This window comes from Argentina silus (assembly GCF_951799395.1).
Source record: "Argentina silus genome assembly, chromosome: 16".
Classification (NCBI taxonomy): Eukaryota; Metazoa; Chordata; class Actinopteri; order Argentiniformes; family Argentinidae; genus Argentina; species Argentina silus.
The window spans coordinates 8,721,181-8,793,054 of NC_139670.1; the positions used below are offsets into that span (position 1 = coordinate 8,721,181).

General features: G+C 43.2%; 7 protein-coding genes across 8 annotated transcripts in view; 4 read left to right on the forward strand and 3 right to left on the reverse strand.

The window, feature by feature from the left end:
• Positions 1–3,821: 3,821 nt before the first annotated feature.
• On the forward strand, positions 3,822–5,606 carry LOC310817199 (bone morphogenetic protein 2; the record flags this gene model as incomplete). The annotated part of the gene is made up of 6 exons (XM_083687637.1): positions 3,822–3,859; positions 4,012–4,259; positions 4,417–4,556; positions 4,651–4,767; positions 4,878–5,073; positions 5,197–5,606. 6 exons carry the CDS (start codon positions 3,822–3,824, stop codon positions 5,604–5,606), a joined length of 1,149 nt encoding a protein of 382 aa, XP_083543763.1.
• Positions 5,607–6,297: 691 nt separating this feature from the next.
• On the reverse strand, positions 6,298–9,904 carry LOC310817200 (uncharacterized protein; the record flags this gene model as incomplete). Its single annotated transcript, XM_083687638.1, has 1 exon — positions 6,298–9,904. The coding sequence occupies one exon, from the start codon at positions 9,902–9,904 to the stop codon at positions 7,019–7,021; it is 2,886 nt and encodes a 961-aa protein (XP_083543764.1). The 3' UTR covers positions 6,298–7,018.
• Positions 9,905–10,239: 335 nt separating this feature from the next.
• LOC310817201 (uncharacterized protein) lies at positions 10,240–13,426 on the reverse strand (the record flags this gene model as incomplete). Its single annotated transcript, XM_083687639.1, has 2 exons — positions 11,325–13,426; positions 10,240–10,276 (listed from the first exon to the last, which is right to left on the reverse strand). The coding sequence occupies exons 1-2, from the start codon at positions 13,385–13,387 to the stop codon at positions 10,240–10,242; spliced, it is 2,100 nt and encodes a 699-aa protein (XP_083543765.1). The 5' UTR covers positions 13,388–13,426.
• Positions 13,427–24,312: 10,886 nt separating this feature from the next.
• vstm4b (V-set and transmembrane domain containing 4b) lies at positions 24,313–32,040 on the forward strand. The gene is made up of 8 exons (XM_083687211.1): positions 24,313–24,425; positions 25,477–25,875; positions 28,726–28,779; positions 29,047–29,154; positions 29,376–29,409; positions 29,532–29,653; positions 30,318–30,382; positions 30,622–32,040. Exons 1-8 carry the CDS (start codon positions 24,374–24,376, stop codon positions 30,745–30,747), a joined length of 960 nt encoding a protein of 319 aa, XP_083543337.1. The 5' UTR covers positions 24,313–24,373; the 3' UTR covers positions 30,748–32,040.
• Positions 32,041–36,883: 4,843 nt separating this feature from the next.
• lrrc18b (leucine rich repeat containing 18b) lies at positions 36,884–37,878 on the forward strand (the record flags this gene model as incomplete). Its single annotated transcript, XM_083688267.1, has 1 exon — positions 36,884–37,878. The coding sequence occupies one exon, from the start codon at positions 36,884–36,886 to the stop codon at positions 37,649–37,651; it is 768 nt and encodes a 255-aa protein (XP_083544393.1). The 3' UTR covers positions 37,652–37,878.
• Positions 37,879–41,393: 3,515 nt separating this feature from the next.
• On the forward strand, positions 41,394–59,986 carry arhgap22b (Rho GTPase activating protein 22b; the record flags this gene model as incomplete). The annotated part of the gene is made up of 10 exons (XM_083688062.1): positions 41,394–41,436; positions 45,732–45,931; positions 47,474–47,561; positions 54,365–54,493; positions 56,478–56,685; positions 57,279–57,411; positions 57,813–57,886; positions 57,998–58,119; positions 58,457–59,387; positions 59,764–59,986. 10 exons carry the CDS (start codon positions 41,394–41,396, stop codon positions 59,984–59,986), a joined length of 2,151 nt encoding a protein of 716 aa, XP_083544188.1.
• A 1,398-nt stretch (positions 59,987–61,384) lies between these two features.
• Positions 61,385–71,874, reverse strand: part of mapk8b (mitogen-activated protein kinase 8b) — a 14,834-nt gene continuing 4,344 nt past the window's right edge. Inside the window, exons 4-12 of one of the 2 annotated variants that reach the window (XM_083687975.1) lie at positions 71,605–71,663; positions 70,938–71,076; positions 70,404–70,569; positions 68,463–68,534; positions 67,775–67,957; positions 66,580–66,704; positions 65,719–65,782; positions 64,991–65,068; positions 61,385–64,604 (exon numbers count right to left, since the gene is read on the reverse strand). In XM_083687975.1, the coding sequence (XP_083544101.1) occupies positions 64,453–64,604; positions 64,991–65,068; positions 65,719–65,782; positions 66,580–66,704; positions 67,775–67,957; positions 68,463–68,534; positions 70,404–70,569; positions 70,938–71,076; positions 71,605–71,663 (1,038 nt within the window). In that variant the 3' untranslated portion in view covers positions 61,385–64,452. Of the gene's footprint in view, positions 64,610–64,990; positions 65,069–65,718; positions 65,783–66,579; positions 66,705–67,774; positions 67,958–68,462; positions 68,535–70,403; positions 70,570–70,937; positions 71,077–71,604; positions 71,664–71,874 lie in introns of both variants that reach the window. The other variant, XM_083687976.1, reaches the window with a different exon arrangement.

The following is a 71,874-nucleotide window of genomic DNA, read 5'->3' on the forward strand; positions in this document are numbered from 1 at the left end:
ACAACAGATGAGCTGTCAAACGAGAGGAGATGGAGGGAACAAGGAGGTGGAGACTGAGACAGAAGGAACAGAAGACAGACGGACACACAATTTTCGCTGTCCTGCCAGCACACATTCTGTCCACTTAAAGACGAGCGAAGGTAGGAAAGGGTTAACAAGGCTGTAGGAGTCACAGGCCCCTTCTGTAATGGAGATATACTCTAGGTGCACACTGTCTCAGCCCATCATTCCACAGACAGTCTCCCCTCTTTTTCCCTTCCCAGGCTGTTTAGAGGTAATAAATACACCTAATCTCTATCTAATAAAAGTGTCCCAGCCTGGTTCGCAGTCTTAAATATAGCCGTATTAGGTGGCAAGGCTGATCCCCACTGTCCCATAGTCAGTCTACTGCTAAAAGAGGGGAGAGGGAAGAGGGATGGAGAGGGAGAGGAGGTGGAGGGAGGGAGAGGGAGATGGAGGGAGGGAGGGGGGGGGACAAAGAGGAAAGAAGGGAGGGAGAAGGAGATGAAGGGAGGAAGAGGGAGAAGGAGGGAGGGAGAGGGAGATGGAGGGAGGGAGAGGGAGATAGAGGGAGATGGAGGGAGGGAGGGGGGGGACAAAGAGGAAAGAAGGGAGGGAGAAGGAGATGAAGGGAGGAAGAGGGAGAAGGAGGGAGGGAGAGGGAGATGGAGGGAGGGAGAGGGAGATAGAGGGAGATGGAGGGGGGAGACAAAGAGGGAAGAAGGGAGAGAGAGGGAGGGAGAAGGAGATGACTGGAGGAAGAGGGAGAGGGAGGGAGGGAGGGATGGAGAGGGAGATGGAGGGAGGGAGAGGGAGATGGAGGGAGGGAGAGGGAGGTGGAGAGAGGGAGAGGGAGAGGGAGAGGAGAGGGAAAGGGAGCGGGAGAGAGAGATGGAGCCAGGGAGAGGGAGAGGAGAGCAGCTCTGTCTGTCTCAGTAGCAGCCCTAGGAAAAAATGACAACCCTTCTCTACTTCTGTCTGCTATTTGAAACTTGCGTTCCTGCACAGCTTTTCCCCCACATATTCAATATAATTAAGATTAATGGGACATGAGAAAAATAGAAGTTGACTGGATCCAATGTCTAATCACATCGGCGCTAGGCTACACTAAGAGAGATATTATGCTGCTCCCACAATGGGAGTTCAGGAGCGTTGGCTACCGCCAGAAGGCCATACAGTACAGCACTCCTACTACTGTTGTTTAGATATTTGGGGTTTCTTAGAGGCACCTCAAGCAGCCTATCAGCTTACCATAACAATCCTATTCTGTCTCTTTATCTTTGTTTGGTTGGAGGTGGGGGGGCAAGTTGTCGGCTGGCTGCAGTGCTTTAATCCCAGATTGTACTGACAGCAGATGATCACTGGAAATGGAGATCAGTTGTCATTTGTTTTGAGGAGTTGTTTACCTGCCTTTCAACCAATAGGCCCATCTTGTCTTTCTCAATCTTCAAAAGATACAGCTGATTAGATGAGAGGCATTCAGGTAATCCTGATGACACCTTTGAAGTGATGTCACAGTCAAAACTAGTGTGAGGAAACACATTTCAATCAATCCCAAGGGGATATATATTGTACAACACTTTATAAGTTGTACAATATATTATTCTAAGGAATAACTTAATTACACAAAGCACTGCAGCCTGTAATGTAAGCACAGCACCTTCTGTTGACTACTGGTCTTCTCTCTTCACTTTAACCCCTGCACACATACACACACACACACACACACACACACACACACACACACACACACACACACACACACACACACACACACACACACACACACACACACACACACACACACACACACACACACACACACACACACACACACACACACACACACACACACACCCCTGCCCTGGACCCACTCTCAGGTCACAATGCAATCACTCCGAAAACACAGAACACCATGCCTCACCTAATAGTACCTCTGTGGTGTGTTTCCACTTTACAAACGGTTGTGTTTTCTCCTCACATAAATAATAGAGGAGAAACATCAGTGCTCACTGCTGGTCAAATGTCTTCCATGTGTTTTTGGTTGGCCTACTGAAGTGTTTAACCAAGCAGGAGGTCATTAAGGCATACTATTTTCAGATGCGGCACCCTGCCCAAGGGTTTTTGGTTAGGCCATCTATCATTAGAGTTCAAAATGCCTAACTGAAGTAATGAAGAAACTATATAAAAATATGTTTGATATTATCATTTTCAAAAGTGTTCAGAAAATAATTCATGAAATACATGAATTGCTATTTTTCAGCAAGAATTGTTGCTCAATCCTTGGTCAACTGCGCTATCTGCTGGCCACAAGCGCTTATTGCATTCAAGCCGCTAAACACCATGGCCCAGATAAGGTTATACTGTACTGTAGCAATGCAAATTAAACTTGCTATCTAGCGCCATGCATCAAAATCATTCGTAAACCACCATAAGACATCATACTAGAACAACTCGGTTTGCATGTATATCAATCCACTGACAGTTTAATCGAATAATAGATCCACAAGCAGCCGAATCCTAAATAGTCATTAGATTTTAGACATACACGTTTTACGGCAACATATTTAATTGCCAACATGGTCTCATTATCTCACCTCAACATTTTACCTTTGGGTGACTTTCATATGGAAATGTTCCAAATAAGTAGCTTGCCCATGCTTCTCTCCAAGTCTACACTATCGTTAATCAGCACATGTTCAATCTAAACATTTGAGCTGATCCCACACACTCAGTTTAAAGAGGAGGTTTCCCTGTGCCCTGGTCCGTAAGCACACGCGGGTTCCCCTGTCTGCCCAACGGCCTGAATTCACCATAAACTCGCTGATAACGTCCCCTGCTGTTCAAACATGTTTGTTCATTGTGTGGGTTGGTGTCAAATGGGCCTATGCTCTTCAGCAGTAGCTTATAGTGGCCCTATATTACCTAAAATATGCCCATAGATATATTGTATGTTGGGAAAATGCACACAGTGAAATGTGGGACTCTTTAAATGAATAGCTTAAATGCAATCAGTGATTTTCTCAATCTCTGTAAAGTTGTGATAATAGGCCTAATAAGACAGTCTGCCCATTGATAGCCAGCTGTGGGCGAACGTGACAATGCAGTGAGTATAATTGCCTCTAAATGAGGGGATCATCGTTGTGTACCTTTAGAGATTCATATGATTAAACACATTAGAAGTGAAAGCCCCATTGATCAGTGGAAATATCTTAGAAATGTTGATCCCTTTTGTTAGCCTGATTGGAGATAATCCGCCATGTATTTAACAGACGAATAAACAGATCATCGGCTTAGGTGTCACATACATTCATTCTGCCGTTAATTTTCTGAGTCATTCTACAAACAACGCGCAAGAGGGGAGGCCCGGCGGTGTCATGACCACCGATAGACATCGTTATGTGGTCAACAACAAGTAAACCTCCGTTTTCATTTGCGTCATGGGGTGCGTATTCGTTTGCTTTCGTATCTGTGTGGACCAACTGACTGCATACTGATAACGGACAACAGGCGGTAGAATCCCGCGAGGACAAACTCGGCTAAACATTTGTCTTCCAGTTCATAATGTGTAGACGTCATCAGTCTATTTGTTTGTAACACTTTTCCTCTGTGCGTCAAAACTATTGGGTCAAAACCAAAAGTCATTTCTGTGTTCTGACAACACGAGACTGGTTCGGACGAGTAGGCCAAATGACCCGCTTGTTTAAAGGGTCAGAGTGCAAGTATAGGTCAAATCGGATGCGCTTTTTGTCTCTGTCGTTTAGATTGCTATAATATTTAAATCAGGCATAAATGTATTTATATAGAGCTTCAATGGTCCAATGGTTCACGACCAATCACCAGTCACCCTGTTGTTAGCGTAAGACGGACCCATCCCCATCAAAGGCGGTGATAGCCTTATCATTGACTTCTCAACAGTTGAGCCCGGTAGGCTATCGCTAGTATGATATTACAGGGTCTACGAGTCTGGCTCGTTCTCGCAATACAGCTAAGATGCGTGTCTCTGTTCAGAGTCTCGTATGATGGTGTTGTTTCCAAAGAGGCTTACGAGAAAGACTCGCGTTCTGTTGGAACAAAGAGGATTACAAAGCTAGATGAAGTCGCCTACCTCAAGGATTTACCACAGAGTTCTTCAGCGCCTCATAAAAAAGCACCACAGTTCATGCTGGACCTGTTCAACGCAATGGCTGACTCCAATGGGATACCCAAGAACCCGGAGATCCAGGAGGGCAATGTGGTGCGGAGCTTCGAAGACAAAGGTGCGTTACTAAATTCCAAGCGCGCATTTACGCATGGATAATGTTGTGCCAATGCACGTTTGAAAGTATGCATCTTCAGCAATAGGTCTACCTTGTATGATCATAATTTGACAAATATGCAATATTTGTTTTCTTTCTTCCTAATTTGTCTACGCAGGCCATGCCGATGGGAAGTTTCATTTCTTTAACTTGACCTCATTTGGCAGAGACGAGAGGATGATCAAAGCTGAATTTCGCATGTTCAGGCAAAAACAAAAGATTTTCTTGGGGAAATTATATGGACCCCATTTCTACAAAGTAAGTTGTGTAAAACAGATTTCTGCAAGTACTGAATCAATGTATTTAATCTCATATTATGTTATACTGTGCCTAACGCGCCTTTTACGCACAGGTCGATTTATACGAAGTGTTGGATAGCAGAGTGAAACCATGGAGGGGAAACCTGATCACTTCCAGATTGTTACCGCTATACACTCAAGGATGGGAAATCTTCAACGTCACACAAATAGTAAGCACATTTCCCATTCTTTCATCTTTCATCATATCGCCGTGACACTGCCGAAATTATGTTTTAATGAAATAGTAGCTCGTGATTAAACAATTTTGTGTGAATGACAGGTGTCCAAGTGGATCCGTAACGGCGAGGAGAATAACGGTATTCTGGTCGTGACCACTCTGCCATCGGGGAACTGGCTCGAGTCCGAGCTGTTAGCTTCAGGAGGACGCGGAGAGCCATCTGAGGAGAATGCTTACTTGGTGATATTCTCCGATGACGGGAGAGGAGGATCGGCAACCAATCGATCCCTTTCACAAGGTAGTTATTTTCTTATTCAAAGAGCATAAAGTCTGCACTTGTAACTGCGGTGAACTATAACATACAATACAGTAGAGTACAGTACTATATAATGTAATCTCTTCTCATTTATGTATATTGTAGGACATGCCAACCATGCCACAGCTTCTGCACCTGGTGATACCCGGAATAGGAGGAGGCGCGCAGCCCCACGTTCCCCTCACATGCTGCGCCCATTGTCCTGCCAGAGGGTCCCTCTCTTTGTGGACTTCGAGGAGATAGGCTGGGGCGGGTGGATCATATCCCCACGGGGCTACAACGCTTACCACTGCAAGGGCTTCTGTCCGTTCCCGCTTGGAGAGTCTCTCCGCGCCACGAATCATGCCACTGTGCAGTCCATCATGCATGCGCTTAAGCTCGCCAAGGACGTGGACACCCCGTGCTGCGTGCCTGACAATCTCCAATCTATCAGCCTCCTGTATTTCGACGACGAGGAAAACGTGGTTTTAAAACAGTACGACGATATGGTGGCGGTCAGCTGCGGCTGTCGTTGACTGGATGACCACTGCTCTCCGTGAACATTTTAGTATTTTTTTAGTCAAATGTATCCCGATGTGACGGGTCACCGGATTCATTTCCAGTAACATGTATAAATGGATATCGCACTATTTTGAGAAATAATAAAGTAAATTGTTGCAATTGAAATATTGATTCTGGTAACGGTTTATATAGGCTACTGTAATTCCAAAACCTGTAAAATGGGGATGCTACGTGGCGCTGACCATGGTGCTGAAATGACGCGCCTGGGTGGTGTAATTACTTGGTCTAAAGGAAAACACTTATCCGAATGAATAAAGACTGAATAAACTAGTAAGTGGATAATCCGGACTTTAATTTTGACTTTTTCATCAACATGTTTAGTAGTGTTGTTGTTATTCAGTTAAGAATTACACAATCATACAATAAAGTACCTTGCATTTTTTCCATTGGACTTTTTTTCTGTCCATACGATTGCCATCACTCCAATCGTGAACAGTGACCAAGGGTTCAACATGTACACAAGATGGTGCTACAGTGCTGTGCTACTACACAATGCGTTGTTGTCTATGGTTGATCTCTATGGCTAATTTGATGGGGAAAATCACTCAAGACTGACACGCATAACTATTATAATGATGATAGTAATAACATAGAATTACAGTAGTTATCTTAATCATAAATTGTTTTTTATTGGAATGGTTTACAGACAAAATACAGCCCTGCTTTATCTAGTCATTCAATGCAAAATGCAACCAATTTGCAAAACATAGTCAAAATATACTGCATGTTATAAAACATATGAATTATTGCCACTTGCATCAATGCCAAATCAAGCGATGATATAAGTATATATCAAACAAAATATGTGACTTGCAATATTCAGTTGCATGACATTTTACTTTTTTGCATGCAATACAGTATTAGAGTGGATATAATTCAACAGATGTGGCATTAAATGCAATACTTAGTGAACAAAAAATATCTCAGATTCTGTTTTAAACGTTATCATTTTTGACTTGTTGTGATTCTTATGAGGACAAACTGCTTTGTGAAAAACAACTCTAAAAAGCAAAACTTTTTATACATCACCAACATATTACAATACCTGAAAAATTGTGGAAACTGAAATACCACTTCAATTAAATATATTAAACTCCTTCCAAGATTTACAACAAAACTGCCTTTGTGTACATGTAAAATACATATGTACATGGAATCTCCATGTCATTTTTGTCTCTGTTTTTAAATGTCACCAAAAACCTTTCACAAACCACACATCATTATCATACAAAATCCCTGAAGCCAGATTATCTCAATTGCCATTTACCCTTGAATGCTATCTCTTATCCATGAATTCACATTATCCATTTCAACTCTGCTCAACTTCAACTTTTCTTTTGTCCCACTACAAAGTTGTCAATACCGATCAGCTCACACAGTCCAGTTCCTCACTTCCTAAGAACTCCCCTAACATGTGGTCTTGTGAGCCATAAACAGGCTCTAAATATGGATGTCTCTCCTTGTTGTGTTTCTGCCTCGACCTCTCCAGCCTTTGTTCAAAGTCCTCCTGGTCCAGGTAGGACACCTGGCCAGTGGATTTCTGAGTTGGCAAAGAGGAGACGGGCACTGGCACAAAGCCGTGGTACAGTACCAGCGACTTGGGTGCATTCAGCATCTCCATGGTAGATGCCTGAGGCACAGCACTCTCTTGTGGCTGTACTGGCAACTGAACATAATTTCCAGTCTCAGGATCAAAGAAAGTTTTTGTCTTGATCTGGACAGGCATGTCGACCACAAAGTACTGCCCCGAGTCTGGGTCTTGCAAGAGCTTCCGTTGGGTCATTGGAAAAGATTGTGTAACAATGCTTGGGGCAGTGGAGGCATAAGCATGCTCATAACTAGACTGGCGAGAGAGCTGTCCTGTGTAACTGGATTGGCGAGACACGTTGGGCCGATGGGAGGGCAAGTCTACAACATCACTGCCGTATGAGTCAATGCTGTGTCTCCTACGCTCAGGTTTGTCTCTGGTGGGTTTCTCTCTGGTCCTGCCCCTCTGCTGTAGTTCATCAATGATGGATTGCTCAATATGCTGATTTCTGTCTCTGACTGAATTCTCACTGCCACATATTCTGCGCTCCGTTCTATCATTAATGTATCGGTCATTGCTCTGAGCTCTAAGGGGTTGTTTACCAGTGGTGGATCTCTCACTGTTACGACCCCTTTGCTCAGGTACATCAGGGATGTGTCTGTCATTGCTAGGGAATATATGCTCCGGCTTCTCGCAACTGTGTGTGCCACTACTACGGCCCTGGTGCTCTGAAGAACCGTTGTTGTGTTTTTCACCACTACGACTGCTGTGTTCTGACGAGCCATGGCTGTTTCGACCACTGCTACGACCACTGTTGTCTGTTCTGTCACGGCTGTGCTTCTCGCTGCTATGGTTACTCTGCTCTGATCTCTCACGGTGACGTTTCTCACTACTGCCATGTTTCTCACTACTAGAACTGCTACTTTTATGCTCTGATGTATCGCTCCTCTGTTTGTCACGTTTGCTACTACTGCGACTCTTGTGAACAGGCTTATTTTTGGACTCCTCCTTTTGGATCCTCCTGGTGGTCAACTTCATGGCACGGAGGAGGGCCTTCTCAGACTTGGGTGCGACCACGGGTGGTCTGCCTAGGCCTTGGCTGTCATTTCCACTGCAGACAGACCCAGACCTCTCGCTGGTCACTTTGGAGCCCCCGTTGTCCTCTGTAGCTGCATTGCTAGATAAGATGTCATCAGCCAAGCTATCCACCCCCTCTGACGATGGACTCACCCCCGAATGTCTATCATCTTCCTCTGGAACTGTGAGAAAAGACCCATATTGGGCTTTCCGGCCATTTTCGCTGGCTAGTCTTGGCGGAGACAGTGGCGAATGCGGAAAATTGAGTGGCGCTGTCTCTTTAGGGTTGAAGTGTTTGTCTGTTTCTGTGCTCTCTTTTGGGTGATAAAGCTCCTCCTCGCCCCTCTCAGAACCACTCAAGCTCCCCCTGGGTGACCAGAGTTGGACGGTATCCTGGTTTGTCTTGTGTAAGACTGGTCTAATGGTCTTGGTAATGGGGGGGGAGGTGAATGTGTTGTCCTTCACTTTGAATAAAGCAGGTTTCCCCATAGTTGGTGAAAAGGCATTGGACTGTGATGTTGGTGTTTGAGTGTTTGCTTTGTCAGCCGAGCTGTGGACCCATGCTCCTTTCTCCGTCTCTCTCTCTCTCAGTTTATAGTCCTTGTGTGATTTTCCTCCATCTCTTCTTGGAGAAACAACTGGCCTGACTTCAACTTCAACTTCAGGTTCACTTTCATGATCACTTACAGAATAATACTCAACCTCCGTCCTTTCCAAATCCTCTCTCACATGCTCTGACACAGTATTTGCTTGTTCATCAACCTCCTCTATTTCTGCAATCAAATTCTCCAAAGACTGATAGACATTTGAGTCAGATTCAATGTTTCTTTGTGATGCACTCTCAACAGAGAAATAGGATGACTTTGAGGACATACTATTCTGATCTGGTTGGCTTGGATTTGTACCATTACCATGCAATAGTAATGGAGAAGCTAATGTTTCTCTGTGAATATCTTGGACAGATTCTTCAACATTTACAATATCCTCACTAATTCTATTTGTTTTGTCAGGATTTTCAATTGCTTGATTCTTTACCACACTCTCTGTTGTTTCATCCTCATAAGTGACCCTTTCTTGATTTGAAAGTTCCAAACTATTTGAACGTTCTGATTTGTGTTCCCACGATTCAGGATTTTTGTTTTCAGCCATGGGCTCCCTCTTGGGAAGTGCATTTGTTGGCTTTTCATTTAATAGAACTTCCATTTCATTCACCTTCTCTACACTCTTTTCCGCAGGTGAACATTTTGAATGCTTGGAACGTTCCGTGGCGACGTCTGTTTCAAATGCACTTATTCTGGCATCAGTTTTTGCCTTCGGAAGACCAGGTGCCTGCCGCTTGACAGATTTAATCTTATTTTGGGTAACATCTGTCACTTTTGCTGTTACAGCCTCAGGGTCTTTGTCATACTTTTCTTTTAGTCCTGAAACTTTGCCTCTCATCTGTCCTTTCTCCTTCACAACATGTGGCTCCAAACTGTCATTTTGTTCATCCTTAATAGAACTGTCTTCCTCAACTTCATCCTTAATAGAACTGTCCCCATTTTTCATGTCTTCCTCAACTTCATCCTTAATAGAACTGTCTTCCTCAACTTCATCCTTAGGTGCACATTCTATCTCCCTCTCAACACTCCCTTCTTTTTTAGTCATCCCTTTCTTGCTTCTAGGTGGTACTTCAGGTGGAACAGAGGCTACCTCTGGTCTTCTCTCCTTCTTGACTGGCTGATCATTTGAATTGATCTTATTTTCCCTTGTTTCAACTAATGTGTGTCGTTCACCATCTGTAGAGCTGACATTTCCTTCCCTCTCCTCGCTGGTTTTGATCTGGTCTTTTTCTCTTTCTTTATTTTCGTCACTGTAAACATTATTGAGGAGTTTCTCTTGCTCCTCTCTGAGTTTCTCCTTGTCTGTGTATTTACTGTGTCTTGTTGCAATCCTGTTCAGTTCAGCATGGACTCTGTCCAAATCAGGAGCACTGACTCTAGCTACTGACTTGTGAGTTTCACCATGTTTTGTCTCGTTCTGTGAGAGAATGTGTTTCATCTGGTTATGATCCCTCAGATCTCCTAACCACTCCCTCACCTCCTTCTCTCTCTGTGCAGACACCCCGTTGTTCAGTTTCTCCTCTGCGGCTTTTTCTGAATCCTGTCTCGCTTGTTTACGTTCCTGTACTCTAATAGCATAACTGTCATCAAGAGGGCTCTCCTCGGGCACTGTGTTTCTGTCATCTTTATTCTTAGACGCTTTACTTTTAAGTCTGTCCGCTCTGTCAGATATGATCTCTTCCAATGCCACCTTAGCCTTGTCATAATTATTATTTATCAATGATTTGTTTACAACAACATTGCTGTCTATCTTGGAAAATACATTTTCTTTAGTCTTCTCCTCCTCTCTTTTAGCAGTTGTGTTGCTTCTCATGGAAAGCATTCCCCTTTTGATGTTTCTAAGTTCCCTGGAAATTAAATCATTTTTCGCCTTGGCTTCCTCATCTATATTACTACCAGCTGGTTTGTGCTTCACATGATCACCCAATCTAGCTCGCTCAAGGTCTTTTAATGCATGCAAGTCACTTACTATTTGTTCACTATCTTTCATATCTTTCATAGAGACTGTCCTCTCTGAATATTGTGCTTCTTTAACCACATCAGTGTTAACCTCTCTATCCACTTCATCATCTTCCTCATCCTCCTCTCCCTCATCATCATCCACCACTGTATATCTTTGACTTTTGATATAGTTGTTTTGTCTTGCTGAAAAAACATGTTTAAATCTGCCTTTCTTTTTAACAGGCTCTTTCTCTTTGATTTCCGATACATCTCCATTAGTGAATTTGTCCTCAATTTGATATTGTTCAAGTGCTGCCTGTGACTCCTGTTTAGCATTGTTCCTCCTTGGCACTGAAGGGAAATGATGTCTATGTTCTGGCATAATTGCATCTTTCACTGGAGGTGCCTCTGTTCTAACATTACTGGTTCTATTCACAGTTAATGCCTCTAATGTCTCTGGTCTGCTGGGAGATAGTACTTTCTTTTGTCCTGTCATGAGTGCATCCCTATTTGCTCTGATTAACTCTATTGCATTCATAGCCTGTTCAACCACGTCTCTCTCCTTTAACTCCATTTTGTCTTTTAATGGTCTTTTAATTGTGTCTGTTGTAGTTGAAGAGAGAAGTTTGTTTCTCGTATTTAACGCATCCCTATTAGTTCTGATCACTTCTCTTGTTGCTAAAGCTTGTTCACGGACATCTTTCTCCTTTAATGCCACAATTTCTTTTACTGGTCTTTTGGTGTCGACTATTATATTTGCAGAAAGTCCTTTGGTTTCTGATATATTGGGAGAAAGTCCTTTGGTTTCTGATATATTGGGAGACAGTCCTTTATATTGTGTGGTAGGACTGTCTTTATTGACGACAGACAAAGTATCCTTGTTCAGTGGTGCTGGGAGGTATTTCATCTCAGGCTCTGATGAACTAGCTTTCTTGTATAAGTTCAAAGATGGATAGCTTTGTTTATTAACCATGGGGCTCTTATTCAACTTTGTGTGTGCAAAGGGGGACCCGTCATATATGCCATTCTCCTGCACATCACTAAGGCTCCGGCTACCCATAGCCTCTCTTTTGGTTTGCAATAAGTTTGATATCAAGTAATCATCCGATATAGGTCTATCAGAATCAATGTATTTCCTAAGGGCAACAGTATGGGCGTTGTTAGATTCCATCAGAGGGCTACAGATCGGTTGGCCATCTTTCAGAATTGCAGGCGTGCTGAAGCCAGAGGCTGTACCGTCAGAACCAGCTTGTCCATATTTGAATATAGTCTGATCCAGCTTTGGGGACTGAGTTCTGCGGTCTGTTATTTCTGAACTTTTGAACTTTGGTGGGCTGTACCTGCTCTTGACCCTCTTTCTGTTGTCCTTGAGGTTGAAGAGCAAGCTAGAGGCTATGGATTTGTAGCTGTCTCGTTTAACCTGGGGCTCTGGGGTCACCTTACCAGATAATGTGGCTATGAAAGGCAGATCAAGCAGGGAAGGGGACAGGATCTCTGACGTCTCTGTTGGCTGTCTGGAGGGAATAACAGGTGTTAGGAGCTGAGAGATGCTGAATGGAGTGGAAGCCACAGAGCTTATCTCCTCCACTGTTTTTACTTCTACCGATTTCACCTCCTTTTGAGCAGAGGGCAGTGGGCTCTCCTCCATCTGTTTGGAGCTGTCATTGGGAGGGGAGAGTATGCTAGGTTGGTTGCCTGGAACAGCACTTTTTGCTCTTACTCTATTTCTCCGCCAGGGGGCGCTTGTTTCACTTCCATCTGAGGTGCACCTCTTCTCAGGGGCAGAGGGCTTTGGCAGGACCTTGGGTGGAGGACGAGGAGGAGGAGGGGGTGGAGCAGTGGGTTCAACTGGCTTCTGGCCCTGTCCTGTCTCTTCTGTATGCAGACTCTCATTTCTATGAGCCTCAGTCAGCTGTTTGTAAAGCGGGGATTCGTACCATTTAGGGAGGTTGTCCGTGGGTCGAATCGAGGTTATGTCCTCCTGCACAAAAGAAAAGCTGTTGAAATCCCTCCACGACTGGAACGGGCTGAACTCACTGTGGAGGAAAAAGTTCTTGATGTTCAGCTTCCAGCGCTTGATGCCGGCTTTGCCGTTTTTAGTCTTTGACGAAGACTTTTTGTTTTGGTTAAAATGTCCATCTGTGATGTTGTTATGGTAATCCAAGGAGAATTCAGACAGCTCCCTTTGGATGCTGAGGAGGGCCGATTTATCCCAAGAGTCCCCATTAGAGTCCTTTGAATCTCCATTTTTGATTAGCATACTTTCAGAACTCTCCTCCGTGGCGCTAAAAGCATTGAGGAGGGAGGACACATTCGACGCACCCTTTTTCTGTCCCCACCGTTGAGCATTGTTGGCACTGTTGGTATGTTTTTTCTTGGCATTCTCGTGAGTCTTTTTCGAGGGTTCCTCAACCAGGGGCTTGTGACAGCTGAAAGGTGAGAAGCCGTGAGAGAACTCGTCATTGTAAACGGCCTCGTCTCCGACGCACAGGCTCCGGAAGGCACGGTCCGTCAGGCTGCTGACCTCTTTGTCAGTCTCGTCCATGAAACTCTCAGCAAAACCGTTGGGGAACCGATGGTGCAGCATGTTGTTGCTGCTCCCCCTGTGGCCCACGTGCCGCTTCTCCATGCAGCTCATAGTGGTCACGACGCTGGTCACCTGTCACACCTCTGCCTCTGTGGCCGTTCTCAGATGCCCTTGTCTACACGATGCCCAGTCTGGTCAGCTCACGTGTTGTGACTTTGACAACTTCCTGGCAAAGACAAAGACAGTGTTACAATCGAAAGGGTCAAATCCGCTAATTTAAGAGAATGCTGCATTACATGAAGTATGCATATGACAGTTTTTGACAGTTGACCGTTTTTGAAGTATGCATGTGCAAAAGGTACATTTGGTCAAACTTTACATTAATTTGCCCCTATACCTCTGTAATTACTCTTGTAACAACATTGTATTAACATGCTGTTACAATGCACATTCCTAATTACTTTGTAAATGCACAGTAATGCATGAGTGATGAGGGGTTTCTTCAAATATGGAATATGGAATATTATGCACTTAGTTATCATACATTTGTAGGTGCTGCATTTTGAGATACAGGAGTTTATTCATCATCACATTAGTCATTATACTGTAACACATTAACAGCTAGTGTGCAAAAGGCTGTGTTCAATTTAATGGCTCTATAAATGGTTTTGAAACCAATAGATCTAGCCCTGACCTTTGTGTACATGACATGTGCTGAACTCAACCACCCCGTCACTATGGAAACCACAGACAAACACTGTATACCATCCATGGGCTATTTTAAGGGCTGGAGGATGCTTCCCTGCCATCTCCTAAATATTCAGCATGACTATAGGTATGATGAACTTGAGAATGGGTTCTTTTGACCCTCTGCCTCATAAACACCTCTGTTTTATAGCAGCATGTCCTTGCTGCTCCATCCATTATTTATGACCGCATGGTAATCCATATAAGTATGTTGTTTCACAAAGCCTTAGTATTGTAATCAGTGTTGTTGTTTGCACCATTCACATACGTCGGCATATGCATGCATGTTCGTATGTGTGTGTAGCCGCAGTGGAATGGTGGAAGTTGCATGTGGTCGCATTTTTCAGAATTGATTAATGGTCAAGTTTATGTAAGAAAATCATACCGCAAGACTCTTTAACATTTTAGATGGATACTAAGTTTACATGGAACGCTGAGAATGCAAGTAAATCAAGGCATCATTCACAGTTCCCTTTAGCAGCAGCTGTCTACTGTAGCTTAGTTTAGCTATCTGGGTGAAGGCCTGGAATAGCTCATTAACCCATGTATATCAGTCAACTCTTAACTGTTCCTACAAAATTGGAACACTCCTTAAATGTGCAGCTGATCTGAGATAAATACACACACAAACAGAGTAGGCCTACGTGAAGGTATGTACTATACAATACATATTATATGGACTAATAGACTGATATTATCAGTCCAACACTGAGTAAAGCTTGATTCAAAAGTTCTATGTTCATGTTCGAAGATCATGTTAAGATCAATCAATATCAGTCAGACTGATATTATAACCCCAGATGCTGATAAAAACATGACAAAAACCAAACCTATACAACATGCTGGTCATCTTCTGCCCTCGCTACAGTCAACAACACTATACTTTTTCCAGTGAAACTCATGAGCATGACTTCAAGAATGCATCGACTTTCCAAGAGAGTTTGGCTGCCATTAAGCTATTTTCCAGTGCTAATAATTTGATACCAGTTAGCAGCCAGGGTGATTTCCCAGCATCTGCTTGTGTATTTATACCCAAGGAGGAACTACAGTAGACAGGCGATCTCATCTACCACCTACAGTATCTCACCTAACACACCTCAAGGAAACTCATCAAAACCATATCGACGTGCAGACATGTACAGGTCATGTTGTATAAGTCATATTAACATTACAAACAGTCCTAAATGTTCTGCTTCTGTTGGGTGAAAACCTCAGTCAATAGTTTATACATGGCTACAATAATACAGAAAAATGAAAAATGACACACAAAAAAATACAGAAAAGTGAAAAAGGAGTGACTTGTTGCTCATGACGAGTGCCGTGTGTTTGTTTAGTCCAGTGAATGACACCTGTAGTCTAAACCTCAGAATGTTGGACGGTGTGTGATCCACACATCCTATTACATCACCATAGTATAACAATAACCACAATAACCAAAGCAACATGTTGAATTAGAATGTGGCCTCACCTTTTGAGTTTGTACTCCATGTTGAGGGTAAGGGTCAAAATCAAGACAGAGGGGATCATGAGAAAATCCTTATGTTGGGATGGATCCACGGCAGCTGCTGAACAGAAGTATACTATGTCATAACTTTTTTCAAGCATGAAAATGTTCTAATTTCTAAAAAGTAAATAAAAAAAACCCAAAGATAACTTACTGGACTTACTCAAGCCCTCCGATCCATGTTCAAATGCAGTGGTGGGTAAAGAACTCCATGTAACGAGCACGGAAGACTACCGAAATAGCCTCAGAAGCTGGTGTGGCCAAACTGAGCAGTAACACGGAGAACAGCTAGCTAGCCCACATATTGGAAGGCCCATTTGGTGTCGAGTGGCAGGCAGATGAAATGGAAACGGTCATCGGCTATTTTTGTCAGCGGGGGAGCATGCGCCCATAGCAGCTCTCCCTACCTTTAAGCACCTTCAAAGACTACAGTGGCTATTCATGTATGGGGTTAGTAGTGAGTCTTTACCTCCTACTGGAGACATGGAGCTGGTGGGTTAGTGGCCGGCTGTGTTTTAGCCCTGTGACTCACTCACACTTGTCTCTCCATGCAAACAAGATGTCAAATATAGAAAATTACATCATCTCTAGGAGTGTCACACATAGATATAGAAAACAATCTGTGTGTTGTCACACCCCTTTAAATCCTAGAATGAGAGGCTAATATTATCTGATTACCATGAGGGGTTAGGACTGGTTTTCACACACACTGACCATGGCTTTGTTTACTGGGCCTCGGCTGCATGGGCTGGCAGGGTAAATGACGTGGCTGTTGTTTCCATGTCGTTGAAGTGAGGGGCCACCAGTCAATGGGAGTGACTTAGGTATTGTGATGGGAGTATGGACTCGATTATCCGCGGACAGATTTTGACATGGAAACCACACTGGACGGCTTGGAGAGTAGATAGAACCAGTTTCTATTTGAGATGCAGAGAAAGACAGACAAAAACAGGTGCTCTTACTAATCAATTCTCTTATTCCACTATTTCCCACACCAAGCTTCCATTGTATCCCTCTCTCTCTCTCTATCTGTTTTTCCATGCATGCACTTCTCCTGACTTTACTGTACCAAGGTGCTCTATTTATGCGGGTCTATTTCTGGCACGTTGTATTTCATACAGTAACGGCCTGCCTCTCTTTCTGTGACACCTTCCCTATCTGAACTAATCAGTGACATGTCAGACCAACACCTGTTACAGCAGCCTCCAATGTAATTCCACTGGGTGGAAAAAGTGCATTCTGTGGTTTTGCTAAGTTAACAGACACACTGGAAAGTCTGTGTTCCAAATCATAGACACAAGGGGAGGAATGGTCATACTATAGCTGTGAATGTAGGATTACATAGAAACAAAGGATATGATAGAAGAACAGTGATACTTATAAGCAAAACATAATTATTAAATCATCAAAATGAAATGTCAGACTGTAAAATAGACATTTAGTTTATCTGAGCCTAATTGGTATCTTACTTTCATACTTGCACCCATACATGGATCAAAAGAATATAGCCTATGATGTAGGCCCTATCCTTCTCTGAGGGGAAAGTCCCTGCATTGTTTTGGGGCTATTCACTTTCTTGCTCTGTAAGCACTGGGGACATTCGAGATGCAGAGTGCAAACAGAGTGCAGTTCCCTTTTACTATCTGTAGTCACTCACCTCGCCCAGAATAAGTTCACATGGACCCGGCTGGAGGATCTCTCTCTCTCTCTCTCTCTCTCTCTCTCTGCCTAGCAACCCAGTCTCCAACCTCAAACCAACCCTGCTCTCATGTCAGTTCCTCCAGCCCAGTAGCCTTAGCCCTGTAGCCAAGCCCAGTAGCCTTAGCCCTGTAGCCTTAGCCCTGTAGCCTTAGCCCAGTAGCCTTAGCCCTGTAGCCTTAGCCCTGTAGCCAAGCCCAGTAGCCTTAGCCCTGTAGCCTTAGCCCTGTAGCCAAGCCCAGTAGCCTTAGCCCTGTAGCCAAGCCCTGTAGCCAAGCCCAGTAGCCCTAGCCCAGTAGCCTTAGCCCAGTAGCCTTAGCCCAGTAGCCTTAGCCCTGTAGCCTTAGCCCTGTAGCCAAGCCCAGTAGCCTTAGCCCTGTAGCCTTAGCCCTGTAGCCTTAGCCCAGTAGCCTTAGCCCTGTAGCCTTAGCCCTGTAGCCAAGCCCAGTAGCCTTAGCCCTGTAGCCAAGCCCAGTAGCCTTAGCCCTGTAGCCAAGCCCAGTAGCCCTAGCCCAGTAGCCTTAGCCCAGTAGCCTTAGCCCAGTAGCCTTAGCCCAGTAGCCAAGCCCAGTAGCCTTAGCCCTGTAGCCAGCCAATGCTATAATAGGAGACTGAAGTGGAGGACACTTTCCCCTGGAGTGCAGCATAGCATGCAAGCAGTGAGGCGGGCAGGATCCAGCCTATCTGAGGACATGATGGACACCCACACATGGGCCCTGTGCTGTACAGCAGTGGGGGTCTAGCTTGCTGGCTGGATGGATGGCTGGCTGGCTATCATTCAAAGCCGCTGGGGACCAGACAGGCAGCTAGACGCATGGCTAAGGCTGACTGACTGTCATGGCAGCCCAGTAAAAGCAGGCATTTACTTTCCACTAGCTTCGGTATGCAGAGGAGCTACACAGTTGGTGGAATACCCTTCATTCCTGTCCACCGTTGCTGCTGGCACAGCTGGGGTTAGCTGGTTAGCATGCCCTGCTTCTCCTACATATACAGGCCTAAACAGTTATACAGTAGAGTGTGACTAAACCACCCAGACTATAGGTCACCTAAGGACAAGGCACATCCATTCTGACTCAACAACATGCATGGTAATGAAGATGGTATTACGACATCACCAGATAACAAACACATTGGCTCTATTCAGTGACAGGGTCTCAGATGAGGTTGTAAACACATACAAAATGAACCAGGCTTCAACTTGATTTTTTTTTTTACAGTTTTACATATACAGTAGTAAACCCACTTAGCAATCTCTAAAACATGGTACAAAAGAGACTGATATTGTAGCTTGTTGTTGTTGTTTTCTGAATCTGCAATGCTTACCCAACAGTACTCTTGAGACAGGGGCTGTAGTGAGATACTGGGGCCACGTGCCTCTGGGCTCAAACCAGAGCACAACAATTTCTGGAAGCCAATGGCAGCAACAGAAGAGGCTGTATTCACTCAAGGGTCAACGCAGAACAACACAAAGTTGCGGTCTCGGGAGGAGGCAACCTTGACTAACCTTGGTTCAGGATCATGTGGCCAGTAAGGTGTTTTATGGACGTGGGAGCCAGGATTCATATGGGTAATAAACATATATAGTCGGTGGGCAAGGCTTAAAAAATAGTCAGCTCAATTAAAAGTATAATTTATGGATTGAAATAAGCCAACTATCTTCTCACATTTTGATGATGTATGGTCTGACAGTGCTTCCTCGAAAAAGTGAAATATGTTTGCGAACATTTCTGCTTTGCCATTTTATTTGACACTATTCTCTTGACCCAATTTAAGCCAGATCAAATATCTCTCTGTTTTCTCATTACGTTCATGTAATTATGCTTAAAAAAAGAAACCCCCCCCTGGTTCCTGTTAACAACTTGCAAAGACCCAGGTCATGTGTTAATGTCTGTCTGCACTTCTTATCTCCCACACCTCTCCTGAGTAGGGGGCAGTGGGAGAAAAGGGATGGAGGGGGAGCAGTTAACCTGCTGCAGGGCTCTGGGTCGGGGCCAAGGAATCTCAAGCAGCCGGGAGGGTACAAAGCTCCAAAGCGCCATTGTCCATGTCTGTGCCTCTCCAAAATGTACACAGCAGCAACAGGTCCAAAATAATCATGGGTGATACCGGCCTGGCTGTGCTATTAATGCAACCACACATTTTGTCTTTACAAGGCAAAGCTGTGTGAGAGTTTGAGTGCCGTGGTGGTGCTATTAAACCTAACCATGGCAGGACCTGAGCCAGCGCTCCTTGGAGAGCTGCGAAGGGCCTGTGTTGTGAACCTGACACCACCACTTCTCGCTCTCTCTCCTGATCCAGACTTACAGTAGCCCCCCCCCCCCCCCCGCCCCTAAAGGTCACTGTTTGGTTGTTGTTGATCACAACAAAACAAACAACATAGAAAATGATTTTTATTATCTAAGCTTGGCGTGCTCTACAGGGCTGTATATCGGTGGTTTTTATGTCTGTTATCGTTGGAACATGTTCACACGTGTCTATGACCTAGATGCCAAACAGAATTCTTTCTAGCTCAACAACAATATCATATAGCCTACATTCATAATTCAACCACAAGAAATGTTGGGACACAGTTGCATGTGCTGACCTGTTTTGTAAATAACATATTTATGTTCATAACGCAACAGCATGTGACAGAGGACTTTGCAAGTTAATACATGTACAGCAGATTCAAATTGTGTCAAAACCTGATTCAGAGACGCATGCAGAAATATTGTCACAGTCACATATCTCGACATGCACAAACTTTTTTTTTTTTTTAAACAAAGTAACTATATCTACCCCCCATTGACTGCTGTATTACATAAGATGAAGCTGGCTGCTCTGTATTTGACTCTCAGTCCTGATCTAGCATCAAAGGCCAGCCAAGAAATTACAGACATGCAATCGTATCATATATCCTTCATAAGCAGTATTCGTTATAATATATCAAAACAAACCATGCCATTATGACCACATTAGATTAGAGTGAATTTGATCAAATTGCTACATGGATTAACCTCTTAACCCATCTGTTGAATGCAGATTGTTTTGTCATGTGTAGCGTTGTCGAAATGTACCATCAGATTTAACAGACAGCTTCTCACAGTAGAACAGTAGCCAATACCACAAGGGAAGTTAGGGGAGGGATCTATGACTACAATAGCCACTAACCACAAGATTGCATTTTCATAAACAGAAAACATGTCAATCCACCTGTTTATTCTTTTGAAAATAAAGCCTGAGCACATAAAGATGAATAATCCTTAAAACTGGAGTCATGCACATGAATTAATGACTCATCTCAGCCTGATCATTATTTCTTGAGTGCTCCAACACTACACATTTAACTAGGCCACTAATGGAGGTTTTCTTCATGGGGATTGCATTGGGTGCATTAGACGAACTCAGACGCTGTCATAATTATCATTACATCTCACCATTATCCATCCTACGCCCGAGAGAGGAAATGAGAGAGAACACATTTCAAGAAGTTTCGAGAGCAAGAACAATGAAGAAACAAGAGAGATATGGTTAAGAAAGACACACAAGATGAAAATGCGTCAGAAGAGTGGCTGTTTGTCTGTCATCACAATTATGTCCACAATTGGTAAGTATTCAATATGTGACTGTGTGTTTCAATATGGTTGCAATTCAAACGAGAACATATTGTTTAGTAGCGTTAAACAGCATTCACTTGATTTAATCATACCAAATGAATTTCTGATGTGATCGTTACCTTGCGAGTTATGAGACTTAGTGCTTTGTTCAGGGCATAAAATAAACTTTTTGGTCTACCAGCCAAGGTGTCTGGTGGATGATGAAATTAACCAGCCAATCTGAAATGTCATGCCTATCCCTGTCAAAATACCGCTAAATATTTGTGTTTTCTGTGTTTTCTATCTCACACAGTTGCATGGTAAGTTGCTACCTTGTGCTGTCGTGTGTAGTTGAATTCAGCTGCACTGGAAATTTTTTTATCAGAAGTCTGTGAAGCCGGTCCCTACCGACTCAGTGTCTCCTTCCCCTCACCCTGCACGTCCTGTTTTCAGAGATCAGTGTCACCCTTCTTACAGGAAGTTGTGGTGATGACTGAGACAGACATTTAGAGAACCAGCTTGCTTCATAACTATGATATTATTATCTCTGTTTCAGAATCCATATTGACAAGTGTGAGAGGAGACAAACTGGAAAGCAATAATGATGAACCAGGTGAGAAACCACACGTGTCATTAAGACAGAGGAGACGTGATTCACCATCAATGTCTTCACATCCATGGAAGACTTAGTCATTGACTCTCAGTTGACGAGAGAATTCAATCAGGCTCAAACACAGATCTGTCAAACCTCTCTCCCTTTCTCCAAGTGTCAGAACACCACTGATGCAACCTAAGCATTCCAACAAGTTCAGAGAGAGATTGAGACCATGACTGAGGCCTTTCCATCAGGCTGAGAGAGCAGAGTAAACACATTGCAAAATCAAACAGCGTGATTTGGCCTGGCTTCAGCAAAACAAGCAACTGGATAAGTGCTGTTTGTCTGTCTGTCCGTGGCTGCTGTCACAACAGACTGTTTATGACTGAGTTCATGCTTAACATACTGCAATTTATTTTGTTTGTTTTCCTCAGATGCCACGTATGCTTGGATCGGAGCTGGGATCGGACTGTTCTTAGCCATTTGGTTTGTTGCCATCAAGCTCTACATGATTAAAAAACATGTGTTTGACAATGACATCTCAGGTAAGTGCAAGCTGTAAGCCTAGTACTGTACATGTGTTATACATGTATTCAATAGACGTGATTACATGTTTTAAAAACCTTTTGCTTTTTAGATGATTGGGCACAAAGACCATCTTTGCGGTAAGTTGGATATTACAAAATACTGTATGATCACTGAGAGCTGTCTCTCATAATCGAGTGGTATCATATCAATGTATACCAGGGGAGGCAGAAACCGGAGAACGTGCTCATTGTAATGCATAGAATGATTGAGCAATGCATGTATTTATCCTCAATGTGTGTATTTATCCTCAATGTAAATAATGTGTGTTTGATACCATTCCTGATAGCGTTCCATGTATTACAATGAGCCGTCCCCCGATTGCAACCTCCACCAGCCTCCCCTGATGTGCAAATACTTTGTTTCACTCTTTATTTGATAATGTGTGGTTTTATCCTTTTGTTGACAGAAGTGCTGTTGTGAACATGTAGGACTGCAACAGAGTCGGCAACATCTGAGTCATCTGTGATGCATGAAGCCTGGCTACTTTGAAGATAAATGTATCGTCAGCTACTGTACTAATTTGAACAGAACACCTTAATATATGCTATATTAATGATAGCGCATTTTCCGCATTTTTCTTTCTAGTTTGGCAATAATATTAGTCGCATTACTGTGTTGGACATGTCAATAAACATAATATTCTACCCTTAAATAGGCTGTGTTCTTTTGACAAGTACATCATACCTACAGTACATCATACCTATGCAGATACGGAATTAAGTTTCCTCAGTTCTTCCCCTGATCCAGAAGCGCAGGCTAAACACGTGGTAACAGTTAGAGTGTGTGTACTGCTGCCTTCTCAGCCACATATGGAAATGACCTTGGTCTGCCTGGGGAAGACATGACCAATGAGATGGGCCCATGCCTGTGTCTCTCCGGTGACAGGGGGGTCAGTGAGAGTGTTTTACAGGATGTGAGCAGGGTGGTTTGGTTGTCTTCTCCTTAAAAAACACATTTGTTACACGTTTATAACTGTTGGAATAATTAATTGTTAATAGTGAGTTCATTATTTAGTAATGGCTTACCCATTTTCCCATTTCATAAACCCATAGGAATCTCTAATATTCTTGCTATTGCATCCCATCTTTTGCAATCCATTCTGTTTTGCTGAAACAAATACGTGGGTAACCAAATAACTCAGAAACACTTACATTTAGAAACAATTGATTTACTTCCCATGAGGAGGCAGTGTTGACCACTTTTTTTAAGAAGGCCTCTCAATCTCCAAATTCACCCACACGTCTCTCACATCTGAGTGCAAGAAGGACCTTGTAAACAAGGCCGTTTACTTTAATTACCATGCAGCCCAGTCAGTCTTTATTTACGTCTGTTGAACAGACACATTGTAGATTTAGCTTTAGATTGATGGTAATCGCAGATCCTATAATTTCCTTGAACTCAGCAATGATTTAAGTCTCTAATTGGAGGGAGGGTGTGTGTGACAGAAAGAATAATGTTGCTACTAAGCAAATATCAGATGCATATAGTTTCACATAATATAGAATAGACGCTAACATATTTCATAGATAGTTGTGTTCAAACAGTAAATATAACCCCCCCCCCCATACTGTATGGTATCCTCTCTGTCTCTTGCCAAGTCTCTGGGATGCTGCCTAGCTCAGCATTTTTCAAACTACACAACCAAGATGATTGCATTTCCAGCCACAGAGATGGATGAATAAACCACCAATCAGAGCACAGAAGAATGTCTTGCTAACTCTACATGTATATCAGAATATAGGAATCATAATAATAAAGAAAACAGTTCAGTATATGTGTGAAATAAAATTGTTAAAAGTTACAAGGAAACTCTTGAGAGGGATGTTAAAACCTTTCCCTAAAGGAGCTCTGTGTCCCCTCACAGATCTCCTCACAACCTGCACAAAGATTCTCTGTGGGATGCAGTTACACAGACAGACAGACAGACAGACAGAGACAGACAGAGACAGACAGAGACAGCACACTCCATCCTCTCTCATTATGAGTGTGTGTGGGGGGGGGGGGAGTAAAAGACTGGTCAGGGTGTCTGCCTGCTACAGTCCACAGCTGGAAGTGTCATTCGCTTCGGCGTCAAGCTCGCAAACACACTCCATCCCTCCTGCACAGGAAATTACATTTCCCACTCCTTGCCAAGCAGAGGAGTGTGTGTGTGTGTGTGTGTGTGTGTGTGTGTGTGTGTGTGTGTGCCAGGGGGGAGGGGCGAGGGTGGTTCTAAGCAGAAACAGAGCGACCCCTGTTTCATATTACACACAAAGGCAGAAAAAAGGGAAGAGGAATCCTGAGGCTCCTTTCCTAGGGAGACATTTAACTGGTTTTTATGGAGCCTGCTGGTCTGGAAAATGAAGATCTTTTCAGTGGTCATAGTTCTCCTGACTAAAACTTTAATTCGAGGTAAGCAACCTTATTTACATTTTTATCCAACTACATGACAAAGAAAATATCATTTCAAGGTTGTTTTTTTTTGTGATATGAAATTTGTCAATACCTTGTAGTGATGGATAGAGAAAGAGAAAAACAACTTCAGTAACTGTGTTAAACATTTTGGAAATACTTTTTTGTTGAAGGTTTTTAGTGTTAGTTAGTCTTAAAAAGAGTACTTTTTAGACAAACACAGTCCTAAATGAAATGCATTTGCCATAAAAGTCACAGTCTGAGTTGAAAAGATAAGGTGTTATGACAAGAAAATAGATTATCATAGTTTGCTATGATGAAAAAGAACTATGAACAAAACATTTTGTTCAAAACAAAACATTAATGATTTGAATTGAACATGATTAATGTTGGTTGCTTGCTCTTTACCCATTTACTGTGGTTTCTGTCTCTGTCATGAGATAAAGCTTCATACTCCAGCTGAATAAATAACATACCTTTAAGCCAAATCTGTCAAAATATCCATCAACTGTTTTCATCTTGAGTTTAATAGTTTACTTATTTATTTAGTGTGATGAATCAGTTTTGTGACAGAAATATGCTTAGTGGAAAGTTGGGATTATGAAATGTCTCTATTTTGAAAAAAACAGATGTTGTCATGCAACAAATTAGGCAACAAAGTTTGTTCCTTAATATTGCTCCCACTCAAAATTGACATACGCTCACACTTAACCCAAACACGACTGTCAGTTGGCTCATCAATGGCCATTAATACAGAAGCTTGCACTGTAATAATGGGAACTATAACAATGCTGAGGAAACTACAGTGCCAGTGTCCAGTAGGTCAACATGCTACCTGCAGCTCCTCCTAATGCTCTTAACACTCACGTGTTACTGTAAGTAACCTTGCCTAAAACCTGAACACTAGGTCTTTAGCTCGCAAAGCTAATGTGTAGGCTTTAGCTTAGCAGGGTACTGTAAGTTGGTGTTGTGGCGCACAAGAAACCCAGGCTTGAATCCTGTCGGTTATATAAACTCTTCATCTCTGCCTCTTGATGCTCCTATCTTCCAGATGTGTGCCAGGCCATCAACGTCACAGTCAGCCCCTCCCCCTTCACGGTGGCCCAGGAAGGTCAGAACGTCACCCTGACATGTCAGGTGTCCCAGAGGCGGAGGTCCAGCAGCCTGCCCGTGGTGCGCTGGACCTTCCTGCCCCAGGACGGCGAAGAGGAGCTGCTCATCGCCAGGGTCAACATGCGGAAGGCTCGGTTCTACGGGAACTATACCAAGAGCTTCCCCTGGCCTAAGATGAAGCTGACCGTGGTGAAGCAGGGGAAGATCTTCGAACTGCTCATCCTCAACGTCTCGGAGGGGGACCGAGGCCTCTACATGTGCCGGGTGCAGGAGTTCAAGAAGAACCAGAACAAATGGAAAGCCTCCACCAACAGCACAGCCACTACCGAGCTTAGAGGTAAGTTACTTCACAGTTAGTACTGTTGAGGTAGTACCATCATAAAAAATACTGTATAGTACTTGTAGCGTAGTAGTAGCATATTAGTAGCAGTCATAAAGATAGTGGTAGTAGTAATAGTAGCACTTGACATTAGTAATATCGTAAGAAATACTGAACAGTATTTGTAGTGTACACTCTTAGAAAAAAATGTTAGTACCAAAAAGGGTTCTTCATTTGTCCCTGTAGTTTAACCATTTTTGGGGCATGTAGAACCCTTTTGGGTTTCATGTTGAACCCTATCCACAGAGAGTTCTACATGGAACCCAAAAGGTTCTACATGGCACCAAAATGGGTTCTTCAAAGGGTTCCCCAACAGGGACAAATGAAGAACCCTTTTGGAAGCCTTTTTTCTAAGAGTGTAGTAGTAGCATAGTAGTAGTAGTAAAAAAAAATAGTGGTAGTAAAAATAGTAGTACTAAATAGTTATCTTAAGAATAGTGGTAGTAGATTTAGAAGCAGTTGACAGTAGTGTAGTACTGTAGTAACATAGTAGTGGTCATCTTAAGAATAGAGGTAGCAGTAATAGTAACAGTTGACAGTAGCAGTGGTCCAGCCCAGTAAAGTGACCACAACACCATGACCTAATTTCGGCTGCATCCACAGTACTTTACCCTGCAGGAGAGGGAGAGGGAGGAGTGCTGTTTTTCATTTTGGACAGTGTTTGTTTAGTTTCAACAACGATGAGGAAAAGGGAGTAGCAACATAGCAACAAGCTAAAGTTAATCATCAAGATAAAGAAAGGAGACAGGAGTTGCAGTACAGTACATAGCTTTCAAAAAGCTGGCACTCCAAGATAGAGCTTGTGTTCTCTTGAACTGACTTCATCATCTCTCCAGTTCTGACAGGAGTTGCATTCAAACACTCTTAGCATGCAGAGATCCAAGCATACATACATATCTAGGAACACACAGTAGCACATAGCAGATGAATTACTCCTTCACACAATACACCCCGACTGCACCAGTTTGAGCAATGTTGAGAGGTAACCACATTTTCCATGGAATCGTTCCTGCAGAATGCTATGACATTTGACTGTCTATGGCCAAGTCTCAGCTCAACCAGACAGAGTACTGTAGAAGGAACACCCGAAAGGAACACTGGCACCATCACCACCAAACAATATTGACTTTGGCTATGGCATGGAGTTTCCCTCCCTATGTACTGTAACACATACACACACACACACACACACACACACACACACACACACACACAAACACACTCAAGGGCTCAACAGTCATAGAACAAGAGATAGTTGTACCATGGGACAAGAGGTAGTTGATACCGAGGGTGGCCTAGACTAGACAACCGTGTAGACACCTGGTCACCTGATGTATAAACACTGCAGGAATTCCATAGGTTGCGCGTTACCCCTCTCTAAAGCTGCTTCACCTCAGCACTACTGTATTCACCTAGAGGTCACAGAGCTTGGAAGACAACCTGTGAACAGAGTGTGTTTGGCCCCTTTCTGACATAAACAAAGCATCCTTTTTAATGTTGAGATATTTGTTCGGCACGTGTGTGTGTGAGAGCTCACATGCATGCATGCGTGCGTGTGTGCGGGCTGGGAGCTGTAGCGGCTGTTTAAGAGGTACATCGCTGGCGAACGGATGTGGTCTGGGTTTTAAGTATAGCACCATGAGGGGTACTCTGGGACCTCCACGGTCAGGAGAATATAGGCAAATGTAAAAACAGAGCCCTTGGACTGAGACCACCCTCACTGTTTCTGGAGCTCACGTGGAGAAAGAGCGGGATAGATAAAGGGATAAATAGGAAGTAAAGAAAGATGTTTGGCAGCTTTCTGATGACTGCTATGGACCATTAGTGCATACTGGTATTCTGGTATGTGAATGCTCTGAATGAGTAATACACTGAAACGGTCTATTGATCGTGGAAAGACAGAGTTTATTATTCAGAGTACAAATCTGTCTATTTACAGTAATTGGTCTGTGTGAGGATGTACAAGACAGCTCAAACAGAAAGGGAGAATCCACTTGAATGGACTCATCTGTTCAAAAGCAGATGTGTTTGGATGTTTCCACTGAACTATACTGTATGATGCCATTCAAACTAGTTATAAATGGATGACATTTTCTAGACACTTTTGATTCAGTACATGCTGTGCTGTATATTCTGATTGTTATAGCACATACATACAACTACATTGGGAAATATAATTCAGGACAAAGCAGACTATTGTAGACCGTCTTCTCTACACTTTGAGCATGCTATACTGCATGCTTGATATCGGATGATCTCTTTACAATGATTCTTATAGCTACAGTATGAAGACAAGTCTCAGAGCCAGCTCTACCTCTAAAAAACATTCAACTCTGTGTTTTCAAACAGCTGAATGTAGGTCACATATGGTCAGGCAAGTGGTATTGGTTTAACATCCAGTCCTGAGAGACCTACTGCAGGGCTAGGCTAAGCTAACCCCAGAGTAAGCCTTCTGGATAGGCTAAAGTGGTAGACATCCAGACAGGCCTCCAAGCAGTCAGGCAGCAGCCCAGGAGCCTTAGTGGCTAGTAGCTAAGTATGGCTGTGAGTGGGAGAGGCTATCGCCTGCTGGCTAGCCTGGCTGTCGTCAGCTACTGGTGGTTTGGGGTATTTCAGGATGGCTTGGTGGGTGTTAGCTACCACGAGCTAGTGATTCAGGAAGAGGATCCTGGGGAGAGGATAACCTCAATGCTGTCATCTAACGCTGGCCCACCTACAATTAGCTTTATTTAAACTGTACACAGTGTGTAATCAGACGGCAAGGCAGCCATAGTGATGACTATGGACATTCCCTGTTTCCTCTTTCAGTGCATGTCCTTCCAGCTACCAAGGCCAAGGAGAGTCTGTGGAGCCTGTTTGAAGGTAAGACGAACGTGCCTCTCTGCTGCACTGTATTGACCTTGATATGAATAGCTCAACCACAGAAGAAATACCATAAATGGCTGAATTTATATGTTCTCTGGTAGAAGAAATATATTTTCAAGGATATTTCTGAATAAGTGACTAACAACTGAAATATGAGTCTTCAGGGCTGCATGCTTAATGACTTTGTGTGTGTGTGTGTGTGTGTGTGTGGGTGTGTGTGGGTGTGTGTGTGCGTGCGTGCGTATATGTGTGTGTGTGTTTCAGACGTGTACCTGTGTGCAGTGCTGATCTGCTCTGTCGGGCTCCTATGCATGTGTATGTTCACCGTGGTAGTGAGCTGCCAATACCTGCAGAGGAAGCGCAGATTAAAAGGTCTGCATCAACGGCACCAACACTCTTCCCTTCCATCCAATCAATAAACACTAAAATCCTTCATCTGGGTTACATTAAGACAGAGTGTAAGCCAATACACTGTGACATGTGGACCTAATTACCCATTTAGATTCTGTGTAACATGACAGCTTTGATTTACATTTGCACATGTTTGACAGCTTTGTTTAGCATTTACTTATGTTTTCTCATTGCCTCACCAGACAACTACCATTTGGTCAAGAGCCCTCAGAACAGGTAGGCATCATTCATTACCCAACTGAGAGAGAATGTGACTTATATGTAGCTAGTATGGATACCATGGCTGTGATTGTATTCATTGATCTGCATAACTCTGTTGTAAACATGTCTGACTCCAGCTCAGGGGAGACAGTCACCAGTTTAGTCAGTGTCTCTCCTGCACTGCCCAAGAAGGAGAGGAGGTACAAGAAGAAAAGGAGCAAAGAGCTGTCAGATCTCCCACCAGAGATACCAGCTAAAGGTAAACAGATTCTCCCTGCAACAACAAGACACCCACAACAGAAGTAGTATGTACAGTATATTCCAAATAGCCAAACGTACTGTAGATGTTTCTCCTCTATCTTCAGACCCACAGTTAGAGTAGGGAATGCAGTTAATGTGACCTCCGTAGGGAAATGGGGGTAATGAACACTGTGTTTGATTCTTGATGCTGGAAATGTTGTGAATTATGGAAGAAGGAGGACCTTTCCTTGTCAGTACCACAGTATCCTTTGGGTCCATATATGGATCTACTGTATGTGCTGGGATATATGATCTGATAAAAGAGCAAAATGTGTATCAAATGTAATATTACCACAGTATATTACCAGAAAAAAGTAAACCGTTTATCTGATGAAGGTACAGACAGACCTTGGCGATAATGAGCAGATTTGTTACAAATCAATAAGGCTGATGCTTGGCAGAGTGTGTAACAAGAGGTCTGAATGCCTGTGTGTGCCATTGTGCGTTCGACTCTGCTTTGAAGTGTGTTTCAAAGTCATCACTAATCAATGACAGGACAGACATGTAAACATTGTGGATGCAGACAATTGTGGGTTCGGGGGAACATATTTCCTGTTACACAGACATTTGTTTAACTTCACTTCCCCGCATCCAATGATAATGAATGTTGCTTTGTTTCACAGCACCCATTGCAGACAAAATCCGAAAGCCTAAACTTTTAAAGGCGCAGCCGAGAAAAGTGGTTTTGGTAAGTGTCCTGGGGTACCCTCTAATACTTCCATACATTTTAAACCACAGGTATTCGGGAAATCTAAGGCAATAATAATAGTTTTTCTGCCTTCCTGTCTGTTACACTGTTATCTAAGGCTTATACTGCAATACCAAATTACACTAGAGTCAAACTTGGCTATCTCTAGAGTTACTAAAGTTACTAAGTCTAAATCTCAACATGTCATGTCTTTTCTGTGTCTCGTTGTCCTCCTGCAGCCAAAGATTGCAGAGGAGAGCCTGACGTATGCAGAGTTGGAGCTGGTCAAGCCTCTGCCAGACAACAAAGCAGCCTGCACAGGCACTGTGTACGCCCAGATCTACTTTGAGGAGAGGCAAGTGTGATGAAGAACACACCACTATCGACTGTGCTTATGTATGAAATTGTCTATTTATGTTCTGTACTATTGTTGTATTTTGTATTTCAGTGTCAATGGTTGATAAGTGGTTATGACAAATTAAGCCAAGATGCAATGAAATCAAGTGTGTTTCCTATACTGAAGTGTTGAATTGTACATATGACTTTGTATTCTTCTCTTTTTAACATTCACCCCGATGTCTTGCCCCCGACGTCTGTGTGATGTCTGGCATGTTTGTCGGCCATGTAATTACTGCAGCTGCAAAGGTTGATATTAAGGCAACAATTAGCCAGCTAGCCAGCCACCCTCAGGAGATCTTTCTGTTATCACGCCTTCGCTTTCATTTGGTGCCAACATCAACAGGCTCTCGGCTACACACTGTATTCAGAGCAGTAGTTGGTTGTGACGGGGCAGTTACTGTCGCAAGAGTAAAGGACTGTTTTGGATCGACTTGTTTAGCAAAAGTGCATCTCACCTTATTATTATTACATACTGTAGCACATAATATCTTCGTCACAGACAAGGTCATTTTGTAGTTTTAACTTGTGATAAGGACTACACCAACAACCAATGCCAGTATCAGTGTCCGTCAAGTTCTCACAGCTGAGATATCGACTCCTGTTTTTTTTTTTTTTTTTAAGTGTGTGGAAAAATGCTTAGTCCTTTGTATTCAGTTTAATGACCCCTTGGATTTAACCATGGAAAAGCAAAGCAAAACACCAGGATTTCTCTCTCTCTCCCAGAGAGCTTGAAATGCCAGACACACAGGCACCATAACCATCCCCTCCCCCATCTCTCTCTATCATATGTGAAAATCTATGGATTGATAGCCTCATGAGACGGGCTCTGCACATTGAGATGAGTTCATAAAAGACTCCTTACACATACAGCACCATTCACCACAATTAACTATGTCTACATTGAAACAGTAACTCGAACCAAATGTTCTGGGGGTGAGAGAAATGTCTTTAACTTCTTAAACTGTGAAAATTAAAGTCTCCTCCAGACCACATTGTGCTTTATGGGAGGCCACTGCACGGACCACTAACCAGAACCATCTGTGACCAGTGAACTCTGCACTTTCCTCTGCACTTTTCCCTGTCGTTTCACCCAGAGAGAGCCGTCTACCATACTCATCAACATTCCACTCTTTTCTCTTTGGAGTTCTCCAATTGTTTGTTTTTGTATATTTGAACCGACATATGTGTGTACAGTATGCATCAATGCCATGTGTGCTCTGTAAACATAAAGCGGATATATTTGGTCAGTTTGGTTAATACGCTGTGTGCTTTCTTCCTTTGTTTTGGTTTATTTGTGCAAAACACACGCAGATTTAATGTTGACATCTATAAGTACAGTACAGTACCGATACAGAAGCTATCAGTAAAAAGCAAGTTGATGGGGAGGATAATAATAATGTTGATGATATGTAGATATGTAAGGATTCTCACTAAGGAAGAGCAGAAGGGAAGCAGATAGTACAGATGTTATGGTTGTGTTTAACAGAGGGATATGGAGGGTGGGGTAGGTGTACAGATAGTACAGATGTTATGGTTGTGTTTAACAGAGGGATATGGAGGGTGGGGTAGGTGGGGTAGGTGTACCGTAGTCTGGTGGTGGAAGCTGCTCCTGTGGTAATGGGACTGTAATGAGAGAGGAGGAGGGAGAGAGGGAGGGGAGAAAAGGAGAGAGAGAGAGGGGGGGGGGGTAGTTTGACAGGTCTAGACAGGTCTCCAGAGCAACTCTAAATAGATCAAAACAAAAGCAACAACAGTCTGCAACCACTCATAATAAAAACGTCAAGGTCATCCAAAAAAGGAAAACAAAACATATTGTTCTTTGAGCTCCAAGAGCGCAGCGTGTCACGGCGGTGGTCAGTTCTCCAGACATTACAAACCTCTGAATTGCAGTGCACATATAAACAAAGTATATGTCTAAAGTGTATATCCTGTGTGGTTAGATACAAAGGTACCGGCAGTTCTCAAAGCGCCAGCCTGAGATGTCGGAATGAGTCAAAATAAGCAAAGCCAGGGAGTAATAGAACCCTGTCGCGTTTCAGTGACGAGTACTCTCCGGCTCTGGTCAACTGTCATTGTGTTCAAAGAGTGTTTTGGCCATTGGCTGAGGCTCACACGCCAACTGTTTGAACAGCCCCCAGTAATCTGTGAGCCGTTTCACCGGGTCACTTATTAGCACTGTCATCAGATACTATGATCTATTTCATACACAGTCTTGTTCCACTTCAGTCCAACCAGAACTAATGCAAACAGTCTGCTGCTGTCAGTCTGGGACTCCCTCTGGTCCAAGGTTGATGATATCACTGCACAGACACAACATGAATGGAACAACCAAATGTTATTTCATTTTTTTATTACTAAATATTTACAGTAGCCCTATATGTTTTGTCTATATCTAAGATTTTCTTCTCTTTTTTTCCATAAGCCCAATATCAAACAAACAATGATATCATTAGATGACTCACATTGTATAAGTAATTTAGTTTAGTTTCATTTAGTTATGGATCCCCATTAGCTCTTGCTACTGCAGCAGCTACTCTTCCTGGAACAGTTATAGACAAGTTATAGACAAGTTATAGACAAGAACAACACAAAGACAATAAAAAGAAGGGTTTAGAGCAAATCTATTTACATCATTCATTTCCAATACAGCAAAAGTGGAATTTATCTATGTTCCCAACTAGCATAATACTTGATGCCCAGTCAAGTGCCTTTGACGTACCAAATAAACCTTTAATAAATAAATCTTTGAAGTTCTTGCAATCAAGCTAAGACTGTATGACTGAGTTGTCGAGTGAACAAAAACCACAAGCATGCAGGAATTTGATAAACAACACAACATAGTTTTGCCCCCTCGTGCCAGTTTTCCAAAACATGTCCAAGAGGCTATAACTCATCTCTTAAAAAAAACATTGTTGTATCCTTGACATGAATTACAAAAACAAAACAAAACAGTTCCTCTGTTTTTTTCCACAGAGTTTGCATGAGTTGCCAAGAAAAGAAACAGAACTGTATGTAAATCCTCTGTGAGGAGCGGTAGATAATTAGTGACTCGGAGGGGCATTACATATTTAATAGATAATGACACCTCTGTACCTGCTGCCCAGTTGGGCAGTATCACAACAACACAGGAAGGAAACAGAGCCTGTAACAGACACTGTCAGCGAGTGCCCAGGGAGACAGGGGGGAGGAAGACTGGACCCAACCAACGGACATCCCGCTGGCGCTGACAAGCTAGTGACAACTGAGGCTGCTGCAGACGTGTTCAGCCATCAAGCCTTAGAGCCCCAACATAAACTCTACTCAACAGTATCATATCTACATGCATTTACAAACAATTATATCATTAGATGTCTCACATTGTATAAGTAATTTAGTTTAGTTTAACTTAGTTTATGAGGATTCCCATTAGCTGTTGCTACTGCAGCAGCTACTCTTCCTGGAACAGTTATAGACAAACGCCATAAATGTAAAATATCTCAATGGAGTATGATGTCGTACTAGAATACATTAGCATTAAGCTGAATGAGGGGTTTAGTCCAACAGTGACTGTAAAGTGTGCATGTTTGTTCTCAGCGTCCTGGTACTGCGACCGTTACAGGGGGGATTATCACCCCTCCTCCCAGCAGAGCTCTCTTTACAGAGGAAGGATGACAGACTGAACACAGGTGAACAAGAGGCCCTTGTGATGTCATCTAGGGACCAGAAACAGGATACAGCTGACTGGTTGAACAGTCTGTAGATGGTTAGATGTAGGCCGATCTGTGAGCCAAATGAACGCAATGCTTTGAAAACGCTCTTTCCCTCTCTCTCTGTGGGCTCGAACTAAATAGAGACTGTTGCAACCTCCCATTTCACAGGCCCTCTTTCTTCCTCCCTCTCTCTCTCACAGACACAGAGACTCACACACAGACACAGACTCACACACAGACACAGACATAGACACACACACACACACACACACACACACACACACACACAGATAATCGTGTGTAATCTATCCCCCCTATTCACAGGTCCCGTAGTGTGTCTCACTCAATTAGGTCGCTGTGTCTCTTTCCTCATCATGACCTGCATACTGTATGATCTAACCTGTAATCCAGTCACTTCAGGGAATTGGTTCTGCCTAATTGGTCATACAGTCACTACACTGCATCCTTATATTTAATAAAAACTGATTATAATGTCTCTAAAATAACAAATACATTTGTTATTTTAGAGACATTATAATGATAGCTCACTGCAGCCACAGCAAAATGTAATGATTTCAAAGCACAATTTCCAAACTTACAAGCACAAGTATTTTCAAGGATCAGAGAATTTGATGAATAACCTAATCTTCATTACATGTTTTCACTTTCTTTACTGCTACACTGTATTTCCCCATCATACATAATGGAGTCAAATGGCGTATGAACAAAAAAGTTATCTTTGGAAAACACTTTATCTCAACAGTTGATGATTTTATACAGGACGGTGACCTGCCATGTAAAAGCCATTATGATCATTTCAGAATTAGAATTGATTCATACTAATTCTATTGTGATCCCAGCCATAAGCTTTAATAGTGAGTGACATCATAACTACATGTTCCATTCTTTGTAGCAACATGTCAAATTAGAATCTTGAGATGCCTGGTTGAGGACCGGGCAGATTTTGAGTCAAGGTAAAGATAATTCCACTTCCATAATCTACTAACATAGTGCCATCTATTGGTGCTGGATGGTACTGACTGGCTGTGTGTATGTGTGTGTAAGTGAAATGCATATCTAGTTAAAAATATCCTTGTCAGGCTGAGTAATGCTGTGAATGTGTGTAACATATCCTATGTACTGTAACCGGTGTCAGATTTAATAAAGCTAGCACCCCAAGGCTGAAATGTGGGTCAGACTATATGCTATTTACAAACACAGGAAGGGAAAAAAGTTAATATATGTGGCCTAATTTTTTTATCTGGCTTAATTTTGTTAAAATAACTTTACTCCATGTTTAATAGGTAGCAAATCATGCTGGATATTGCTCCATTAGGAGGGCATGAATATGGATGGAAACAGTTTTCAGAACTGTTATGGCATACTGTAGCATGGCAAGCTTATAGTGTTTTGTTTAGGCTACTTGTTAAGAGCATCTATTGTATGGCAAATGTACAGTCTACACTGAGACTACAAGAACAAAAGCACTATTCCTCCTACAGGCCTCAGATCTAGCAATAATCTACAGGGACAACACATTTCAGTTGCTTGGTAACAAAGAAAAACAAGACAGCGCAGGCCTCACAGTGTCAGCTGAAAGGCTGAAGAAAACATCATCAAACAAGAGCCCTGTCTCCACTTAAAAAGTCGTATCTCCACTCCCTGGTTTTTATTTACATGGCCTCTTAGTTGGTCTTATGTATAATTCACAGCTAAAGGAGATGGAAAGATTGACAAAGACGGACACATCCTGGGAGTGCATTCCTGTGTCTTAGCCGTGGAGATTGCACCCTCTCTGGCTCAGCACTGGTCTAGGGGGAACTAGCCAACTCCAATGCTGGTAAGAAACAAAATATGTCTTCTACAGTCAGTTTTTGCCTACTAAAAGGTCACTAAGATATAAATGATCTCTTGAATTTTATGAAGTAATGTGAGAGAATGGATGAACAACTTCTAATCTGCTTCTGTAATAGAATTTGTATTCTATAGACTATGAACTACATAGGCAAAGTACTATACACCCTAACCTCATAATATATTCATTGTGGGACGTGAGTTGTATTTAATCAACTAAGGTGTATATTCATTCTCTACTATGGTGTCGTAACAGTCGGCTGTGTCAAGTCCTTTGCTGACTAGAGTGATGAGCTTAGTGACAATGAGAAACGCATTTTGCGATTGTAACAACAATGTACAAGGAAAACAGAGCTTATAAGTTCTATTACATTCTACTGTATTAGGGACTGCATTGTTGTACATATGTTTTTCACGTGTAAATACCCTCATAGCAGTGTTACAATTTGTGAAATAGCAGGTACATGGAACAGGTTAAAGCTTAACTAGAATAACTGATCTGTTTGAACTCTGTGAACTCATAACAAGTTCCACCTCCTGTATTTGTTGCTCCAGCACCATGGCCAAGGGCAAGAAGCGGTCAAGCGAGCCCAAAGGCAGGAAGATCACCCTGAAGATGGCCAAGAACTCCTTAAGGATGACCATTGACGGAAAGCGCCGGCTGGACCTCAGCAACATGGAGATCGCCACGTTCCCAAAATGTATCCTCAAGCTGTGCGACGTGGACGAGCTGGACCTGAGCCGCAACCTCCTCAAGAAGATCCCAGAATCCATCGACAAGTTCATCAACCTACGCTGGCTGGATCTCCACAGCAACCAGCTGGAGCAAGTCCCAGAGTCCATTGGGCGGCTCCAGAACCTCTACAGCCTCAACTTGTGTAACAACCATCTTAGCACCAGTGGACTGCCCTACGAGATCGGTATCCTGAGGAAGCTGAGGAGCCTCAACCTGGGCATGAACCAGCTGGAGAGCCTGCCGTCCTCCATCGCTGCCCTGAAGGAGCTGCGCCACCTGGGGCTCTTCAACAACCACCTGACCAGGTTGCCCGATTGCATCCGCAACCTGCCCCACCTGGAGAGAGTCAACATCAAGTGCAACCCCATCTCCTCTGACCACAACGAGGTCCTGGACCCCATCAAGAGGGTGGAGTGTCTGTACCTGGTGAGGGAGAGCTGTCTCTGCACCTCCTGCCTCCGGAGGTGTAAAGATGAGAAGCAGAGAGTGGATAGCAGGATGAGTGGAGGCCCCGTCCATGGGAAGTCCACATTCTCCGGACTGATTACACCCAACTCTGTGGCACAGGATGACCAGGCCACCTGGAGGTGAAGGGAATCAGTGATGTCATCAAGAGGTCACTGAGGACATGTCATTCATGACTATGTCATGACAATAGTCCAGGTGCTTCATTTCAGATGCTATTATTACTTGTAAAAAGTGTATGAAAGGCACATATCAGGTAGAGATCAGTCATCCAATATGTTTTCTAGAAGAATAAATGTCACATGGTTTTAGGACACAAGTACAATGTTTCTTGTACTCTAGCGCCCTCTGGAGATTGGCAAACACTGTGCAGGAAATCTAGACCTGTATATTTTACCCTGTGAATGTCTTACTACATCCTATTATTTTTGCACTTGCATATATTTTCACATGTATATCACATGTTTCTGACAATAAATTAGGTTTCATTCTTGTGCTGTGGTTAGATGTTTCTTCTGATTCCATTACATCTTACCAGGCTGAACATGGGTAGTAATAGGCCAAAACAAGAGCTAAAGTCACACATACTAAGTCATAAAAATTACACTAGAGGGCAGCAGAGACTTAATAGATTTCTGTTTTGAACCTGATGGTCTGAACCAGTCAGCACTCACACCTTCCTAGGGTAGCCATTCTTCCTGAGCACATTCCGTATTGTTCATAACCTCCACATTCACACAGTGCATTTGCCAAATCGCTGACCTGAAATGTGCTTAATCAACAAGATTAAGATGCAGCAGATAGAGTCATTAGGAAGCAAATGCATAGTATTGATCAGCCCATACTAAGATCCAATCACCACCATGTTATGAGATGGTGACTTATGCTGTGATTATGCTGTTCCTTAATCAAGGCTTGGGCTGCACGGATCAACCACACCTCAGCCATGAATTATGTAAATAGCATCTCCAGCACCGTCACAGATGAGCAGTCTAATCCCCTTTACACACTGCTCACCGCTGCTGTGTCAGTCAGGGGAGGCTGGTGAAGGTAGAAATCGGAGGATGGGCTCATTGTAATGCATTCCTCATTCCACTCCATGCATTACAATGAGCCCGTCCTCCAATTTCTCTCTCTATCAGTCTCCCCTGGTGTCAATGGTATAGGACTTCAATCCACCAGCACCACCAAATACACACAGACATAATCATGCAGTGGAGTAGAAGCTTCTAGAAGCACTCACATACGTTATCTTAGCCCTGGTGGCTGGCCTTTATTCCTATGATAAATGAATATGGTAATTTAGTTGAGCCATGATCATGAACCCTAGTCATATCATGGCCAGATCCATATTATAAATGATATTGTATATAGAAATGACTCATGGCTATCCTTTTCCCTTTCAAGCTGAAGAGCAGCCTGACTCTGTCTGCTTTGAATCATGATGACGGACATTAACACGCATCAAACAGACAGACATGGTGGCATTCACTGCATGTGTTCTGTCAACTTGCCCCGTATCCATTAGCAGATGAAATCATGACCCCTGCTAATGGCATGTGACAGGGTAATGTAGGTTCAGGCATTGTGTCAGAGAGTGTAGAGCAGGGGAGGTTGGTGGAGGTAGAAATCGGGGCATGGCTTCATAGTAAAGCATGGAATGGAATGAGGAATGGTGTGTTTGATATCATGTGATATATCTTTCCATTCCATGCATTAGAGAGAGCCCGTCCTCCAATTTCTGCCTCCACCAGCTTCCTCTGGTGTGGAGGCACATGGGAATGCCAGTCTGCTTTATGTCTCTTCAGATGTCAGTTTTTAGCTAATGAGAACAATTTAATTAGTTACCCAACAATTATGACTGTAAAATGCACTTAGTATGGTATGAGTCCATCCCCTGTACCTTTGAAATCCAATTATTATTATGCACACATACAGTATCTGCCTTCTTGTATTGTGATCAGATATTATTGTATTAAATATGTAACCAAATATAAAAGGATGACTGGTATGAAAGCCTGTACAGTGGTTAGGCTTCTTTCTTTACTTACATCCTTCCAATTCATCTCAATACAAACCACCTTTGTTGCAACAGTTTTCCCTGGATTAACGACATAATCTATAGTCTCATCCCAGATGTTCATGCAAGATTCAGTTTCAGGTCTAGATTTCATATTATGGCTAGTGCTAAAATCAAGTCATATCCCTGCTTTAAATTAACCCTTATTAAGATCCCTGATTTGAATGAATAATGAAAGCTATCTCTGGTATCTCCAGACCTCCCGCTATCACATTGAGTATGTGGAACAGTACGTCTTGCAAAGGACTACGGTTCATAACAGTGTTTACCCATCGATAAAATCTTTACTGTAAAAACAAATTACGTAGAACTGTAAAGCCATCTGTCAATACAGCCACTTTGTCATTGCCAAACCCCCAACAAGAAAGACTGGCTGATTCCTTGACACACTAACACTACCAATCAATAAGTAATGCTATGTCAACATCACACCTTCAACAGCCACCCAAGCCATTTTCACAACAACAACCACGCCTATCTGACATAAAACTTTAATTTAAATTTAAAGCCTGCTATAAATATTTAATAAGAGAGCAAAGATTCATATTTCTTGGACAGTCAGCATATATTAGCACAATTGTCAGCATATTTCAATCCTGTCCAAATGACACCCACTGACCCGAGAGATACAGTACAGCACTGTTTGCACAATTTTGACACAGCAAGACAACTAGACGAAGTACATCACGGCATTTCCCATTTTAAAGAATGCATTCTAAAAACACAAAACAACAACCCTGCATACAATACAATCTTAAATAGATCTAAAACCACATATTTCATGGCTCATGTTGTGTCAGTGTACTGATGCCAACAGGCAGCCCCAGTGGTAGTTATACGACTGAACAAAAACAGCAGTGCCTAGCCCTTAGCTCCAGCCCTATAGCCCTAGCAGTGGCGGTGAGGTTTTTATTGCTGTCTCATTTTGGCTTCTGCCGGGGTGTGTGTGGCCCTCCCCCCTCCCTGCTCTGTAATAAGACCAGCTGTGGTCTGCAGGGCAGCGCTGATTCAATTGCAGTGGAGGACTTAACGCTGTTATCTTCCATACGGGAAAAGGAGGATGCTAAGACTGTGGCACTGAGGGGCACATATTCTTATAGAGATGGGGGGAAGGAGAGAGTGGGTGGAAGAAAAGACAAGAGGGAGAAAAGACAAGAGGGATATGTGTAAAAGGGAGAGCAAAAAGGCTTAACAGGGAGAGGCAGAGAGAGAATGAGGTGTCTATGAGTGAAAACGGAAGAACGGAGACAGAAGGAGAAGCAGAAGGGGAGAGAGAGGGACAGAAATAGAGAGAGTGAATGAGAGGAAATGAATGAGGAAGAGAAAAAATCCACAGATGTAGCCTATTCAGAAGGACCTGCCAGAGAGTGCAGCTCTCCTCCTGGTGTTTCAGCCCAAGTGAGCCGAAAGCTGACGGGCGTAATCACGCAGACGTTAACCGGTCAGCTCTGAGGGGGGAAGAGATTCCCCCCGCGGACGCGCTGATGAATAATGCAACAGGGAGGGGTGGTGGCCACTGAGCGTGTGCGAGGAGGAGGGATCCCTCCCCCAGCCCCCTAGCCTGCTGCTGCTGCTGCTGCTGCTGGTGCTGCCTACTGCAGAGGGTCAGTGGGGGAAAACGGAGAAGAGGATAGGAGAGGAGAGGAGAGAGGGAATGAAATGATGGTGATGGTGTGCTGAGAGAGAGAGAGAGAGAGAGAGAGAGAGAGAGAGAGAGAGAGAGAGAGAAAGAAAGGGGTGGGGTGCCGGACTTATGGACATGCGGTGAGGAGAGATTGTGGTCCAGCGATGACAGCCATGCTGAGTCCCAAGATCAGACAGACCAGGCGAGGTGAGTGTTATCTACTGTATCTATTTCTATCTATTTCTCTACCACTGCTACAGAACCACATGACAAAACCACTACCAAATATCTGAATGGAGCACATGGTCATTTTACTATGCTGTCGTAAATTATATTAGCACTTCTTGATTCAACATGAAGCTCAGCATAGGCTTGTCAATTGCTAATTGGGCTATTTTCTGCATTGACAGTCCGATCTGAAGGACACAATCACACAGCTGAATTTCATTCTGGATCTTTCTTCTTTTTTTTTTCTTTTTTTTTACCTTTTTAGATGGATTTGTAATAGTCCTGGATATGCTCATAAAGCACTTTGTAAAGCCTACTCTAATAGAATAAACTTGGAAACTAAATGGGTAGATTCATTCATTAAAGGATATCAAAAAATAAAACAGGTTCATTAGCTCGTACGCATTTTCAAAATGGGATACATTCTTATCGTAGCGTTTGTAATTGGTAGTTAATTGCTACTCTTAATTCCATTTAACGAAACACATGAAGAAATCCAAATTCTAGTTGTACAAGCTGTCCGTCCTGGTCCATAGAAATCTGCCATCTCTAATTGCCCACATGTCAGCTGTTTCTGCCACTCTCCTCCTCACTACGCCTGAGAGGTATGTTACCATGGTTTTGTGATAAGAAATCCCACTATACTACGCAGCATTCACACACACACACACACGCGTTGTTATACACACACACACACTGTTACACTTCAATGCAGTTCACACATGCGTGTATCCCTCCTCCCGAGCCCTTCTATTCTGCTAGCCTATCAGGTTATGCCAGCCATACACTGATCCTCAAAGGGTTAATTCATCAGCGTACATATAGAAACTGAAAATTACCCTGTGATGCACCTGTAACTCTCATCTTATGTGTGTGTGTGTGTGTGTGTGTGTGTGTGTGTGTGTGTGTGTGTGTGTGTGTGAGTGTGTGTGTGTGTGTGTGATCATATATCACACAGCCAACGAGATGAATGAAATTGAATTTCTTAAATGGATTTCATGCTACGAGAAAGAGCCAGGTAATTTATCCTCTGGCTGATAAGTCTGGCTATTGTGAATCCTTCCCTGACATCTTAATGGATGGCTGTTCTCTGATGAGCATTGGGACAACACATCCATGTCATTTGATGATAAATACACAGCTGAAAACTGCATTAAGTGTGACTGCATATCATATATGTGTGTGTGTGTGTGTGTGTGTGTGTGTGTGTGTGTGTGTGTGTGTGTGTGTGTGTGTGGAGAGCATGCTATCTTGCAGTTATATATCTTTCTGGTCATGACATTTATCTATAGATGAGTACATACACCTATGCCCACTTTGAAACTCAATAACATAAATACTGTATGATTGAGGGGGGGAAAACATACACAAGTCCTATGGCTTTGCTAAGGCATGATAGACAGTATGTCAGTGGGGATAGATAACAACATTCTAAAAGGCAGCTTATACAGACCCTAAGCTGGCATGCAGTATGATGTCATCCTTGAGCTCATTGATTGACGGTATCAGTAAAGCTGGAGTGGAATATTCATGGCCATGACTCGTGCTTATTCATCCATAGCAGGTCACACTCAAGGGCCAGAGAAAACATGACACACACATTACCATCGCTCATTGAAAATAACTAGATGATATGGGTAACTAACTCCGACGGCCATTGTGAGTATGACACATCTATTTACTGTACTGAAACGCACTACAAACACTCACTCCTGAAATGAATTGCTAGTATTTCGCTAAATAGTCCCTTTGCAAACAGTCATGTTATTTCCGAGACCTACTTACAGAGTGACCACATCGTAGCAACGCCCATGACAACAGAGGGAAGGTATGAATCACTGTGCAGAGAAATCTCCAAACTGGCTTACTATGTAGCATTTGGCCTGCACTCGCCGACTCAGATAATTGGTCAGTGTGTTCCAATGTACGCCCCCAACATCCAAACAGCTGTTACAAACTCCATTACATCACCATGGCAACACTTGCAAATCATTCCCTCTCTGGACCTAGTTGGTTTCTTCTTGTGGATCTGAAAAGGGCAGTGTGGAAAACAAGACTCACAGGCTTCCCCCTGAAGTCCATTACGAAACTTAGAATGTTATGTCCTGAAATACTACAGCTGCCTGTTTTCAAAACATAAGACTTGCATAAAACTCGCCTGGTTTGAATGAGGCGCTAATGAAAACACTTTCTCGTTATAGTTTAAATTACGACAACGTTGTTAGCGCTCTTAGAAGAGTCCAATTACAATGAGACAGATGATGTGAAACAAAGGAGCTCAAACGAGGCTTGACTGGGCCGTACTTATGGTCCCTCCAGGACTGGGGTATGCACTTACTCTAATAAGGCTTCCAGAGGCAGAGCTGTGATTGAGTGGGGGCAGCAGTGCAGCACAGAGACAGCGCAGGAACGGAGGGAGAGAGGGATGGAGGGATAGTTATATAGACAGAGAGATGGTTAATGTGATATACGGCCCCAGTTCCTCTGATGAGGGGAGCCCATTAGGAGTGGAGCAATGGAGGCAGGAGTGGAGGGAGGCCATCATGACTCTGCTATGCCATGTCTGGTGCTGGGGGGGAGACAGGCCACGTAGGGGCCATACCTAGAGCCAGGAGTTTTCCCTGACTGTGAGCCCTATTAACTGCTGTAAAAAAAACACTGGGCCCTACCCATCCCATGTCTTGGAAGAAGATGTGAGAATAAGAAAGAATAAACATTGATTTTCATCCCCTTCCCCCTCTAAGCCAACAGAGCATTGATCCTCAGTGTGTGACACAGAGGGGCAGCAGGGAGGATGTCTACAGGATTGATTCCTATAAATTATACATGATCATCAAATAGCTTTCTTGTTTGCCTTGCTAGAATGTGGCTCCACGGGAGGTGTTGCTGAGTGCCTTTTGGAATTCAGTTTTTGTGTTTTCTGTGAATGTCAGGTCTAATGTGTGCTTGATTGATTTATAAGAAACATTTTTGAGTCATTTTTAGTACAGTATTACTTCATTGCACATTTCAGAAAGAGTTATAATCATAGAAACAAATGAGTAGAACAGACATAGTCCCTCAGACCGTGGCAATTTGGCTAGTACACCAAAAGATGTCTGACATGGAATTGTAATACATAATTGCCATGGTAATCATTTTTATTGCGTGTGTAGAACACATAGACAAGCTCAAAATTGAGTGGTGGCACCATAGCAACTAAGCATCATTTGACTGAACATTCCAATGTCAGTTGAGTTGATTATTAATAAAGCTGTAAGCTAAAACATTCTATTCTCATTTTATTTCTATGGTTATAATGATAGTGTAGGTTAGAAGACAGATACATGTAGCAAGTGATACAGGACAACACAGGAGTCAAGACAAAGGTATTAGGCCCATCTGACAGAGTCCTTGAAAGAGCTCACATTTCAGTCCCGTGAGGTCTTATTATCACAGTTCAAAAGGCTTCCCTGTTCTATTGGTCTGCCAGAGGAGACAATAACTCTCGCTTTAGATGTGAATGGTCTTTCACCTGAGGCCCCTCTCCTCTGCCCGGTCTCCAGCCCCCCATACCCAGGGGAGGAGGACCTCAGCTATAGCGCTGCAGGGCAGGACGTGTGCCTCACCATGGCAACATTGGAGCTGGGTGTGTGTGTGTGTGTGTGTATACAATATATTTTAATGTGTTGATATATATACACTCACCAAACACTTTATTAGGAACACTATACTAATACTGGGTAGGGCCTCCCTTAGGCTATACTAATACTAGGTAGGGCTCTCAAAACAGTCTCAATTCTTCGTGGCATTGACTCTACAAGATGTTGGAAACATTCCTTTGAGATTCTGGTCCATGATGACATGATTGCATCACGCAATTCCTGCAGATATTTCAGGTGCACTTTCAAGCTGTGAATCTCCCATTCTACCACATCCCAAAGGTATTCTATTGGATTCAGATCCAGTGACTGGGAAGGCCACTGAAGAACACTGTCATGTTCATGAAACGAGTTTGAGACGACTTTTGCTTTGTGACATGGTGCATTATCATGCTGGAAGTAGCCATTAGAAGATGGGTAAATTGTGGCCATGAAGGGATGCACACGGTCCGCATCAATACTCAAATAGGCTGTGGCATTCAAGTGATGATTGATTGGTATTAACAGGCCCAAAGTGTGCCAAGAAAACATTCCCCACACCATTACACCACCTCTACCATGAGAAGGTGTACAGGTGTTCCTAATAAAGTGTTCATTGAGTGTATGTGTGTGTGTCTGTGTGTGTGTCTCCAGCCAGGTCCAAGAGCATGGTGATGGGGGATGTGTCCCGAGGCCCGTGCCGGCCGTCCTCCCCCAGCCTCCAGGAGGGGGCGCTAAAGGCAGGCTGGCTGAAGAAGCAGAGAAGCATCATGAAGAACTGGCAGCTGCGTTGGTTTGTGCTGCGCTCTGACCAGCTCTACTTCTACAAGGACGAGGAGGAGACCAAACCACAGGTACTGGAGAATCAAACCTACAGTTTTCTTTTTCTAGTCCACTATACATGTTCTTTTTCTTGAAAGAAGCTCTGCTGAATTAGGGAGCAACACTCAAATGGGACACGCTCACAACATTGGGCTTACATGGTCATCATGGGGGGTAATGATGTGATTCCACAAAAGACAGCGGACAGGCAGGCAACCATAGCCAGCCACACAGTCCCAATGTCCAATGCTCATCCTTGGACATCCCCTGCCTGAAATCCTAATACCTCCATTGATTTCCCCAGCTGTCACCGGTTGACTGCTGCTCTTTTAAATGTGGCCTGCCTCCCGTCAAGGGCTTTCAGGGCTGTCTGGAAGCATCTCCATTCAGGGAGAGCAAATGACTGAAGCGTTTGACATGGTCTCCTTAATCACACACTGTCAATACTCGTCCAGCCTGCATTGATTTCTGCCTGCCTCCAAGGAGACCAGGATGTGTACGAAAATGTCAATCTGGCCCTTTTTTTGGTATCCAATCAATGGGAATCAGATGAGAGGAGCCGATTAGGCAAATCACAGAGAGAAAGAGCTCACACTGAGATCAAAGAAGATAATAATTGGGAGAAAGGGGAATATGCAAGGAGGGAAATCTATAGCGGTTTTTCATCATGTGGAGAGAAGCCACATAAATGATGGGATTTGGAAGATGGAAGATCTTGGAGACACATATGAAGTGGGAATCATTTTAGATCATGAGTTACGTGATCCCGTCTCTCATTCAATGCCAGCAGTGTTCAGAGCACACTGCACGCCTGGGAGCTTGGCTGGGCTGCCTGCAGCCCTGCCCCAACGCTCTACCAATTTGTTGCCACGGCAACTAATGTGGCGACAGCTTGGCCTCTTGTCGGGCCGTTTGGCAGGTTCTATCCTGTTTGATGAAGGGTGCCAACCCCAGACTGGCAGACTGGAGACATGCCATTTCCTTTTTCAATCACTTGGCTTTGATTCAGTTGCTAAATGAATATTGATCTGCACTCGCTAATCTGTGTATCTTCACTCTGAAAGAAATGAGCCACTCCTTAAAAAGATTAGAGAGAGATAAAGAGACAACAATATTCTCAAGTCTACTTTTGGCGTCACTGTCTCAATAAAGAGTCAATATTTAGCTGATTTATATCCAATTTCATTAAAAAAAATAATGTAATAATAAGTATATCTCTCATCAGTCCACCATACGTACAGTATAGTCCCAAAATATATTTATTTTGTGCATTAAGCCTCATAAATATCCTTATGACAAGCTTATATTTACCTCATGGAAAAGTGATTTAATAATGCGTTTTGACATACTGTAAAATTAATTGTCAAATCACTTTTCCAGGAAGTAAATATAAGCTTGTCATTAGGATATCTATGAGGTGGACTGCTGAGAAATATACTTTTTTTTTTAGTAAAGTACACCTTCCTTTGAGACAGAACCCTCTCTAATGTTATGGTTTCAAATGAATGAATTCCATAAGACCTCATTCCTGTGGTTTAGTAAAGTAAATCTCCAGTCTGTCTTGTTTGTTCCAGGGCTGCATACCTCTGCAGGGCTGTCAGGTGAACGAGCTCACAGCCAACCCAGACGAGCCAGGGAGACATCTTTTTGAAATCGTTCCAGGTGAGAGGACACATCAAACCCCTCTGTCTTCCCACAGTACAACAATGTCTACAATGTGCTGTGAAAGTCAGGCATCACTGCGCTGGTTAAGGATTCAATGATATTCCGCATATCAGGGTTTTGTCAATATCATAGTTAGTCAGCAGGGAGCACTGTTGAGATTTCACAGCTTGACTTTAGAATACTGGAAAATGGACATGGCTACAGAAGACAAGCAATGTTGACTGGTAAAGTAGATGTGTATATACTATGCCATCATATACCACACACCACATTTTTTAAAATAAAATTTCTTTATCAGAAACCTTGGTTAAGGTGTAGTGGTGTAGTGTACAGCTTTTTATCACAGAATCACCACACTAAGAAATACAGTGAAACATTCAGAATACATTCAAATTGGAATTGGTGTTGCCACCATGTTAATTAATGATGAACAGATACTGGAAAACATAACACTAGTTAAAGACCGAGAGAGAAAAGAAGTGGTGGTCTCTCATTAATCACCAGGCTTGCTGACCCCAACCGCCCCGACCTCTGACCATCAGGAGACAGTGAGGGTTAACAGCCATGTAAGGGCAATAAAACAACTTAGCCTGGGGAAAGTGTGTCACAGAGATCCAACTCATCCAGCTCTTGGTTGTGCTCAATGGAGCCAAGCGTTTTCAGCAGCAGTCCCTCAGAGTCTGGTGGCTAACTAGCCATATCGCTGCAGTAAGGGGCTATTTGTTTGGCGGTCTTTCCCACTGTTTATTGTGGCCGACGGGGCCTGTGTGTTTTATTTATGGCAAGCAAATATTGCAGGACAGTGCGAGCCCCAATCAGCCCATGCAGGCAAAGTGTGGACAGGCCGGCAGGCTGGCAGGCAGGCCAGCAGGCATAGAAGCAAGGCTGTTTCTGAGGAACCTTTTAGGACACCTTTCAGACAGTGGGACAGCAGGAACATAATGGACGGATTGAATTTCAATCTGTGCTGTGCACTTTACATACCTCTCCCCCAAGCAGCCCTGCACAACCCCTAGATGCCCCCTAAATCTATTGTTTACAAGCTATTAAATTCTCCGGCTCTTGAGGGAGCGAGATGTTTTTTTCTTCCTCTTTCTTACCCTTCTAATAGGCTTAAATAAAAGCTTTCTCACTTCTCGGATTTTGAAATGAACAGCCACTAGGGTTCGGGTTGACGATCGCATTACAATAAAGATCCACTCTATTGGAAGGAGGGCTGGAGAGTGGAGGGTGGAGGCGGGTGAGGGGGCATTTGATTGTGGAAAACAAACACCGAAATAAGAGACGGTTTGCGAAGCACCGTGAGGCTCAAACGGGGCATTGACAAGCTTCTTGTACCCATCTATAGGGACCATGGCATTGCATTTTCCCTCATCTTTCAATGTCTCTCAATATAGTATCAGATCTCCTCTGAGTGGACTGCATGTTTTTAGACAGGGTCAAGCAGGTGGGTGATAGGGCCCATGACCTCTGAGGCTAGGATGACCGCAGCAGCATGTGTGATAATGAAGCAGGCTGGCTGCTCTCCCTCTCACCACCTTTTGTTCTCTGTTATCGTGGCATGTCTTCCTTTTCAAAGGAGGACAAGGGCTATAGGGTGTCTCTGTGGTTCATTTCACTGACCTCTGGCCATTTAGCCGGGGAGATAAACGCCCGGGTCGTGTTTGATGTGGACACGTGCCCTCTGGTGAGGTCCTTGCTCAGTGCAAACTCGAGACACGAGGGGCCAAGCAAACTGACTGCAGCTCAAGACGAATATGCTTAGCTAGCTTGATTTTCTTTTCTTTTCTTACTGAAATTTGGCAGGAGATATTAAATTCCTTTTCCACTCATTTCCTCAGGGACATCTACTTTACATCAATAGATATCCTGTGTGTCCTGTGAGTGAAGCTCTCTGACAGAATAGCATGCAGTGCCCTTGTTGTATATTCAAGGGTAGAATTTGATTGGTTTGGAAAAAACGCTTTTCAAGGTCAGCTGTTCTGCTTGTTTCCCCTCTGATAGGTCTGCATTGTAATGAACCAGAAAGCAATGAACCAAACAACTAATACAACAATCCTATACTTGAGGTTGAATTGAAACAAGGCTATGCAGCTGTGAGCCTACCAGGGTGAGGGGAAAATGGAATAATCTATGATTCCCTGTACTTAAGGGCGACTCAAGGCTAAGCCGCCTTTTGTGTTGGTCTCTAGCCATTAAGCCAGCTGGGAAGCAACAGCGAGAGTGGGATGGTGCTGACACACAAGCCTGGGTAAACGTGACCACTTCAGCCAATTCATTATGGTAGACTTCTTGTTTAGACAGCACACACACACTTGAGCGTGCGCGCACACACACACACACACACACACACACACACACACACAAAAGCCTCTTGGAGCCTTCCCCCCCTGCCTCCGGCACCCAGCTCAATTTTTGGATCAGTCAACACCATCTCTCGTCTGAGAGCCTTTAACTACAGACTACAGTCCGAGCCTCGCAGACAAGCTCTGCCTTATCAAAAATGCCAGTTTTTCTAGCCCTGCCCCCATCCATGCAGCAGCCCTGGGCTCTCTATAAGTAGGGAGGGTATACAGGTCTACAGGCAGGACAGTCTTCCTGTCTGTCTTACTGCTGTCTCTGAGCTCAGGTTGGCTTGTACTCAAGGTCAGAACCTCAGTGGTCTGTACCAAGCTGGTCCAGAACAACATGAACAAAGTTAACGAACAACATTAAGATCCTTGTTGTATATAGAATAGCCTTTGCCTCTGTGAAATTGAAAAAGGGGATATCAACCTTGAGATATCATCCTGTGACATAGGCGTGTCCGTAAATAATAGCCTGGAAAGGTGGACAAACTGATGCATACCTTCCTCTCACCTGAGTTTAGGAGTGTCAGCTCTGTTTACATGATATGCATAAACTGTCAGTAACTCTTAACAATGGCTCATTTCATTACGCCCAGACAGGGTGTTGCGAAAGAAATGGAAAGGAGCTAAGAGCTGTGTGTGTAAAGTCCCCTGTCTAAGGGCAGCGTGCTGGAATTAGCTTTGGAGCATGTCCATGAAGCTATAGATGGGTTTCACAGTATAACATAGCATTGGCAGTGACAGTTAAGGGCAAATGCATTCGACAGTGCATGGCCTATGTATCCCCTTCCTCTCTGTGGTATCGTAAAAACAAGGACAAAACGTCACAATGTAAATATGGGTTAGTAGGACAAACGTAATGTCAAGACGTGGACACGGTATTGTAGCTTCAGTACATTACAGGTCAGACTCATCAGATTATCACAAGTGTGGTTAGTCAGAGACTCTCCGATTGATTAGCACGGTCTGTTTGTTTTCCTCTAGTGAGTGGGGAGGTTTGTTTGGCAAGGATGGGGAGTGTAGCAGCCCATCTACCAGTCATTCCACGCACTGGGAGGGAGAGAGAGAGAGAGGGGGGGGGGGGGGGGGGAGCAAGGGCACACAAGGAGAGCTTACACTCACTCCTCTGGGATTTTGCTTCTCCCTAGGGGGGCTGAGGAATAGGAGCGGCTGCCCATACCAGTGAATGAGAGAGAGAGAATGAATGTATGAATGAATGCATGAAGAAGAGGGACTTGTTTTTTTCGGGGTTTTGTTGTTCCTGGCGTCGAGCATGCTTCACTGGCACGTCCTGCCCAGTAGTACCTGCGTGTGGACCTACCTCCAGAAGGGCTGTGTGGAGCGTGTGGCGTACCCGTTTCATGACCCTGCTGTAGCCCAGCTGGCTCCCCTCACAGAAACATGGGGCTGGCCTGCTGCAAGCCTGGGAGACACAAACAGGAACACCTGCAAGGTACCGTAACTAATGCTGCAGCTTTTTTCCTGTGATCCGGGGAAGTTTAGTTCAGTTTATGCTGCTGTTAGCTGTTGCTACTGCAGCAGAGCTTCTATTCCGGGGGTTCACACGACATAAAACACATGGTACAGAACATTAGACATTATAGACAAGAGTAACACAATTACAATACTACATTAAACTAAAATTAAAGAGCCATACACTGTAGACACTTACAGACTAATCATATACACAGATCATTGAGACCTCTAGCTAGAGGAGAGGCGCTGTGACATAAGATGTTTCTTGAGTTTCTTGAGCTGCTGAAAACTAGCCTTGCTGTTCACATGAGTAAGCTGTGGTGGCAACATATTCCATGTTGATATCCATTCCTCATTCCATTCCATGCATTAAAATGAGGCCGTCCTCTGATTTCTACCTCCACCAGCCTCCACTAGGACAAGGACTAGGCTATAGGCTCTCTACTGTGCAGTATATGCTGTCTGTGGGTTCTTGGAGTTGTCCTGTAGGTTGTGATATACAGTGCTGAAGAAATGTTATGGTTTTGACTTGTTTTGGCCACAGAACTGTGTTATACCAAAACACAAAGCAGAGTTACTGGTGGCTCCTAAGGGGCTCACAAAGTTGGAAGTGTTACTTTCTTGGTAGTGTGAACTACTGCACTCTAGTCATTCTATTTATTTAAGGGGCACACTTTTTTGATGAAAGGAAGGAGAGGATGTCTGACAAAGATTGCCCCACAGAGATTGGCAAAATCAATACAGTCTAGAGCATGTAATGAAAATGACAACCAACAATGGTTGCTTTTGCAGGACATGTTTCAATACTTCAGAAATGATCCCTGTAACATCACAACATTTAGCTCATGATGTGGGCTATTCACAATGACTCCAGTTATTTGAGTAACTCTATACACGAACACCCCCCATAAACAAGCTCAGTGCATAGAGTTCACACAAAAGTCAACCTGAGTTAATCCACTCCCTACCCATAATCACATTATTAATACTGACCACATTATGAACTGATCACATTATTAACAATGACCACATTATTAACAGCGACCACATTATTAATACTGACCACATTATGAACTGACCACATTATTAACAATGAGCACAATATTAACACTTAACACTGACCACATTATGAACTGACCACAGTATTAACACTGACCACGTTATGAATACTGACCACATAAGTAACACTAACCACGCAGTGTCGGTTATCAGTTACCGCAGATGCCTGCATCCTTCAGACATTTAACGAAGTTCATAGTAACATCAGCGATAAGGAGCTACTTATTCCAAATCCCTTCCTCTGCTCTACTGAGGATTCTCACACACACACACACACACACACTGACACAGTGAGAAGTCTGACATTTACAGAAGAGGAACCATTATCATTTATAAATGACCTTCACTGCCGTTCGCAGTGTGAAAAAAACACATGGCCTCATGAAAATGAGGTGTCACCCCAATCAAACACCAGCCCCTCTGTGGACTCAGCAGGGTGTGAGACGACTCATACAACTTCTCAAGTCCAGAATCTCATTATCTTGATTGTTTTCAAATCAAGTCTTTGTAGTTTTCTTCCTCTCCAGTCCAGCTTTGGATTATGTTGAGCGTCTGCCATTTCTTGATTGATTTTTTGGCCTATTGTGTTGTGTTATCTGTGTGCAGTGTGGGCTGGAGAGGAAGTATTGGCCGTGTACAGGCTCCTTTGTGTCTGGTTCGCCACGACAGCTTTATCACTCTCTTGATTTCTCTCTGTTCTATTCTCTATCACTTCTGTGGGAGGCAGTCCAGATAGTCTCCACCAATATTTATGACAGGAAGTATTTTAGAAGCTCTTTCCAATCTGACAAAATATGGGAAGAGCTTTTGAAGCTATAACATTTATAACACTTCCATCAATAGAAAATGCTCTGTTTGGATAGCCTAGGGATACATTGGTACAATATATTGCAGAAATACTGCAATGCTTTATCTTTTAGGAATGATATGAGCGCTGACGGACAGTGAGACTCCCTCTGTCTAGTTTATTGATGTCCATATCTGATGGCAGAAAAGCAATATTGCTTTCAGCGTGTCTGGACGTTTTGTTTTGAAGTAAAAGAACAGTGGGGAACTTTAGCCAGACAGTAATAACATTTCTTATTGACATATGAGCTATCCACTCATTTCAAGGCCATAGAATGAATGAAAATCATGAACAAGAATTGCGCTCCATCTAAATATAATAACTACAGTATGTGTTCGTAACAATGACTTGAGATTTTCAGTCAGGACTCATATCTAAGGGTTCTAAACACACAGAGCCCAGAGCAGTCAATGAGACTGGGCCACTGTGAGGTAATCACAGTGGTGTGAGTTTGCTGAGCTGGGTGACAATGGCACTTAGCTTTATGGCACTGCTGTTTATATTTGGTTTACCTTCTCTAAGCTAAATGACCATGAGCAACATGGAAAGAGATACCAACACATACTGGATAACTGGACCAGAGTCAAATCAAACCTAGAGTCATATACAGTACATGTTGATGTGTCATTAACAAAATGCACTTTTACAGTACTCTTGCAATCCATACATGTAGATGTCAGTATATTCTGATCAAAAACAATAACCCCATCTAGTGGTGATAATGTTACGATTATAGTATGTGCACATTCAACACAAGAGAGGCATATGATGCTGATATCTGAATCAGATTCTATACATTGGATTAGTGCTTTCTTTCTACCGATGAAGATATTCTATCTTATTGGTCATGTTTGATGAGAAATTTAAACCAGCGATTGAAACACTGCTCTCCAAGCTTACCTTACCGGGGGTTGATAACACTGACTGGACAGGGCTTTCGTTCATCATAGGCCTGTGAAATGGAAAAAAAACAAACATGTAAAGATCTTGTGGCAATGTAAATCAACTTTTTGGAATCTCATGTAACATCTCTCTCTCGCTCTTTCTCTCTTTCTCTCTCTCTCTCTCAGGTAGTAGTGGAGAAAAGGACAGAGCTGCTATCAGTCATGAGGCCTTCCTACTCATGGCTAACTCCCAGAGCGACATGGATGACTGGGTCAAGGCCATCCGGCGGGTCATCTGGGCTCCCTTTGGGGGAGGTAAACGTCACTTCATAATGGCATATGAAATTGAATTGAAAATTAAATTCACTTCAAATCTCTAACAGTACGTTCTTCACAGCTCAGAGTACTCCATCATCTTTCATTCTCGCTCTGTCGTAAAATCAGTTAGTTAATGGAAATACTGTGACTTGTTGGAAAATTGTTTTCCCTGGTCAAATTACCTTGACAACACAATGTGTATCTGTACTTAAAGGTCAGAAGTGGAACAGACTGAAAAACGTAGCATGAAATGTTAGCCTGAACAGTCTAACAGCTCCTTCCAGAGTAGCCTGGTAAATCTTAATTTCCTCAGGATCAGTACACTCTGTGCAGTTTCACTGTAGGCTACTGACTTGACCTGTGTCCAGAAATATAACTAGGGGCTCAAGATGGTGTGAAGGAAGACAGCATATCCAATCCAGGTATTAAGTTACAAAGAGAGTGGTATTAATAGGGGGATCGTAGAGTGTAAAAAAATAACTCCCCGGGTCTGACATCAGTGCAGTTCATATACAGTATATTTAAACTATTAAACAGAGGCAAGGTACACTATTGTGCCCACTGACCAGCATTTGTGGTTTAAAATGGGCATTGTCATGATGGCAGCTCTTCTGTGGCCTAGCAACTGATGCCAAAAATAATGGCAGTTTGATATTTGTTTCAATGACACAGAATGGCTATAACAGAGTGGGTGAGGTAATTAGCCTGATCAATAGCTATGTATTATAGCTATATTTCTATGCCTATATTTCATGTTTGTAAGCAGGTCTCCTCTGAAAAAGATAAATTCTGCCCTGCCTAAAATAAAGGTTTAATAATAATACAAATGTTGTTCAATTGCTTACAATTACATCATAACATCAATATCAATTAAGAGGAAAAATATATTTCAAACATATCATTCTTAATAGTATGGCCATGTTGCTGAGGTTGGCCACAATATGGACAGAATGTCCTGTTGCACGAGTGTAGGCTATTCCCTTTCCCTGTCCTTTTACAAGGTCGCAGGAATGCTTTGGAGTTCTCATCTCTCCGTCAATAATAGAACTGTCGCCAACTTACAGAACTGTCGTTAATGGGAATACTGCCATACTGTCATAACCCGTGACATATGTATTCTATTTACATTTCAATGTGCTGTCAGCTGGCGTTTTGAGACTACCTGCCTCTCCCATCCGCGAGAACTTTGGGCATTTTCTTCTCGCTTCTTGCATCGCTTTCCCAAAGTATTTTGATGTGTCATTACGCGTTTATGAAAGACTCAGCTTGTCAAATGTACGAGCAAGATTGGATTCAATTACTACGACCGTCGGTGCTTGGGAAATGTGGATTTGGCATGTACGAAAAGCGCGCTCTACTTCTGTGCGGCTCGCGTTCCGAGTCCGTGACGTACTACGAATACCTGCCTGCTAATTGCGACTGTGTTGAGAGGCGAGGTCGCGCCCAATCAGCAGGTGAGAGGCTGGGCTGTGGTATTGGTCACTCAATTAAAATAGGCCTATTTATTGTTATGTCTCTGAAATGTGAGAGATGATATAGACACATTTCTCTCTATTTCTCTTGTCTGTTTGCAATTCGTTTGTATTGTTCAACAATCAAGTGTTGAATATTGGACATGGAGCAGAGCTTTGTACTAGTCGAGTATTTCATTAACCATTTAGTTGCACTATGGAAGTTCACTGTATGTGTTGAGTATTTATTTTATGGTTATCATAAAACTCATATGCTATAATATCAGTATATGTATTTCCTCATGTAACCACACAACCCTTAATAAATGTTTCTCATGCTCATGGGCATGGGGAGACATGCCTCTTTTCCTCCAATGAGGTAATTTGTAGACATTATTTTTGGACTATTTGGAGGACCTCATTTGGCTCAGCAGCACCCCCAGAGGCAATTCAAACAAAAATATAATTTTCATTTATGAATAACACCCCATCATGAAATACAGCATGTGTTGCTGTTTTTGTGTCTGCAGGGATATTTGGCCAGCGTTTAGAGGACACTGTTCAGTATGAGAAGAAGTTTGGCCATCGACTTGCTCCTCTCCTGGTGGAGCAGTGTGTGGACTTCATACGGGAGCAGGGTCTGGATGAGGAGGGTCTGTTTCGGATGCCAGGGCAGGCCAACCTGGTAAAGGACCTCCAAGAGGCCTTTGACTGTGGGGATAAGCCTATATTCGACAGGTAGACCACAAACCAACTGCTTTTCCTGTTATGAAATGTTGTTTGAGAAAGGTTTGCACACCATAGCTTGTTCCGGGTTCTTAGAGTGAAACAAATAAACTTGCAAAAGGAAAAAACAAACACTCTGATGAAGGTCTGTTGACAGAAACGTTGGCATTTTTCCACATACATTTTTCCATATAAATGTGAAGTAGCATTTTTTTCTTCCTTTTCCCTCTTCTGAAATGTTAAAAGAATATTTAAGCTTTTTTTGGGGCTAAATTGTGATACTCATTTGCTAACAACTGCTCATCCAGAAGATACTGGAGGTAGTACTGGAGGAGGTAGCAGTTGACAGAAGATGTGCAAGTGGTGCAACTCACTGTACATATACAGCAGGGGAGGCAGAAATCGGAGGACAGTTGTAATGCATTGTAATGCACGGAGTGAAATGAGGAATGGTATCAAACATGTGTAATATACAATAGCTCATGGATATTGTACAGTAATTATTTGGTAGTCCAATATGGTGAGTGTGAGTGAGTGAGTGAGTGAGTGAGTGAGTGAGTGAGTGAGTGAGTGAGTGGGTTGAACTTTTTTGTGACCTCTTGCAGTAACACAGATGTCCACACAGTGGCGTCCCTGCTGAAGCTGTACCTACGAGAACTGCCGGAGCCTGTGGTCCCTTTCTCCCAGTACGAAGACTTCCTCTCCTGTGCTCAACTGTTGGCCAAAGATGAGGAGGAGGTAGAGAGAGAGAGAGCGAGAGAGAAAGAGAGAGCGAGCGAGCGAGAGAGAGAGAGAGAGAGAGAGTGTGTGTGTGTGTGTGTGTGTGTGTGTGTGTGTGTGTGTGTGTGTGTGTGTGTGTGTGTGTAGGGGGGGCATGTGTGTGTGCCATGTCTCTCTCATCATGACATTATGGACCCCTGTTCTTGCAGCAGTGAATCCTACCTCTAGTTCCTATGATGTTAGTTGTTACTGTGAGGCTGTGAGGTTGAAGGGTAACAAACGACTCTACCAGTGGTCAGAGTTCAGCTTAGTGTCCAGCAGTAGAGCAGAGGATGCAGTGCTGGAGTGCATGATGATCTCTGTGAAGAAACATGATGTGTGTGTTTGGCAGTGACACTGTATGTTGTCTGTTCACCCAGGGGATACAGGAGCTGGGAAAGCAAGTCAACACTCTTCCTCTGGCCAACTACAATCTTCTGAAGTACATATGCAAGTAGGTCTACAAACATTTATTGCTCACTTCAGGACAAATATCTTTCTTATTTTTCCTATTTAAATATATTGATGAAATATCCATATTTCTGGGCCCTGATTTACTTTTTAGGTTCCTTGATGAAGTCCAATCCCATTCAAATGAGAACAAAATGAGTGTTCAGAACCTTGCAACAGTATTTGGACCAAATATGCTTCGGCCTAAAATAGAGGACCCAGTGACTATTATGGAGGGTATGGATTGTAATACATTGATCTAATTTGTGCTGATATTAGTTAATCACTGTAGTACTGTAGATAACAGTGGAAGACATCGGTAGACATCGGAAGACAGGCTTATTGTAATGCATGGAATGGAATGAGGAATGGTATCAAACATGTGTGATATTAAACAATGAGCCTGTCCTCCAATTTCTACCTCCACCAGCCTGCCCTTGTAGATAAATGATATGACCGTCCTGATATGTTCTAATTCTACTGCCTGGTAACCATACAGTATCAGAGTCCAAAGTGGATGAGCATGGTATGATGTAATTCCTCATTAATTTCTGTGTGTTTTCCTCCTGTCCAGGGACTTCTCTAGTCCAGCACCTGATGACCGTGCTGATCAGCGAGCATAACCGGCTCTATGCAGGGAGGGAACTGGAGGCCCCAGTGCCCCAGCCAGAGGTGACAATCCAGGGCCAGCAGCGCAGCATCGGGGGCTGGATCTCCGAGGAGGACCTCCAAAGCTGCCCCACCGACCCCAATGAGGACCATAGCAGCAGCGCCTCCTCCCTAGACGCTAAGCTGTGTGCTGCTGTCACCCCCACCACCACTCCCAGGCTGGCCCCCTCAGGGAAGGGCGAGACGGTGGTCAGCCCCAGCAAGCAGGCCAAGACCCTGCCCTCCTGGAAGTACTCCTTCAAGGGCTCGTCGGCACCAAGGCCCCCGCCCCAGGCCAAGCAGGGTGTCCCAGGCTCCACGGCCGACGTCACCAGCGTCTCATCCAGCGGGAACTGGCTGATGAACGGGCTGTCGTCCCTGAGGGGCCACCGCCGCACCTCTTCAGGGGAGCGCGCCAGAGACTCCACCAGCTCCTCTCAGAGACTATCCACCTACGACAACGTCACCTCCTCCTCCAGCATGGGCAGCGTCCCCAGCGTGGCCAGCACGCCCTGGTCCACCTCCTCCTGCGAGATCTCCGTGCCGGACTCGGGCAGCGAGCCCTCGGGGCAGAACTGTGGAGAAGGCAAGGGGGACTGGCATGAGCTGGCGTCGCCCCAGAGGGAGAGGGGCAGGGAGGAGGTGGAGAGGGGCTTGGAGCAGGAGGATAGCAGCGAGGCCATGGAGCTGTGTGTGAGCAGTGCAGGCTGCAGTGATAATGGGAACAGCATGGTCGTCCCCTCCATTGTGATGTCGGAGGACCCTGACGGAGGCTCCAAAGCACTTACCAGCCTGGTGGAGGGACTGAAGGAGGAACTGAGGAAACAGAAGCTGACCTATGAGTCCAGGATCAAAAAGTAAGGGTGTATGACTAGTATTTATTGTGATTAGTTGCCAAGCAGAAACTGATGAGGAACTGTTGTTGTGTGGGTGGATGTGGGTGAAACAACTACATACTGTAGTCTGAGTGTTTATTTTTCCCAAATTCAGAGGATGAATTTATTTCAATACACATAGTCAATATCACTGTAAATAACTTATTATTGGTTGTCAACACAATATTTACATTGTAGCTCTCAATCATTGTTTCTCTTTCGTGATTTATTTTTCCTAATCTAGGCTTAGCCCAATCCCATCCTTTTGAACCTTGTAAGTGTTGATCCAGTGTTTGTCTGTGACACCCTCTGTATCTGACTGACGCCCTCTGTATCTGTGTGTGTCTGCCCCCTGTAGGTTGGAGGAGTCAAGTATGGCGCTGTGCGCTCAGATGGAGCGGCTGGAGCAGGAGATGGAGCAGGAGAGGAAGAAGCAGCGCATGCTGGAGATCAAGCTCCGCAACTCAGAGCGAGCCCGCCAGGACGCGGAAAACAGGAACCGGCTGCTGGAGAAGGAGATGGAGGACTTCTTCTCCACGCTGGGAGACCTGGCTTTGGGAGCAAGGACTAGCGACATATGACAGCCCCTGGTGGTCAAACTCATAGAACTTACAGTACATAGACTCAGTGAATGACATGTTATCGAATGCAGGTGGCTGCATCCATGTATCTCCTCAGGCGTCTAAGTGTGCCTATCATGAGTACCATGAGTATCTCTGGAATACTCCAATTTCGAAATACTGGAATTTCATGACATTTGGTGACAAAGCCTCGGTCCTCGGTATACTCTGGTCCAATATATTGTCAATATATCGTTAATGTAAAGATGAGGGTTAAACTACTATCATTATGAATAGACAGCATTTACAACAAGCATTTATGCTTTATCTTATGCTGCCTACTGATGTGCAAAGATCATGTAATACCAAAGCCGTACTTAAAGCTTAGGACCAGTATTGAAGCCATGTCGGTTTTGGCACATGAAGCTGACCACTGCCCTCAAAGACACAATGAAGTATCCTGGCAATGCCTTCTGGGACTTGTTGAATTGGGAAAAGGAAAGTTTTGCCTGCTTGTCCAGAGGCGTTGTCATCGGTAATACCTAGTTGTGTTGCTTTTATTTGATTTATCACTACTTCAAATTGCTGAAGAGCAACTCAACCTCCCCAGAGCCACTTGAAGTACAGTAAGGTGCCAATTGTGAATTGAATGAAAAAAAAGGAATAAAGAATGTATACTGTAGTGAATGTAATGTGTTGTTGATCAAGCCAGCCCCATCAATTAAGTCTAGACAAATTATTACCTTAAAACACTGATGAATAGATTTAAATGCATTGCTAACAATTTGTACATTTCCAAGAAAATTCTTATGGTACGGTACTGTGAGCGTTGCATGCAGTGAAATTGTTGATACTTTATGGCCCCTTTGCTCAAGAAATGATTATCACAACATCATAAAACGGTCCTGAGTGCTGAACACTCCAAACACAGTAGTTTTAAAAGTCCCCTATAAGCAGTATGGTATTGTGAAAATGTGCTTTCAGTTTAAGGCAATGTGACTGTATTTTCTTTTCTTTTTTTACATTTTATACAGAATTGCATAACTGTTATCTGATTACACTTTTCATATGCTGTTTATAGGCTTATGTTTACAAGGTGGTGTTTTAAAGGCTTGTTGACTGACTGACTATGTTGACATGTGTCTATAGTGATTACCTTGTCAATGACAGCAGTTGAAATGTTTATTTTCTCCTAAATGTTCCACTTATCCTCGGTTAAATGTTTCATATGTCTCTGATGAAGAGCATTGGTGCTTATTTATTATGAATCTACACACTTGTAATGAATGGCAATTTATGGAAATAAAGATGGCAAATGACATTCTGTGACTCAGACACCAGTGAGCTTGTGTTCCTACTACAGCGTATGCTCAAACAAAGGACAACAAAAGGGAAAGAAAATGACACACGAATACGTGATTCAAATTGTATTTCTTTTATTTGCAGTACATGTTTTAAAGTTGGCATCGTCAGATCCCAGTGCATTTATTCTAGTAGTGCACGTTTGATTGGCTGCGGTTCAGGACACGCAGAACCAGGAATTCTTAACTACTTGCATGGCTGGCTTCACTAGCAAACATTACAAACCAGCACCATACATATATGAGTTTGTTTTAGCCATTACTTAATCTTTTTTTTTTCTTTATCATCATTATTTGGCCTTACCACATAACGATCAAAATCTATTGGCCATGCATGATGTGCTCCACTAGCTTCCCTCTGGCCACAGATTTTAAGGACTGGTAAGACTGATTACGTAACATCATGACTATATTAAGTCACAGAGAATCATCCTAATTCATAAAAAAAAGAAAAACATGGATTGACAGTACCAAACATTTCTCTACCTTCAGAAACATACAACTAACATGGCTAGATCCATCACTTACAACTAGCACAATTTGCAGAAGGTATTGCACATGAACTGTAAAAAAAGGAGAAAAAAACCCAAAACAAATAAAAGGAAATTTACATAAACAATTCTCTTTACTTCTAGGTGTAAAGTATACATAATGTACAAAACTAGAAGTCTCCTAACATTGACAATAGTACACTTTAAAATAAATAAATAATGGAATCTGTATTCACATGTCTTCGATAGCTAATCCTGTGGGCAACTAAGTAGCCAAGAACTTGTAGAAATTTAGCGTGAGGTAGTTCATCAAAGCCTACTTAAAATCATGATGATTACAATTTTTGAGAGATGCGATACAAAAGCAAAAAGCAACAGAAAACTCTAAAACTCCAATTGTATCCCTATGCCGGGCTAAGTAAATTAAGAGCACTTAAAAACAACAACACAAAAAGGTGTTTGTTTTGTCTGTTTAATAATCTTCTTGTGTTAGAACTCAGCTACTATAACAATGGATACGTTTCATTGGCTGCTCTTCTGCATACCTTTCCCTTCCCTCATCAGTCTCAATAACACGTTCTCAGAAGACGACATATTCATGCCATACATTCTGAAACAACCATCAGGATAGGCATTCTTCACAACCCCCACTACATCTACAATCTAACAGCCACAGTCAGCGCAAATAATTTGGTTCAATATTGATCAAGGAATATATAAAATTATTTTAAAAGGAAGTAATTCTGATAAATTCCTCCCGCCTAAAATGAGCACAATTTCATTATGCAAAGTAAAGCCGCAAACCATACACGCTTATCAGTCATTGTTATAGAAAAGTTTGGTTTTTTCACTTTGATGAAAGACCTTGATAAAACTGCCCTTTTGAAATTACTCAAAACGTAATGTGCTAAAATATTCCGAAGCATACATCATCCTTTCGACAGACTATGTAGTCTCCAACTTTAGGGTCATAACCAATGCAGTAGAAAAATATACAATACATTTGTGATAACGACCGCCTCGAATGTGATTGACTTTTCAGGAAACTAGTCGTTTTCAGAAACCGCAGAAACCGCTAACCTCAACATACCTTGAATACTCCTCTCCCTAGATACTCAGGAATTAATGCATGACAAACTACAGGCACTTTTTCCTTTAAATGCTAAATTAAAAAAAAACACTCTGGAAGGACACCATTATTGCATACAGTTAAGAATCATTTTGCAGTGATTCACTTGGTTTTGTGGTGGTTCTGTTGCTTTTTATGTACTAAGCTTAGGGTAAATAGATTTGGTGCACGCATGCATGCAAGTCCTGCAAATAAATCTTGGCCAATTTTCTTATCTGAGATCCAGCTTATCACTTTCTAATTATTAGCTTATTATTTCCCAATTTAATATTTACATACTGCAAGCTGGCAGAAAATGTACATTTATTACATTAATAATAACAACGTTATATCATAGTAGGAATCAGGTCTTTAAAAGCTGTTTGTTTCTGTGCTTGCAGCTGACAGTGTCCATCCTTCCAAGGACAACAAACAATCATCCACATCCACAAGCCTTCTCTACATCCCTGCTCAGACTCAATCAAAACTAATTCTTCCTACCTTCGCCCATCTCACAAATAATGTGATCTTACTTATCACTTGATCATGTCTCCCAAAGCTCCATAGCATACTGACACATTTCTTAGACATCCTACTGTTTAAACAACAAAACCCCACGATCAAAGCAAAATCCACCTGTAGAAAAGGATAATGTCACTCAGCAATGTAGATGAAGCGGTGCATTCAGCACTCACAAATAAAGACAATAGTATCAATAGCTCTTAGTTACCTTTCCAGGCCTAACTGCACCTTTGCGATCGCATAATACCCATGAAGTCTGAAGAAAGAAAATTAGGCAAAATGAAGACAAAAAAAAAATGACAAAATGAGAAGTCATATCAATAGGGATCATGGTTCAGGAAGCTAACAGCATTTTGAGATATCTTAAGACTAAACTAAACAAAATCTTAAAAAGAGCAAAAAATAAAGCTTTCATAAACTTGAATTTTTTTTACAAGGAAGTAGTGACTCACGAGAAAAAACAGTTCTTTTTATACAAATAAATCAAAATTATATCTAAAAATTTAATTGGATAAAATAGGCAAAGAAATACTATTATTCCGAAAGGGGAGTACTAAAGTCATACATGTATCAATTAAATTATGGTTAAAATGGCTCACCGCAAACTCAAATTGAAAAAAATATATTTACCATAAAATCTGTACAAACTCATTCTACATCGATATGGCCAGTTGAAATAGCAGTAGCTTAAAGTAAAACAAAAGAGAAAACAAAAACCTACAGTATGTCACGTAAAAGCTTTTACAGACCAAAAAATCTCACCATCTGTAAAAAAAACTGTCTAGCGTAGTGAAATCATAACATTCTTAGGTTAAAAGAAATAGATATGCCACAATAAATTACAGCCTGAACTGAAAAAATAAAATAAAAATAAAAACCTACTAAAAATACTTTATAGTAGTTCGAAAAAACAAACAAACAAACAACGAACTGGCCTAAATTCTACACCATTGAAGACAAGCGGAGGAACCAGGAACCGGGGGCAGGGCAGGGGCAGGGTGATAGTCATCTGCAGCAGCCCAGCGGGCCCGTAGAGGCTGTCTCCAGGCTGCTGTCTGTGTCGGACGCCAGGGTGGGGTCGGTGGACATGGAGGACACATCGTTGACGGACGAGGACGACGTAGAAGGGTGCTGGGAGCCGCTGCTCACTGCTGCACCTGTGCTATGAGAAACACGGAGTTCCCGTTCAGTCAGAAATGAACATAACACCAGACAGGTCCAGAAGCACACTTTCAACACAGAGGAACACAGTCTCAATTTGTCTTCAAAGGAGAATATTAACATGCAAATCACCATGCTGTCTCTCTAACGTGGTGCTGGAAATGAAAGCTGCTCATCTGCACAGTTTATTGTCAACAACAATAAACAATAACACCAACAACCAGTGCTTCAGAGGTAATGATGCATGCGTCAATGAGTAATTGTATGAACTCAATTTGTCCTTCCTAAATGTCCCTATTCACACCGGTCCCAACAGAAGGCGTGTCAGACGTGGGAGTACCGTTGTTTAGTTTGCTGATGGAGGAAACTCTTTAACACCAACCTAGAGAGGGTGGCTGTCCCCGGATCACCCCATTCTTCGTCCTCTCCTCCCAGTCCAGCACCTCCTTGTATATCAACTCTGTGATGGAACACAATACGTGGAAGAGAGTGAGAGACATACACCTAATAATCAGAATAATTAATGTACATGTTTTAATTGATTCTTTTTATGTTTGTAATTTTTTATGTACATGATTATGATTGTGTTATGTTTGTCAACAGGGCTCCTCCACAAGAGAGACCACAGTCTTAGTAGGACCCCCTGCCTTAATAAAGGTTTAATTAACCTAAGAACACATGACGGCCACAAAGTACAACCAGGACTTGATAGTTGAGAACAGGGGCCAATAAACAGCAGTCTATTACAGCCAGGGGTGAGAACATGGTGCCATTATCACATTCTCAGTTTGGAGAAGTGGTTAGACTGTCAGACTAGGTTTGGATTGGGAATGCAGGGGGAAAAGTGAACAACGCTTTTCACTCCATACCTTATACATATGAATGAATACTCATGAACACGGCACATCACATAAATGGGTTTAAAGAACTGTGGTTAGGACAAACAGAAAAAGGGAACAATATGCACACTGCTCTGAAAGAGTCGATTCAATGCCCCAAAGGCTGGGGGTTGGAAGTAGAAAAATATGAAATTTTTATGTGACATGCATAACGAAAGTGCTTGAAGTGCATATTTATAGGAAGGGACCGCCGGGCGTCTCTCTACAGTACCTTTCCACTCGTCCACCGTGTGCTCTCGCTCGTCCAGCTGCTTGTCTGTGATCAGGGGAGGGGGCTGCAACAGGACACATTTACATTTTCACATTCCTCTCAATTAGCAGACACTCTCATCAATTATGACGCGCGGCACGCGTGCTTCACGCACCACAATCATCCGAAGCGAATCCCTCTCCAAAATAGACACTAGGTCCTGTGGCAAAGCACCGTCACAGGACACGCAAATTCAAAAGGTTTTAACGCTTAGACAGAGCAAGCAACGAATGAGTGGGGAGAGATGGAGACTGACAATGGAGAGATGTCCTCCCCCTTTCACTTGGGTGAATCACATTGTTTGATACATTTCATCTCAAGGCCAATTTGTCAGTTGAGAGGAATTCTTGCATGCGAGTGCGGTTCTGCATCTCCTCCCACGCGTCGCAAGCTCCGAGTTTGTCGGTGCAACCTCCGTGTTATTCTGTCAGTCAATTCATTTCAACTTGGGAGCACCTGCTGTCGCCAGTGGGCTGAGGCACAGTGATGTTCATCATCAGGAACACGGCACACTAACAAGCTTTTCCTCAATCTGAGTGAGGCTGTGTTGTGACACGTTTTCCCCCTCAGTGTGACTCACGACTCAATAATGTTGCAGCCAGACACACAAGCACGCACACATGAATACAGCACAAGCTGCAGCACACACACATACACACACACACACACACACACACAAAAGCACACGTGCGCACACACACGTATTCACACCCACACGTGCATTCACACCCACACCACTGGAGAGCAGATAATTAACACAAGAGGCACCCCCCCCCCACACACACACACACACACCCACACAAAGGGGGACAAAGTACTTACTGCCTCCACTTCAGTTGGATCATACCACACGTTGATGTAGGGGTGCTGAAGTGCCTCATCCACAGAGATCCGTTTGGATGCATCTATTACCAGCATTTTTGATAATAGGTCTCTGGCTTGACTTGCTGCAAGGCAATTGAGACGAATACAGAAATTAATGGTGTGGGCAAATGCCCCCCCCTCCTCCCTCCCTCCCTCCCTCCTCCCGCTTCTCCCTGCTGACATTCACTGTACTGATAAATTAGTTTAGTGGGCCAGAAGGGAGTCCTTAGTCAAACATGATCAGAATCAAAAGCGATGTAAAGCTCAAAGCACCAAATATGTGAGTACATTAATCATGTTTAACAAGACTGTTTTCAATGGTATTGTCAATTATCTGGCACCTAATGAAGTTAGGGTATTTTAGCTTATGTTCTACAAGCAAAGATGTGTGTGTGTGTGTTTGGTTACAGCCATCTAATTTGAAGCTAACAAACACATACTTTATCATTTACCTTGGACAATCAGTCATATATATATATATATATATATATATATACACACACACACTCACTGAGCACTTTTTTAGGAACACCTGTACACCTTCTCATGGTGGAGGTGGTGTAAAGTTGTGGGGAATGTTTTCTTGGCACACTTTGGGTCCGTTAATACCCAATCAGTCATCGCTTGAATTGAGTATTGTTGCTGACCATATGCATCCCTTCATGGCCACAATTTACCCAACTTCTAATGGCTACTTCCAGCAGGATAATGCACCATGTCACAAAGCAAAAGTCGTCTCAAACTGGTTTCATGAACATGACAATGAGTTCAGTGTTCTTCAGTGGCCTTCCCAGTCACTGGATCTGATTCCAATAGAACAGCTTTGGGATGTGGTAGAACGGGAAATTCACAGCTTGTAAGTGCACCTGAAAAATCTGCAGGATTTGCATGATGCAATCATGTCATCATGGACCAGAATCTCAAAGGAATGTTTCCAACATCTTGTGGAATCCATGCCACGAAGAATTGAGGCTGTTTTGAGAGCAAAGGGAGGCCCTACCCAGTATTATTATAAAGTGCTCGGTGAGTGTGTGTGTGTGTGTATATATACACATATACACACACACACACATATATTTTCAACACATAATACAACCTAGAACGATATACAGGACAGGTGTTTTCATGCTTGGGGTAGGAAGAGAGTTATTACCCTTCAGTTTGTTGTGCTCTGAGTCGGCGGGGAACAGGACGTCTGGGAAAAGTTTCTCGAAGGTGTATCCAGCGTAGCGAGGCCTGTTCTCCACGTAGGTCCTCACAGACTGGTTCAGCTTCATCAGGAACTCCTGGGACGGAGTCCCCAGCTGCTCTATAACCTTGTTCCACTGATCAATATCTTTAGTTCCAAAATGTAAGAAAAGTGCTGCACAGGAGCTTTAACAAGGGAACGACAACACTTGGGCTTGTAAGTCAGGGTAAAGATGATTCCCATTGGCTGAGGTGGATCATGAACACATTGAAGAGGCACATTTCAGTCACGGTTGATGGTTTAGATCAACCGTGTTTGAGGAATCAAGGGAAAGCTGTTTAATCATCTCTTCCCCTCTGGGATGGAAATACAAAACAGAGCCACAATCCTTTTTGTGAGGCTGTGGACTGAGGTGAAGCGATTACAACAATTTTCCCGCGAATTGAAATGGCCGACAGGGTTCACCTCAAACCCATTCAAATACCAACCCAGTGGAAATGAAACTGAATGGGGAGAGGTAGGGTCTCACCACCATGAGACAGACACCTTTTTACACACACAAATACAAACACACACACACATACACATACACATACACATACACATAATTTATACACACAATGGAGGGACGATGAGGTCCAGGTAAGGATACGATCTGTGCCAGGGAACAACACACTACCTCGGACCATTTCTGCCATGATGCAGCCAATAGACCAGACATCAACTGAAAAAATGAAATGACAACCAAATTAGCATGCAAACAACTCAAATCAAAACAAAAAAACAACAACAGGGGAACAAAAAGACGATGCAGACGAAGGTGACGTGTGTGTGTGAAAATGACCGCATGCACTCTCATGTCAATCTGCTGTCAGTGTCTGACTAGGCCCTTGCATCATGGGAAAGGTGCTTTTTTGGCATTGTCGCAATCTAGCATCGTACCAAACTAGCTAGCCCCAGGTGGGAAAGGGTCAGCACATCATTAGTTTTAGACTAGCAAGACACTGACATCCAAGGCCTGCAGAAACTGTATTATGACAGCAGAAATGCATCACACCCTCAACATTCTCATCGGAGGTCATTGAGATACAATAACTGTATCTTAGAGCTGAGTCACATGTATGCTGCCATGGTGAGTAGGCTTTAATACACAGCATACAGTGCAGACAGGCAAATTCAACCATATTAGGCCTCCGTGTAGGAATCTAAATTAAGGTCAATTGCATGACATGGTAAAACTGGTTTAATTACACATTTTGTACTCGGACAAAGGTCAATTTATTGTGTTTCGTCCCAGATGGCTGTTTATCTATGAGGATGGAGGTAAAACTGTATGAGATAAGAGGGTATCTTTTGCAGTTCACTTCTTGGTAATGAAAGAGCAAACCATTTTAAATTCTATTTCAGGTGCTTATGTGTGAGTCACAGGTGCTTTGAGCAGCAGTGCTTGTGTGTTAGGGAGGAGGTGTGGTGAGGGGGTGGGGGGGTGGGGGGGAGTGAGGAGGCATAGCAGAGAAATAGAATTTGGACAGTAGCTCTTTGACATGATCTCTGCAATCCATTCTTATGAACAAGGCTTTAAAAAGAAGAACTTTTTGGAGACAAAGAGTTTTTGGAGACAAAATGCAGAACTGCTGCAAGCAGCACAAGGATACAATCCCTCCCTGGGAAAAGGATTTTGTGGCGCACCATTTCTGCCATAATGCAGCCCACGGCCCATATATCCACTACATATGTGTAGCGTAGAAGGAAAGGGACAGAATAAGCAAAGCAACAAGTCAGCAGGAGAGATTGGGGGCCCCAATTTGATTCAGCAAAGAGTGCTGAGCAGAGCAAAAAATACCTTACAACTCAGAATACTCTACAGCATGATTTTTATTGTAGCTTGATTTTAACTATGGTTTTGAGAGAACTGTAATTCCTCAATCAGTTTTTGTAAACAGTCTAAAAATGCATTGCATATCAAGGAAACGCTAGACGCAGTATTCAAAACTCCCATTGGATCATTTCTCATTGAGTCCATTAGAAATATTAAGGTAAAGATGGCCGACTTCGCCCCAATTTTACCAATTTTTGCCCATGCAAATTGGGGCCCAGGGTGTTTGGGTCAAGAAGACTGCAGGGGATGGCTATTATCTGTTCAGTTGAATTGAAGTTGAAGACAAATATAATGGGCCTCTTTTCAATACCAGGGCTCGAATTTCCTTTCATGACAAAACCAAGTCCAATGATTTGAAGATATCAAGCCCCATCACATCTGCACATAAAAGCACTCTTGCGGAAGTGACGAAGGCAGGTGCATACAGTGAGGCAGCTAGAGCATGCATAAGTGATTATATTCACATTGATATTTTATCAGATCAACTTTCTCCGGAGAGCCTATTAATAAGAGAACACATGCGCTACAGCTGCAGTGCGGTGGTACCTAAACAGTAAGTATCCCACAATGCATAGCCAGGCGTGCCACCTTCCTTTCTGTGTGTGTTTGTGTGACAAGGGGGAGGTGTGTGTATAGGTGCTCTCAGGTTTCTGTGGGAGGGGCATGCGGCAGGCAGCGTTCTGCAGCACAGCTCTGATTGGTCAAGTGACTTACCGTTGGCCTGGTAACCCATCCCCAGGATGACCTCCGGGGCGCGGTAGTAGCGGGTCACGACGTAGGGCGTCATCAGGAGACCCGTGGCTGCTGTCCTGGCCAATCCGAAGTCCAGGATCTTCAGTGTGCAGTCGGACTTCACCACGATGTTGCTGGGTTTCAGGTCCTGCAGGAGACAAAAGTTACTCACACAACCCTTCATTTTTCCAGGTTAGGCTCATTAAAATTCCTTTTTCAAAGTATGTGGTTCAGTAGGTGTACGGAGGTCTAAATCAAGAGGAGAAGGGAAGTGACTGTGTCAGAGAACTAACTTGGCAACATCTGACTCATGTTTGGTCACCTTATGAGAACCCTGTGGGAGTTTGCATCAGGACTGAGGCTATCTAGCCCTCTGAATGCTAGGGCACATTAGTGCTGCTTGGCGGGGAACGTGTGTGTGTAGTGTGTGTGTGTGTGTGTGTGTGTGTGTGTGTGTGTAGGTCTGTAGATGTGTAGGGGTGTGTGTGTGTGTGTGTGTGTGCTCTGCTAACCCACCCTATGGATGATGCCAGCAGCATGGAGGTGCTTGATTCCACACAGCGTCTGGTAGAGCAGATAGGACAGGCGCTCATGGTCCAGCTCCATCTGAATCACCTGGCACAGGTTGGCATCCATCAACTCCATCACCAGGTAACTGGGGATGGGTACAGAGGAGGGGGATGAGATCACACAGACAGAGATGTGCTGTACATGTGTGTACATACAGCACAAACACACACACACACACACACACACACAGGAGTAGGCTCCTTCAGCATGAAACAGTCTGTTTACCCTGCAGCCCTCAGGCAATGATTTGTTAATTTCTCTTTTGAGATCCAATCAGGCAGAGAGCAGGGAGCGAGCGAACGGGCGAGCGAGCACACACGCGCACGCACGCGCACACACACGCACACTCCGCTAGGAGAATTAATCACACTTCCTCCGATGCACAGCAATGTACTAACCCATCACTTATCCTCACACAGCCTGCACTCCACTACCCAAACGGCAATAAAGCATGTCTTACACGATGGACGATCTAATATACTTCTGAAAAACACATTTTTATATCCATTTATAAATACAGAGTTTCACTTGTACAAGATACCAGAGCACAGGGAGCAAGATGGTCGTTCGTCATTATTGATTTGAGAACCAAGAAGAGCAATAACATACTTACACATCTTGAAATTCCTCCTGCGTCTTCTGTGGCGTAAATACATTTAATAGACCAATAATCTGTGGAGTAAAAATGCATTAGTGTGTTGTTGTAATGCAAGCAGAAACGTGCCGTACAGTGGCGTTTAATGGCGATTATAGGGTGTAAGACTCTTCAGTGAATGTATAGCCACTTTATCAAAATAGGCCATCAACAAATAATATTACAATATGAACCATCCATGCAAGTGTAGGGCCATTGCGATATTGTTGCATGACCTGTGCATCAAGT

What these genes read in the sequence shown, in the direction of transcription:
- vstm4b (XM_083687211.1), top strand. Translation starts at nt 24,374, where the DNA reads ATGAAGATCTTTTCAGTGGTCATAGTTCTCCTGACTAAAACTTTAATT. An exon ending in TCTGTGGAGCCTGTTTGAAG is followed by an intron (nt 28,780 to 29,046) that starts GTAAGACGAACG and finishes TGTGTGTTTCAG; the next exon opens with ACGTGTACCTGTGTGCAGTG. An exon ending in ACCAGAGATACCAGCTAAAG is followed by an intron (nt 29,654 to 30,317) that starts GTAAACAGATTC and finishes TTTGTTTCACAG; the next exon opens with CACCCATTGCAGACAAAATC.